The sequence below is a fragment of the Odocoileus virginianus genome, chromosome 6, assembly GCF_023699985.2.
Source record: "Odocoileus virginianus isolate 20LAN1187 ecotype Illinois chromosome 6, Ovbor_1.2, whole genome shotgun sequence".
NCBI lineage: Eukaryota > Metazoa > Chordata > Mammalia > Artiodactyla > Cervidae > Odocoileus > Odocoileus virginianus.
Genome location: NC_069679.1, coordinates 24,006,261 through 24,078,349, shown reverse-complemented (window position 1 = coordinate 24,078,349; position 72,089 = coordinate 24,006,261). Strand labels below are relative to the sequence as shown.

The window sequence follows — 72,089 nt, the reverse complement described above, 5'->3', positions numbered from 1 at the left end:
AAAGGTAAAATATTTAGGAAACATAAGGAGCTGGGTGAAAAGTCACAAAATAAAAGCTCTCAGTCAGGAATCACGGGCTTCCTAAGAACTTCATTCTTAGGAAGGCGGTGGCCCTGTATAGACATAAAGGGCTCTGCTGTTAATGATGATGTCATTGAGTTGAGCGCCTGATCTGTTAGCCATCAAGGGACACAGCCATGCTCATTATATTTCTCCATGTCACCAGGAACTCACATTTTGCTGGGTTAGAGCATTCCTCTTGGTGTGGAGACTACACAGGCTGTCTCTTCTCTAACTTGGTTAGTCTTGCCACAGATGGTTACTGTGACCTTGGATGTCTTATAGCCAGGCTGAAACCAACTGAGCTAATTGGCTTAGACACTCTTAGGGATGGTGCAGGGACCCCACCTCTGGGATAACAACACCCTGTGTCTAAAGTGGCCTGTGGGAAATTTACAGGGTCATGGTCATGTTATTTACATGCAAGTAGGAGAGGAAAATCCATTCCAGCAGGCTGCATTCTAACTGCAAATACCAGAAGTTATAAATACACAAGAGGAAAGCCAAACAGTCTGCTAGCTTTTTCTCAGAATGCCTAGGAAAGTGAGCCAACTGCATTAGTGGTTACAAAGGGCTTGGGCAAAATCCTATGGGCCTTAGTATCAGATGTTTTCCTTATGCTAATTTTGCAGATAGCAGCTTTTGCCTAACATTTTCATGATTGTATTTTCAAGGACAACATAAAATACATGTATTTTTTTAAAGCTCTGTTTATATTGCAATCATTTCTCTCTGGAAGCCCTAGATTGGCCTCTTGGCTTCCTCAAAAGTCTTCCCTGACCCATTTCTTAACAACCAGAAGTTACCAGTAAACACTCAACTCACTACCTCCTCCTGGTTCAAGTTTAGATATGATGCCTTTAGAGCAAGGTTCCAAGTTAGTCCATTGTCATCTTTCGTGTGTAGTTAAAAGTTAAATTTTAATTTTAAAGATTTCATTTAGCTTGCAGATTTGGGCAGTTTCATTAGCCCCAGTAGGAAAGGAATGAAATCTTTGTCTCTGGATTTTTCACCTGGGTTCTTGGAGAAAACCGACACAGTACAGATTGTGGGGGAAAAGTTGACCCACAGCGCCATCTCCTGGTGTGCCTTGTTTGTTACACAGGGTGAGAAACATCAGGGAACCTGATGAGCTCTTCTAAGAGTAACTTTCAGGTCGTTAAAGTACATCAAGCCAATACTGGAGTCAATGAATGGTCCTCAAAATACGGAGGTGTAAGCGTGGGCTTCCCAGAAACCCCCAGGACATTTATTGGGGCCAAGTATTAAAATTCACCCAGATTTTGAGAGAACAGCATCGAAACATGTATATTATCTAGGGTGAAACAGATCACCAGCCCAGGTTGGATGCATGAGACAAGTGCTCTGGGCTGGTTCACTGGGAAGACCCAGAGGGATGGGATGGGGAGGGAGATGGGAGGGGGGATTGTGATGGGGAACACATGTAAATCCATGGCTGATTCATGTCAGTGTATGGCAAAAACCACTACAATATTGTAAAGTAATTAGCCTCCAACTAATAAAAACAAATGGAAAAAAATAAATAATAAAAAAATAAATAAAATTCACCCAGATACACTGAAAGCTGGCAAGAGCAGACACATGTTAAAAGGGAAAGTGAGGGACTTCCCTGATTGGTGGCCCAGTGGTTGGGACTACACCCTGCAATGCAGGGGGTGCAGGTTCTATACCTGGTTGGGGAACAGGAGCCCATATGCCACGGAGCCACCAGGGGCAACTACTAAGCCACAACTAGGAAGTCCCACACCGTGTAATCCCTCATGACACAATGAAGATCCCACATACTGCAACTAAGACCCAATGTAATCAAATAAATAAGTTCTTAAAAGGGGAGGGGGAATGCAAAGAGCCTCTGTAAAAATGTGAGAAAGCTTCCAGGATGATAAAAGAGTATCAGTTATGATCATAAGCATAAAAAGAAAAAACATGAGGAAGAGTGTAAAATGGAATGTATAAAGATAGCAACAGTATGATTGACTTCTTTTTCCAGCGTCACTTAATATTATGCTTTGTATATGCGACCTCACTTTGTGATAGTGTATCATACTTACAGGAAACATTCTCCCACATAGAAGAAAAAAAAAATGCAACCAACACACAGGTGGTGCCCACTACCAATCTTGCCCAACAACCATTCTTTTCCTTCCCTGAATTAGCTGCAGATCTTATGTTCAAGGACCTGTGAAACTGGAATCATGGGAGAGCGTTAATCCAGTATCACTAATCACCAGGAATTTAACAGACCAACGAACATCCCCTCCAATAGTCACTTCCAAGCCTGGCTTATATAGGTTTTTTAAAGCAATTTTCTCTTCCCTACTCAGATCTACTACAACAGAAACTCTAAAGATGGAACTCAAGAAACTGCAGGTTCAAAATGCTGCCCCAGTGATTCTAAAAAGCAGCCAGCCCATGAGCTCACAACTGTGACCCAGGAGGTTTCACAGCTGTATGTTGTTCAGTAAGGGAATGCAGAGTGGATAAAATCCCTGCCTCCAGGAGATGTAGCTTTGGTTCCAGATTGTCAAGGGTAAGCAAGTTTTACTGCAAATGTTTGCTTACAGTTAACTGATTTTCTTTGGGGCAGACTATTTTTAAATGAAGAAATAGCCCAATTTGTATATAATCTATGGCTGGTTTCTTTCCAAATCTTTTCTATATGAACTATGAAAGTTAAGATCATTTTATTGTTCACCAAAGTCTAAGTCCAGACAGGAAAAATGACTTGGATGATGGGGAGTGAGATGCATGGTTACCCAAGAAAGAAACCCTTCTGGTCCAAGTCTGGGTAACTCTGACATTAACTGTGGCGATGAGCTAGTAGACGTCTCGTGGAGCAAAACTGGAAGTTGGAAGATTAATAAGTGTACTTATGGCAACTTTGGAGTGAGTTAATAAATGGTGGAACTAAGATGGGAATTGAAGGGAAGAATGTTTTCTTCAAAGTGATCTGTGAATCCTGTTTCCAAGAAAAAACCACCCTAAATACCCTCATCAAAATTCACCTGTCCCACTCTGAATTTATCCCACTCTCACATTCTTTATCAGAGTCCTTGTATCACAGTATTAGAGTTGATCGGGTGGTGTGTATCTTAATTCCCTGTCAACACATTCCAATCTGCCCAGGGGACAGACCTGTATTCTCACCTTCTCATGCCCTGATGCACCTAGGAGAGAACTCTACCCACAATTGAAACTTATATTGGCTGCATTTTTGAAAGAAACTGGTGACTGATTTGGTTAAAGAGCAAGGCTATATTGCCAATGTCAGTGATTAGAAACAGCACTTCATTTAAAACAGAGACTGTAATCCCTAATGGTAGAAATTACCAAAAAAAAGAGAACAGATAGCCTCAGCACACGTTGTCACCAGTTCACTCTGAGAATCCTTTTGGCTGTGACCACTTGGCCCTGACTGAAGGAGGGACGTGAGTCCAGGATGGTCTCCCCAGAAGTGTGTCCTCAACTGGACATAAAGCAAAGCAAGAATTATGGGACCTGAGGAAGCCTCTAGATTTCCCACCATATCCCTGAAATCTCACAACTCACCCTTCTGACAGTGAGAAACACAGGGCTGTATGTAGATGGTGGAGGCTGTCTGAGGTCCCCAGGGAGCAGAATGGAATAGACTTTAAAACAGAGACTGAAGACCATGGCCTGCTGAAAGTTAAGGTGTTTTGTTTTAAATATATATATGTATATATTGTTTATTTTTGTTGCAGTGGGTCTTCGTTGCTGAGCATGGCCTTTTCTCTAGTTGCAGAGAGCAGGGACTACTCTTGGTTTCTGTCCTGAGGCCTCTCATTGTGTTGGCTTCTCCTGTTGCGCAACATAGCCTCTAGGCACACAGGCTCCGTAGTTGTGGATCGTGGATCCTAGAGCACAGGCTCAGAAGTTGTGGTGCAAGGGTTTAACTGTTCAGCGGCGCATGTAGCCTTCCCGGCCCAGGGATCAAACCCGTGTCCCCGCCATTGGCAGGCAGATTCTTAACCACTGTTCCACCAGGGAAGTCGTGCTAAAGTGTTTTGACTGTGAAAGAAGCTCTGAGAGGGGAAGGGGTCTGTTGAATGATCTGCTAAAACTTTCTACTTTTTTGCTTCTGCTCATGCTGGTGGGAAGGGACAAAAGGAGAAGGAAGTCTCCTACAAACTGGAAATACAGAAGAGGCAAAACAGAGAGAGAAGCTTTAGAGCCAGAAATACTGTTGGTGTTCTTCCCATCCGTGAAAACATTTGAGTAGCTTATATATGTACCAGTAGTCCATTTTGCAGAACACTATTTTCATTTTATTCCATTTCTTTCCAGAGTCTCTGCTGAGCTATAAGACCTTGGCTGTAGCCCTGTTAATCAATCTACAAGCATGTGTTCTAAGTCATTAGTTTCAGAATGAGCTCATTTATTATAAACTCATACTATAGGTATGCCCCTCCACACATTAAGCAAGCCTGATGTGTGTAAAAATTTAGATTTACACCTACCATAAATTAGGGAGATGTAGCCCTGTTTAAAAAGTAAGTATGCACTTTAAAAGAGGATTTATCACAGCTCCTTTGAAACTGTGAGTTTATGGTAGAATTTGAAGACAACTGTTGGTTATGAAGAGCTCATACTCCAGAGTTTGACAGCTGAGTTCATTGTGAGCTCTGCTAATTGTGAGCTCTCACTGTGAGCCTTAGGGCAAATGGGGCAACCTCTCTTTACTTCTGTGTCTTTATCCATAAAAAGGAGATGTGATTCAGGTCTTGGCACTGTGCCCGGCCCTCCCCTGCTGCAGAGAGTGTGGCACAGTGCTGTGAGGGCCAGATGAGGGGGCAGTGCCTGAACTAGGCAGAAAATCTGACACTCAAGAGAAATTTATTTTATCCAAAAAGATCCCATCATAATGGTCATGAGTCTTTTTGAAAAGCAAATAAAAGTCATTCTATTAGGAGCTGCAGGAAGAAATCACAAGTGCTATTATTTAGATACAGATTTTTCCATTTTATCTTCATCTTACTTTCTCTGGCATCAAATTGATAGGATCTTCCCAGCTACCTCAGAATCAATCCAACCCAGCTAAGAGGAGAAGGAAGTATCCACAGCAGGAAAACCATACAAGTCACATTTCTGATTAGTTGCTATACTCCTTCCCATCAGGAATGAAGACAAATAGATGGTGGGTTGCTCAGTGATAGACAGTTGGTCAATAGATGGTTAATGAATTGCTCCTCAAACATTCAAAGCTAAATGATAATCATATCTAATTTCTATGCATAAAAAATTCATGCTTTCTGATCTTACACGTTAGCAGTAAACTTATGGCTGAAAAAACAATGATCATAAAAATTATTCTTTTCATTGAAAGCTGGCTGATTTAAAGCTAACTGTAAAGATGAATTTAGCAAAAATTCAAAGCAAATGAAATGCTAGTTCAGAAAGCATTCTTATGTTTTAATTTTGTCTGGGCCTAATGAATTTGAAAATAATGATGCAAATAATGCTAGGTGTTTTGTTATATGTAATTGTGGGTAGAGTTCAAAATAAGTAACTACACAGATTTTCTGAATACTCTAGTACAGTAAGTTGTATAGGTGCCGGGTCCATTTCTTTTCCTTACTGAAAATGCTGAAATTTTGTTCACCAAGGGTTTTTTGCATTATTTTTTTTAATATCGCATTAAAATCTTTTTGACTACTGAGGGTTTTGATGACCCCTCAAATTTCGTGTCCAGGGTAATTAAACACCTTGCTTGTCTTGCCCTCATCCTGGCCCTGTGGGGGAAGCGTGCTCCATGTCCTTAGTGAGAGGAGCTGTGGTCATATGGCACAGGACAAAGGTATCAGGAAAGATGAAGAATCAGAGCTAGTAAAGCAATCAGTTGTCATAATCAGTTTTGGCCATTTTTGTCCTTTATTAATGGAAATTGTATAGTATGTATTCTGGCTTCTTTCCTTTGATTTATGTTTGTGAAATGCATCCATAGGGTTGTGTGTACTTATGGATCATTCACACTTGCTGTATAGAATTCCATATTGCAAAGACATCACAGTGTTGATGAGCATTTGAATGGTCACAGTCTAGAGCTATTTTGAATAATGCTTCTTTGAAAGATCTACTATAAATTTCTGTTAAATATCTATGCATTTTCGTTTGGGCACACACCTGGGAGTGGAATGGCTGGATCAGTGGGTACACGTATGTTCATTTTCAGTAGATATTGCCAGTTTTCTAATGATTCATTTATTTAGTTTTATCAAGTCTTTAGTAAGATAAAAGGCTTGCAGTTTGTTCTTTTTCAAGATGGTCTTAGCTGTCCTTGGCCCTTTGCATTTCTAAATGAAACTTAGAAGTAGCTTGTCCATTTGCACAATAAGAAAAAAAATGATAGGACTTTCATTGGGTTTGTTTTAAATCTATAAGCTCAAAGTAGTGAGAACTGATATCTTTACAACATGCTTCCATGTCTTCTTAAATTTCTCTCAGTGTCTTATACTTTTTTTTCCCCATTTATTTTTACTAGTTGGAGGCTAATTACTTTACAACATTGCAGTGGTTTTTGTCATACATTGAAATGAATTAGCCATGGATTTACATGTGTTCCCCATCCCGGTCCCCCCTCCCACCTCCCTCTCCACCCGATCCCTCTGGGTCTTCCCAGTGCACCAGCCCCGAGCACTTGTCTCATGCACCCAACCTGGGCTGGTGATCTGTTTCACCCTAGATAATATACATGTTTCTATGCTGTTCTCTCGAAACATCCCACCCTCGCCTTCTCCCACAGAGTCAGTGTCTTATACATACTTAGAAAACATAAGTAGCTGATAAATAGGTAAAATAGGCAATCAAGAAATGTGTTGTTGGCACAAGACTTTAGGCTGCATTACATTTTCAGCCACAATATTGATCCCACCAACACCTGAACTCGTATGTCTCGTCCACTCTCTGGGAAGGGCCTGAAGGGGCCCTTCCTTCAGTTTGGTAGAACCCCCTCCCGCCTCTGTCGCTCCTACCTGGCACCTAATCATCCTGAGGAATCAGTTCAGGTTGCACTCTCTGTAGAGTCAGCAGGTCTCCCTGTGGCCTCCCACTCCATTCTCTGTACTTGGTTTTAAATCACACAGTGTGCTGTGACGAGCTGCTCCAGGCCCCACTGAACTTCTGGCCACTGGCCAGAGCCAGCCAGCACTTGGAAGATGTGTGTGGGGTATATGAAAAATATGAAAAGCTATTCCTCTTTTTTTTTTTTTTTTTTTTTGAGCTGTTTGGTTTAGGTATTTTATTGCCTGGTTTGCTTGTTTTATCTTTGTGGGACTTCATTTGGGTTTAAGTTTAGTCAAAGGAGGGCGTCCCAGGTGGTGCAGTAAAGAATCCACCTGCCAATTCAGGAGACGCAAGAGACACAGGTTCAATTCCTGAGTTGGGAAGATCCTCTGGAGGAGGGCGTGGCAACCCACTCCAGTGTTCTTGCCTGGAGAATCCCCACGGACACAGGATCCTGGTGGGCTACCGTCCAGGGGTTGCAAAGAGTCAGACAGGACTGAGCACACACATACGCGTCTTAGTCAAAGAAAAAAATGTCTTACTTTGACCTTTGGTGCATGTCAATCTGATTTCTGTTTCATGAATCATTTTGATTTGAAAATATCCATATATACCTAGACACTTTACTATAATGTTTTGAAGTGGATACATTTCTTAGTGTGATTCACTCCACAAGTTCTAAGTTAGTTTAAGAGAAAGCTGTGAACTGAATGTTTTCCATGAACCAGAGAGTTCATGGAAAGGTAGTCTAATGACCACTAGATGGCAGTTTCACTCTCAGTATGACCGGCTTGACTCTGCCTTGCACTGTCCTTCAAGTAGTCTGGGGATGCAACGTGAACCATGAGGTGAAGGTGCTTAACAAGGCCTGTTGGTGGAAAAACAAAGGCCAAAAATCATCTATAAAGAAAATGGAATTATGGGGAATACAGTATATGTATTGAAATTGAATGCCGTTAGCCGTTACTTCACTGAAAGTTTAGCAAATAACTAAATTGACCACATCCACAAAATTAGTAAGAAAGATGTGTAATCCCAGGCACAGGTCAGGCAATGTTGAAAGGTAAAGGAGTCTCTTGTTGGCCCTCCCCAGCTAGAATTCAGCCTACTGGGGTGCCAGGGAGGGGGGACGGTGGAGATAGGGAAAAGGGCTGAGGCCCTGGTAATGTTTTTAAGTCTTCCTATTTAGAGGCTTTAGACAAAACTGGGTGGGACGCTACCCAAATGTTTATGGTTGAAACTGCTGTCTGCTGTTTGCTCTGTGTTTGAGGGGTGGGGGCAGAGGACATGTAGTAAGTACCTATTCTATGCAAGCAAGTTTATAGATTTTATTTGACTTATGATTCAGGTAACCCTTATCCCCATTTTACAGACAAGAAAGCTGAGGCTCAGGGCAAATATATACCTGAAGAGGCTGGGGATTGAAACCCAGCATCCTGTTACAGTCACGCCAGGCTGATTCCCAAGAAATCCCCCTTCCTCTCCTGGGAATGATGAGAGCGTCTTCCTCCTCAGCTTGCCGGGGGATGAAGGCAGGTGGAGCCCACAGAGAGCCCAGCACCCTGTCTGGGACACAGTCAGCACCAGTAAACAGAGGTGCCTTCCTCACCAAGGCCCTCCAGGCTGGAAGTTACAGTCATTTTCTCTGGACCTCAGAAAAGACAGCAGCCTGGAAACGGGAAAAACTACTTTCCCCTTGCTGATCCTCATCACTCAAAGAGGAGCCCCTCAGAGGTCCTGGTGGAGGGCCACTGAGACAGAGAGCCATGACCGAGCTGAAGTACCTCTCCTCGGTTGTCTGCGACCGAGGCTGGCTCCCCTCTTCTGGGTTAACCACGAAAGGAGCCTTCAGGGGTTCTGTTTAGTCTTGCTGGTTCTGAGTTTGGTAAGTGTTTTTACAGGCCCAAAGTGAGAATCAGGGCCGTCACTTGTCACCACAGAAACCTAAGGAGGCTCCTACAATAGCAAGGCCAGGCATTTCATGCGTTTTTCCCTACAAGCTCCAATGGATCCTGAGGAAAGTGAATAATAAGCTCGGAGGAGACTTCAGGCTGAAAGTCTCAATCATCCGCTACCAGAACTGAACTTCTTTTATACCACAAATTCCTCCTGGCCTAGAATAGGGAAATGGAGGCCCATAGGAAGCAAGGCCTTGAGACCTTAGCTGGGCCTGAGGAGACAGAAGCCCTGGGCAGCTGTCCTGCTGACATCCTGGTTGTTAAGACCCCAAACCACTCCTAAGCTTGTGGTAGGGTTTTGGTGTTTGCACACAAAGAACCTGAGGAATTGAAGAACCTTTGTTCTTTCTCTGCTCCCAGTCCCACAAAGACTGCTCAGAAGGAAGACTCTCAAGGCTAGACCAAACTGCTAGACTCAGAGGACACGGCACCAGCCATGAGCTAATAACCACGAGGGGCTACAGGCTTTGTGAACAGGAGCAGTTTCTTTACTGGAATGTGAGCTGGGAAAAGGCTGAGGAGGAGAGGGAGAGCAAGGTTTGAAAGAAGAGCTAGTGGGAAGGGCTTCTCCCCTGCTGTCTCCACCACTGAGAGGCCCATGCCAAGGCGGGTGGGGAAGGAAAGAAATAAGTGGGACTCCCCACCGAGCATCTAAGAAGAAGAGAGATTGTATGTTCACCCCCCACCCCACCCTGCCCCTTGCAGCTGGAGTTTCCTGAGCAGCAGTCCCCATAGACACATCTGCCCCTGGGTCACCAGGAGGGAGGAAGTGGGGAGAAGACAGGCAGGGTGGGTGGTTGGTGGAAGGGGCCTGAGGCCACTTCCGGGCTTCGCTGGGGTCAAGTGCTATAGTGGAGGAAAGCCAGGAATTTGCTTGGACCCAGCATGGTCTGGAGGCCTTAGCTACAACCTGAGACAACTTACCTGCTCCAGGAGGACATTTGGAGGACAGAAGAGGAGCTTGGAGGCTGTGTGTGAACCACCGGCCCGGGGTCAGGGGTCAGGGGCTGCCTCTCTGAAGCAGCAAAGATGACAGGAAGCAGTAAGAGGTCCTATGTGCTTCCTGCAAAGGCCAGCCTCTAGCAACATCTTTCCCAGGGGCCAGGCTGGGGAACAATAGAGCAGAGAATTGTTGCCAGCAACAATAGAGCAGAGAAGTAAACTCAGATGTGCCGAGAAAGGCATAGGACCAGAAGGAAGGATGCCTGCCTTCCAGCACACAGCCAGCCATGGAAAGGGACTTCTCCACCACTGGCAGCTACCACGAAGTTAGGGTGCCACAGGCAAGAAAATTATATTCATTTATAAAATATATTTTACTCTGTAGCCATTTGTGTTAGTTTTCTATTGCTGCTATAACACACTGCCATACATAAGCAGTTTTAAACACAAACACATCATATCTCAGTTCTGTGGTCCAAAAGTCCCCTGAGGCTCACGGGGCTGAAATCGAGGCATCAGCAGGGCTGTTTCTCTGCTTAGACTCTGAGCGAGAGTCCTTTCTTTGCTCTTTCGGGTGTTGGCAGTTCATGGGTTGTGGGACTGAGGTCCCCATTTCCTTGCTGGCTGTCATCTGGGGTCACCCTTAGCTCCTGGAGGGCTCTCTCTGGTCATTCACACAGCCCCTGACACCTCAGCACCAGTGGGACCACAAGTCCTTCTTACCCTGCCGTCTCTTTGACCTTCTTCCACACTCACGTTTCTCTCTCTGGGCACACCCAAGGAAGGTTGTCTGATTTTAAGAACTCCTATGATTAGAATGGGCCCACTGGATAATCTGGGGCTTCCCTGGTGGTTCAATGGTAAAGAATCCACCTGCCAAAGCAAGAGACCCAGGTTCAATCCCTGGGTCAGGAAGATCCCCTGGAGAACGAAATGGCAACCCACTTCAGTATTCTTGCCTGGGAAATCCCATGGACAGAGGAGCCTGGTGGGCTGTAGTCCATGGGGTTGCAGAGAGTCAGACACGACTGAGTGACTAAACAACAATAGCTGGTTTGTCCTCTCTATCTCAAGGTCTACAATGCTAATCACACCTGCAAAACCCCTTTTTGCCAAGTCAGGTCACACATTCAAAGGTTCTGGGGATTAGGCTGTGAACATCTTTGGGGAGCCATTATTCTGTCTACCACACCATTCTGTATTTTAACGAGCACAGTGCTAGGTGCTGGTTTCAGATGCTGGCATCAGGGGCGTTAGGCTGGGGAGGAAGCTGGGGGTGGGGTGGGCAGGCAGCACAGGGGGACCTCTGTCTTATGACTCCTTTGGAGCACCTCAGGGAGCATCATTTGTGAAAATATACTATGAATTGAACCCCCACCCCCTTCACGCCCTTGGCTCCCCAGCCCTCACCCCCGAGCCACGCAGGCTGCAGCCTGGTCCAGAGTTTGCTGGAGGTCTCTGGAGAGGGTCGTGCCAGTTCTCTGGGAAGCTGAAGAGTGAAGCTCACCAGAGGACTGAGATGGGGAACCTGCCAGATGCAGGCTCAGCCACAGCAGAGAGACTGATGAGGCCCCGGAGGCCTGGACACAGACGCTGCTTCTGCCCCTTTGCCCATTTCCTGACCTGGTTTGCTGTCCCCACGGGGCTGGAGGGGGAAATGCCCCGGATCCTCTAGGTCCCTTGTGGCCCCATACTGTCAAAGAGATGGGGAGAGGGCAGGAAAAAACCTTGGTTTCTCACTGCCCAAGCCCCATCTGACTGAGGCTCCCCGGCCTATATTTTATAGCTCCTGAGCTCCTGGGAGCCACCATCTTGCTGGGTTTTTCTCAACCACAACCACGGTGAGTCACCGTGGTTAGTTCTCAGCCACAGGCCCCAGCAGAGCCCCAGGTGGAGCAGGCTCCTGAGCAGCTGGGCCCCACGGTCCGCCGCCGTCTTCCCTTCAGGCCAAGGCCTCCCCGGGCTGAGTGCCCACCAGGGCACACCCAAGGGCTTCCACAGCCACGATGTGAAAGGTGAAGGTGTCATCACCACAGAGAAGGTGTCGTCAGCCGGGTCCGACTAGTCCAGTCTGGCAGTTGGCCAACAGCATCTCTCTGCTTCGGGCCAAACTTGGGGAGGGAGGGAGTTGATGAGGCATTCTGCCTTCCTCGGCTCTAGCATCCACATCTGGGAGCCAGGCCCTGACAACTAGCATCCTGCACACAGAGTCCAGCTCACGGCACCACATTCTGGCCACACAAGCTTCCAGTGGTAGGAACAGCGACTGGGAAGGGGTGCTCAGCACCCATCATTTAAAAGACTCTTTGCTACTCACGCAACTTCCATGGTGGCCCAGACAGTAAAAGCGACTGCCTGCAATGCGGGAGACCCGGGTTCGACCCCTGGGTCAGGAAGATCTCCTGGAGAAGGAAATGGCAACCCACTCTAGTATTCTTGCCTGGAAAATCCCAGGGACAGAGGAGCCTGGTAGGCTACAGTCCACGGGGTCACAAAGAGTCGGATACGACTGAGTGACTTCACTTTCTTTTCTCTCCTTTAATACTCACACCACAAAACCCAAAATGCTTCTGCCCCTACCACTTAAAACTTGCTAGCAGGGGAGATCTTTAGGGAGTGATGCTTTCAGAACATTGCATTTCTCCCTTTATCTTTTCTGTACCCTGCTTGAGGGCTCTTCAAGTCCTTGATACTCGCCCTGGGTGATACAAAAGCAGTTGAGAGCAGGGAGGACACTTGTCAGCAATTACTAGCTCTGCGGCTTGGAAGGAGAGTCCTACTCTAAGGAGTCCCCACATCACCCAGCCCTGAATTACTGCAGCAGCTCTTGCAGGGTATGTATGCCCTGGGTTTCTGTTGAAGAACACTGACCTCCAGCTCAGCATTCAAGGAAGCTTTCCTCTCAAATCTTTCCTCAAAGACAGCCATGACGATGACCAGAATAATCAGCAGTTCTCATCACATGCGTGCTGAACTTCAAGAACCAAGTGCGACAGAACTCGACTGCTGCTTGTTACCAAGAAGACACAGGCTTACTTGACCTCCCCAGTCTCCCATTGGCTTCCCAATTGGCACAGTGGCAAAGAATCCGTCTGCGGTGCAGGAAACCCAAGACACACGGGTTCGGTGCCCAGGTCAGGAAGAGTCCCTGGAGAAAGAAATGGCAGCCCATTCCAGTACTCTTGCCTGGGAAATCACGTGGACAGAGGAGCCTGGCAGGCTACAGTCCATGGGGTCGCAGAGAGTCAGAAGTGATTGAGCACAGTCTCCCATTTCTGATCACATATAGATGTGGCTTCTCTTAGCAAGTGAATTGAAATTCGCTCAGTCATGTCCTACTCTTTGCGACTCCGTGAACTGTAGCCTGTCAGGCTTCTCTGTCATGGAATTCTCCAGGCAAGAATACTGGAGTGGGTTGCCACGCCCTCCTCCAGGAGATCTTCCCAACCCAGGGATCAAACCCATGTCTCCCACATTGCATGTGGATTCTTTACCACCTGATCCACCAGGGAGGCCTCTTAGCAAAGACACATTATTTTCTTTTTGTTCCTGATCTATTTTTAGTGAAATATCCCTGGAAAATTCTGTACCTCCTTAAAATATCCAACATATGGGTATTTTCACAAGTCCTAACGACTTCCCGCATTTAAGCTTTGGTGGGTTCATAAAGTTCAACAGTCTGACAAACTCTTACCTAAAGGGGTTGTAGACCCCCCACCAGAATGAGAAATCATTACCCTCACCCTCATGTTTTTTGTGACACCTCAAAACTACCAGTGTCATCTCTGCCACCTGCCTTTTGGGAAGTGGGATAAATCCTCTTGTCCTGCTCACTGTGGTTAGCCCAGGTCACGGACCCATCTCTTTACCAGGAACATAGTCTAATTGTTTTGAGCACACAAGTCAGTAGCAAAAGTAAAGTCGTTTGTTGCAGATCTTCAGCTCAAGAGAGGACTTGGCTGAGCATGTCTGCAGTGCTGTGCACCATCCAGGAATATACAAGATGTCCATCAGCTCTTGTCACCTGAGGATGGAAGATGGCTCTTGGAGTACAGGGGGAAAGTCCCACATACAGTCATGAGGATAGAGATTCTACATAAAGTATTTCAGAAAGTGATAGATTTGTAATGAACTAGACCCAGGGTGCCATGAGGGCTTCCCAGATGGCGCTAGTGATAAAGAACTGGCCTGCTAATGCAGGAGACATGGGATACGTTGGTTCAATCCCGGGATGGAAAGATCCCCTGGAGGAGGAAATGGCAAGGCACTCCAGTATTCTTGCCTGGGAAATCCCCTGGAAAGAGGAGCCAGAAGGGCTATAGTGGATAGGCTCACAGAGTCAGACATACCGGAGCGCACACACAGGGTGCCATAAAAGGCAGGTGGGGCAGGTGGTTAGGCAGCACTGTCTCTGGGAGAGACTCACATGCTCTGGGAAGATAGGGTTTCTGTCATAGAACATCTGGCAGACTTCTCAACTAGCCCATCCCCTCCTTGGGACCTTGAACACCGGCTTCTGTCCATGTCCTACATGAGCACATGCGTGCTCAGATGCTGAGCTGTGTCTGACTCTGCGACCCCATGGACTGCAGCCCACCAGGCTCCTCTGTCCATGGGATTTCCCAGGCAAGAATACAGGAGCAGGTTGCCGTTTCCCTCTGCAGAGGATCTTCCCGACCCAGAGATCAAACTCAGATCTCCTGCTTGGCAGGCAGAGTCTTTACCACCGAGACACTAGGGAAGCTCCATTCATGTCCTGAGACTGGATTGAGTCCCATATGTGCCCTTGAGACAAGCCGGGAGCCTGAGCCCCTGCTGCACCCCACCAGCTTTCTCACTCTTCCTCCCACATCCCAAGGCTGCTCCCACCTCATTGCCTTTCCGGCTCTTCCCTCTGTCTGGAACATTGCTCCTGTGGTTGTCTGCGTGGCTGGGTCACTCTTAGGGTTCAGGCCTCAGTTCTACCATTCTCTCAGAGAGGCCTTCCCTAACACACTCTCTGAAGTAGCCCAACTGCTCCACCCACCCAAGGCTTTCCTCTCCTACCATCCTCTCTCGTTTTCTTATTCTTACCATCCTGCATGACCTGATCTGGTTTGCTTTTTTTTGCTGCCTTGCATCACCTGGCAAGAGTGTAAGCCTTCTGGAAGCAGGCTTCTTGTCCATCTTGTTCATTGCCATGTTCCCAGGGCCTCCGAAGGTGCCTGGAACATAGCTGGCAGCCAACAGACAGTGAAGAAATGTTGAAAGTCATATTCAGACAGATGTGTGGGATGGTCTGGGCATCCCTGTGGGGTCAGACTTGAGGAAGAAAGCAGGGTCATGGGACTCTGCAGGAAACCCCTGAGTGGACCAGGATTCTGACAAAGAGGCAGGACCAGGCAGCTGGATGCCCTGAGGAATGGCTGCTCCAGATCAAACATAAGGCTGTGTTAGGTCATTCCCACCCCTGCCCCCACCCCAGGGAAGAAAAGCACCCAAGTGTAAGATAACTAGGACCTTCCAAGCCTGGGATGGAAACCCTTTGTTGTTGTTGTTCAGTCACTAAGTTGTGTCCAACTCTTTGCAACCCCGTGGACTGCAGCACACCAGGCTTATCTCTCAGAGTTTGCTCAAATTCATGTCCATTGAGCCAGTGATGCCATCCAACTATCTCATCCCCTATCACCCCCTTCTCCTACCCTTTGGGAGGATCTTATTTCCAGAGAGCTCCCGTGAAGACCTCTGGAAACAAAGACACAGCATTTTCAGAACATACTCAAGTCAAGAAACTCAAGAGAGTGCCCCGAGTGTGAGAAGTAACTCTTAGGGAGGACAGTTTAGTTGGGTACAAACAGTGCTCGGAACTACCCTCTCATCGGGCTTCCTAAATGATACGCTGCTCAGTTGTGTCAGACTCTGCAGCCCCATGAATGCCAGGCTCCTCTGTCCATGGAATTTTTCAGGCAAGAATACTAAAGTGGATTACCATTTTCCTCCTCCAGGGGATCTTCCTGTCCCAGGGACCAAACCTGCAGCTCTTGCATCTCCTGTACTGGCAGGCAGATTCTTAACCACTAGCGCCACCTGGGAAGCCCCTAAATGATGTAGTCCTACAGAAAGTAGCAGAGCTGAGGCAAGTCAAGTCTAACTCGAAGGCAGTCAATAGAAGCCAAGAGATGACTGGGAGGCTATTTGATTTAGATCATTGAATTTCTTAACAGTTTTCCACTAATGAAAGGTAGTTTGTTAAAGTTATGACGTGGCACCTCTATTTTCTTTATTTTTCCTGTTCATCAGAATCCCTGTCTGAAAATGAAAAATATTATCTAGATAGTTAATTGCCAACTTCTAGTTTAAAAAAAAAAAAATTGGAAAGAAAAGCCAGGTTTGAAGTTTGGAAAATTATCAAAATTCATATCTAAAATAAGGAATCTGAATTGTCTTGGATCTTGGTTAAATATCTAGTAAATCTACTCATCCAGCCAGTAATCTCAGGCTTCCTTGGTAGCTCAGATGGTAAAGAATTTGCCTGCGATGCAGGAGACCTGGGTTCGATCCCTGGGTCAGGGAGATCCTCTGGAGAAGGAGGAGGCAACCCACTCCAGTATTCTTGCCTGAGAAATCCCAAGGACAGAGGAGCCTGGCGGGCTACAGTCCACGGGGTCACAAAGGCTTGAACACAACACATTGACTAATACTTTGACTTTTCACTTCAGCCAGTAATCTCAGTGAGTTATGAGTCTAACCAGGTTTTCAACTGAATTGAGTCTTCAGTAGTTTTCTATTCAGGGCACCCAAGTTAACCATTAGAAAGGCCCCTTTACTATTTAGTCACTATAAAATAATCGAAGCTCCAGTACAAATCAGTCATCAGAAATACAAGTGTTTCTGGGGAAATTCTTGGACCCTATCCCTACAGGCAGCTTAAGGAGAGGGGAGTCATTTGCTTCTGCTCACCTGCAAAATTGAGATGATTAGAAATTTCCACAAGAACACTAAGCAACTGCCCAAAGGAAGATAGACACCGAGCATCTGGCAGTTTCACCATCTGGAAAGAGAAAATTCAAGTCCAGTCTTTCTTTTCTTCCTAATAAAGCTAATTGCCTTAGGTTAATGCAACGCATCAGACTTAGTGGCACAAAAAGAATAGCAAAGTTCCAGAAGGTATAAAATGGAGCTCTGCAGAGAGCTGTGATGAGCACACCCTAGGCAGGCAGTATAAATCCTCTGAAGCTCTAATGTTCAGTGACAAGGAGCACTGTCTGGAGCAGGAACAATGCCTGCATTCACATTCAGGCTCCGGAGAGGACAAAGCTCTTAGGTCAGCAGTTACCAGTCTGATCTTGATTTTTGAACACATCCACTTGATGCTTGCTGCTTTCTCAGGCATAATTTTCCCACGATGGTTTCACATGTACGTACATATGAGTAAAATACCATAGTCCTCCATTATCCGTGGTTTAACTTTCTGCAGTTTCAGCTCCCCATGGTCAACCACAGTCCGGAAATATTACATGGGAAGTTTCAGAAATAACTCTGAATTTTTCAATTGTCCGCCATTCTGAGCAGCGTGAGGAAACCCTGTGCTGCCCTCCTCGGTCCTCCTGGGGGTGTCCGTCCTCCTCGGTCCTCCTGGGGGTGTCCGTCCTCCTCGGTCCTCCTGGGGGTGTCCGTCCTCCTCGGTCCTCCTGGGGGTGTCCGTCCTCCTCTTTCCTCCTGGGGGTGTCCGTCCTCCTCTTTCCTCCTGGGGTTGTCCGTCCTCCTCGGTCCTCCTGGGGGTGTCGGTCCTCCTCGGTCCTCCTGGGGGTGTCCGTCCTCCTCGGTCCTCCTGGGGGTGTCCGTCCTCCTCGGTCCTCCTGGGGGTGTCCGTCCTCCTCGGTCCTCCTGGGGGTGTCGGTCCTCCTCGGTCCTCCTGGGGGTGTCCGTCCTCCTCGGTCCTCCTGGGGGTGTCCGTCCTCCTCGGTCCTCCTGGGGGTGTCGGTCCTCCTCGGTCCTCCTGGGGGTGTCGGTCCTCCTCGGTCCTCCTGGGGGTGTCGGTCCTCCTCGGTCCTCCTGGGGGTGTCCGTCCTCCTCGGTCCTCCTGGGGGTGTCGGTCCTCCTCGGTCCTCCTGGGGGTGTCCGTCCTCCTCGGTCCTCCTGGGGGTGTCCGTCCTCCTCGGTCCTCCTGGGGGTGTCCGTCCTCCTCTTTCCTCCTGGGAGTGTCCGTCCTCCTCGGTCTTCCTGGGGGTGTCCGTCCTCCTCGGTCCTCCTGGGGGTGTCCGTCCTCCTCGGTCCTCCTGGGGGTGTCCGTCCTCCTCTTTCCTCCTGGGAGTGTCCGTCCTCCTCGGTCTTCCTGGGGGTGTCCGTCCTCCTCGGTCCTCCTGGGGGTGTCCGTCCTCCTCGGTCCTCCTGGGGGTGTCAGTCCGTCCTCCTCAGTCCTCCTGGGGGTGTCAGTCCGTCCTCCTCGGTCCTCCTGGGAGGGTCAGTACATCCTGTCCATGAGTCACGTGATAGCTGCCTGGGTCATCTGATTGTCCTGGTATCATAGGGCTTGTGTTCAAGTCACCCTTATTTTGCTTAATATCAGCCCCAAAATGCAAGAGGAGTGATGCTGGCAATTCAGATAAGCCAAGAAAAGCCATGAAAGGCTTCCTTTAAGAGAAAAGTAAATGTCCTCAACTTAATAAGGAAAGAGGCGGAGGGAGCTTACACTGCGGCTGTTCTCCAATAAGAATGAGTCTTCTATCCATAAAGTTGTGAAGAAGGATAAAGAAATTCTTGCTAGTTTTTCTAGTGTTGTACCTCAGACTACAGGTTATAGCCACAGTGTGTATTAAGTGCTTCGTTAAGGTGGGAAAGGCATTACCTTGTACAGTAAGGTATTTTGAGAAAGACCACATTCATGTAATTTTTATTATAGTATATCATTATAATTATTGTATTTTATTATTGTTAATCTCTCACTGTGCCTAATTTATAAATTAAACTTTATCATAGGCATGTGTGTACAGGAAAACCCCTATATATAGGGTTCGGTGTTATTCATGGTTTCAAGCATCCACTGAGGTTCTTACAATATATCCTCAAGGATAAGGGGAGACTACTGCATGCTTTTTACACTTTGCTGGGTATTGAAGTTGCTGCCTGATGGATGGCAAGTCTTAGCCCTTCTCCTTACAGTGGCTTTCTCTAATACAGGTTTGTGAAGCTCCAATGAGCAAAATACACACATTACAAAGTATCATGAGGCAGCCAAGTTTGCATTTTCTGCCCTACTTCCCCAGCCTGCATCCTCATGGGAAACTCTGCTACAGTGTGGCCTTGCTTCCCTGGAGAGTCAGCAGCTTCCAGAGCAGAAACTACTTCCTTAATCTTCAATTGCTTCGGCAGTAACAGACCTCCTACCTCCCTTCTTGGTTCCATATCACCGCGTCCAACACCCCAGTACTTTCCCACCTTGAACTAAGACCAGCATAGAATCTGTCTCTCATGGTGTATGCCCCTGTTTTTAGAAGACCCCAAACCCTGAGTTAAGGTTGCTCTGGTTCTTAATGCGTACCTTTGAAGATCAGGTCATATCCTACTGAACTCTCCGGAGGAAGAGATCAGAGTTTACCTTCTTAGAGCATCCCAGCCCAGGTCTGAGAACATTCTTTCTGACCCCTTCTCCCTTCAGACAATAGAGACAACTGCCACTAAGTGCTGGTCCAGCCTCACCCCTCCATGGCTCCTAGAGCCAGCCACAGCTCCCTGTGAAAATGAAGATCTTCCCTTTATTCTCTCTCCACCCCACAGCCTGATGGCCTGGCCTGACTTTTTCCACCTGCCCCCTTGGGTTTCCTTCTCCCAGGGTTAGTCATCCTCCCAGAGTTGCTTCTGGAGGGAAGTGGTTCAAAAAGAGGGACTTCCAAGGGCTGACTGTTTGAAAGGTGGTGAGCCACAGAGGGGGCCTGAGAAACCAAGAAGGCTTTTGTTGAGGCATGCATTTTCCCCCTGAAGCCTCAGCCCATTCCCTTAATCCACATGTATGTTTTAAGTCAGATAGATGTCAACACAATCCCCAACATCTCTTCTTTCTGATCAGTGTTCAATACCCAGACTTAACTCTGGGGCATTGAAAGGGTGTGTGTGTGTGTGTGTGTGTGTGTGTGTGTGTACACTCAGCTGTGTTTGACTCTTTGCGACTCCGTGGACTGTAGCCCACCATGCTCCTCTGTCCATGGGATTCTCCAGGCAAGAATACTGGAGTGGGTTGCCATTTCCTCCTCCAGGGAATCTTCCAGACCCAGGGATTGAACCCTTGTCTCCTACATTGGCAGACAGATTCTTTACCACCTGTGTCACCTGGAAAACCATAACTGGCTGCAGTGATCCACACCTTTACTCTTACTTGGGAGGCTCTTTGGAGAAGGAATCTTTCCCAGAGTCACCCATCCTCAAGCAATTTTACAGGAGAGGAAGCTAACACAACCCCTGGCCTGTCCCATATGATATGTAATGTTTTTCACAACCTTTACATTTGAAATCCTACTGCCTCTCCATAAATCTCCTAATCCAACCCAAGAGATAAGCAAAGCCTGCAAGACTCCCAGCTCCCAGGCTCCTTGAGGCTGTGCCGCTAATCAGCTGCCTGTGGATGCCCTCCTATCACAGGCTGGCGGGGTACTGGCTGCACTTCTCCAGATCCTCGCTAGAGGGCGCCCTAACATTTATGTTCTCCCAAACCTGCCTGACTATTCCTGATGCTTTTGAGGCCCACTCTTCCCTGTTGCATGACTTGCTAGCAACAAATGTCTAACAGCCACATCTTTTGGTGATGAATGTAAAGAGAGCTTTCACGTAGTATCTCAGCTTGTCTTCTCATGACCAAAGATGAACACTATTCTCATTCCCGTCTTACAGATGAGGACACTGAGGAGCAAAGCAGGTCAGCAACTCCCCCCAAATAAATGACGTAATAAATTATGTATAAAGCACCACGGGAGCATTGATGAAACAAAATAATCATCATCATGTTTCTTGAGCTCTGTGTCCAGACTTGCACTATAAGTTGCATGAACTCTGCTTAGCCTTCCCACCAGCTGGTCTAGAGATGACATCAGGAGCATGGGCAGGTGTTACTATCAGGAGAAGGAACATGTTTTTTAAAAGTCCCTGTCTTTTGACCATCTCCTCTGTTGTCTCCTGTTCTGACCACAGATGTTTTAAATGCATTTGAACAAACCCAGCTTTTCCATCCGAGTCTTTGGCATTCATGTCTGGGGTAACTTCACTTCCTCTCACTCCCCCTGGGACCTCTAGCTACATACACCACTAGGAATTACTGTTAGTCCCAATTTGGAGATGAGGAGACCAGGGCTCAGATAAACCAAGCAACTTGTATGAGTTCATTCCACTGATAAAAGAGGAATCCCAGTGTCTGAGGAGGGAGCTATGCATAGACATTGGTTAATGTCAAAGTCCAGAGCAAGCAAGAAAATTGAGAGCATCACAGCAAAGGACACAGCCTGGACAGAAGTACAAAGAGGCGTGTTTGATTAAGATCTCTAGAAAGATGTGTTTAGTGGGAGTACAGTTGGCCCTCTATATCCACAGGTTCAGTATGCATGGATTCAAGCAACTAAAATTGAAGATAATTGAAAAAAAGAATTCCAGACACTTCCAAAAAGCAAAATTTGAATTTGCACTGCACTGGCCACTATTTACATGGCATTTACATTGCATTAAGTATGATAAGCAGTCTAGAGATGATTTAAAGTATATGGGGGGATATGCTTAGGTTTATATGCAAATACTACACCATTTTCATAAGGAACTTGAGCATCCACAGATTTTGGTATCCATGGGGCTCCTGAGACCAATCCCTCATGGATACCAAGGAAAAACTGTATAGGGAGTGGAGGGACATGACCTTGTAGCTGGATGGTGAGGGAACTGGTCTGCCAAGCTGAAAGGTGGCACTCTACTGGGAGCCAAAGATTTTTTTCTTAATTGAAGTACAGTTGATTTACAATGTTATTAGTTTCAGGTGTACAACAAAGTGATTCAGTTTATCTACATTCATTTTTAGTTCATTTTTCAATTCAGTTCAGTTGCTCAGTCGTGTCTGACTCTTTGCAACCACATGGAAGGCAGTACGCCAGGCCTCCCTGTCCATCAAAAACTCCTGGAGCTTACTCAAACTCATATCCGTAGGGTCAGTGATGCCATCCAACCATCTCATCCTCTGTCATCCCCTTCTCCTCCTGCCTTCAATCTTGCCCAGCATCAGGGTCTTTTCAAATGAGTCAGTTCTTTGCATCAGGTGGCCAAAGTATTGGAGTTTCAGCTTCAGCATTAGTCCTTCCAATGAATATTCAGGACAGATTTCCTTTAGGATGGACTGGTTGGATCTCCTTGCAGTCCAAGGGACTCTCAAGAGTCTTCTCCAAGGCCACAGTTCAAAAGCATCAATTCTTTGGCGCTCAGCTTTCTTTATAGTCCAGCTCTCACATGCATACATGACCACTGGAAAAACCATAGCTTTGACTAGATGGACCTTTGTTGGCAAAGTAATGTCTCTGCTTTTTAATATGCTGTTTAGGTTGGTTATAGCTTTTCTTCCAAGGAGCAAGCATCTTTTAATTTCATGGCTGCAGTCACCATCTGCAGTGATTTTGGAGCCCCGAAAAATAAAGTCTGACACTGTTTCCCCATCTATTTGCCATGAAGTGATGGGACCAGATGCCATGATCTTAGTTTTCTGAATGTTGAGCTTTAAGCCAACTTTTTCACTCTCCTCTTTCACTTTCATCAAGAGGCTCTTTAGTTCTTTGTTTTCTGCCATAAGTGTGGTGTCATCTGCATGTCTGAGGTTACTGATATTTCTCCCAGCAATCTTGATTCCAGCTTGTGTTTCATACAGCCCAACATTTCACATAATGTGCTCTGTATATAAGTTAAATAAGCAGGGTGACAATATATAGCTTTGGTGTACTCCTTTCCCAATTTGGAACCAGTCTGTTGTTCCATGTCCAGTTCTAACTGTTGCTTCTTGACCTGCATACAGATTCCTCAGGAGGCAGGTCAGGTGGTCCATCTCTTTAAGAGTTTTCCACAGTTTGTTGTGATCCATACAGTCAAAGGTTTTGGGGTAGTCAATAAAGCAGAAGTAGATGTTTTTTGGAACTCTCTTGCTTTTTTGATGATCCAGCATATGTTGGCAATTTGATCTCTGGTTCCTCTGCCTTTTCTAAACCCAGCTTGAACATCTGGAAGTTCATGGTTCACATACTGTTGAAGCCTGGCTTGGAGAATTTTGAGCATTACTTTGCTAGCTTGTGAGATGAGTGCAATTGTGTGGTAGTTCATTATAGTTAATTACAAGATATTGAATATGGTTCCCTGTGCTGTGCAGTAGGTCCTTGTTGTTTATCTGTTTTACATATAGTAGTGTGTACATGTTAATCCCAAATTTCAAATTTATCCCTTCTCCTCTTTCCCCTTTGATAATCATAAGTTTATTTTCAATGTCTGTGAGTCTCTTTCTGTTTTGTAAATAAGTTCATTTTTATTACTTTTTAGACTCCACATGTAGGTGATATTTGTTTTTGCCTGATTTACTTCACTTAGTATGATAATTAGGTCCAACCATGTAGCTGCAAATGGCATTATTTCATTCTTTTTTATGGCTGAGTAATATATATTGGCATATAGACAAATATATCACATCTTCTTTATCCATTCATCTGTTGATGAACATTTACATTGTTCCATGTCTTGACTATTATAAAGAGTGCTGCAGTGACCATTGAGGTTCATGTGTGTTTTCATATTAGAGTCTTCATATTTTCCAGATATATGCTCAGGAGTGGGATTGCTAGATCATATGGCAGCTCAATTTTTACTTTTTTGAGAAACCGCCGTACTGTTTTCCATAGTGGCTGCCCCAGTTTACATTTCCACCAACAGTGTAAGAGAGTTCCCTTCTCTCCACACCTTCTCCAGTTTTTTTATTTGTAGACTTCTTGATGGTGGCCATTCTGACTGGTATGAGGTGGTGTTTCATTGTAGTTTTGATTTGCATTTCTCTAATAATTAGTGATACTGAGCATCTTTTCACGTGCCTTTTGGCTATCTGTATGTCTTTGGAAAAACGCCTAGAAACGTCTTCTACCCACTTTTTGATTAGGTTGTTTGTTTCTTTGATACTTAGCTGTATGAACCGTTTGTATATTTTGGACGTTAATCCAATGTTGGTTGCGTTTCCAGATATTTTCTCTGTCTGTAGGTTGTCTTTTCATTTTGTTTATGGTTTCCTTTGATGTGAAAAAACTTTTAAGTTTAATTAGGTCCCATTTGTTTATTTTTGTCTTTGTCTCCATTACTCTGGGAAACAAATCCAAAAAAATAATTGTTTCTATTTATGTCCAGGAGTGTTCTGCCTGTGCTTCCCTCTAGGAATTTGATAGTAAACAGTCCTACAATTAGATCGTTAATGAATTTTGAGCTTATTTCTGTGTATGATGTTAGAGAATGTTCTAACATCATTCTTTTACATGTAACTGTCCAGTTTTCCCTGCCCTACCTATTGAAGAAAGTTTTTTCTCCACTATATATTCTGGCCTTCTTTGTCATAGATTGATAAGTGCAGGAGTTTAGTTCTGGGCTCTCTATACTATTCCATTGGTCTATGTGTCTGCTTTTGTGCCAGTAGTATACTGTTTTGATTATTCTGTGGTATCGTCTGAAGTCAGGGAGTACAATTTTTCCAGCTCCATTCCCCTTTCTCAAGATTGCTTTGGCTATTTGAGGCCTTTTTTGTTTTGCAAGTTTTAAAACTATTTGTTCCAGTTCTGTAAAAACTGCCACTGGTAATTTGATAGGCATTGCACTGAATCTATAGATAACCTTGGGTAGTACAGTCATTTTAATAATATGGATTGTTCCACTCCAAGAACATGGTAGGTTTTTAAGCAGAGTGTTCATGTGATCAGATCTACTTATTACTTGAACCTTTAACCAGAGCATTTCAAAATAATTTATTAGTTTTGATTGATTTTAGTTAATTTAAAAAACCCATGAGATGGGATGTCACGCCCTCTGTACAGATAAGGACACTTGGGCAGAGAAGGTAAATGATGTGTTTAGGATCTTAGATCATCAGTGACAGGGCACAACCTTCTTCCCTAATCTTTCAGCTCCTGGTCCTAAACTCTGACTCTACCAGTGACCCAATGTTTGAGTCCAGGAAGACGGCCAGCCCGGCACACTTACCTGTGCTGAAAGTACAGAGACCTCTGAGTCCCACCCACGCCCATGGCCCCAGTCAGGGCCCCTCACGCTGCACACTCTCCCACCATTCTGCAGAGAAGTTTGTCCCCTTTGGTCGGTCTCTTTCATGTTTGTAGGTGCAAACATTTATTTACACAGAAAGAAGGAAAATTCAGAGCCCAGAAGACCTTTTTCACTTTGAATTGCCTTTCATACCTTCCTTGTCCAGGTCAAATAAAAAACTAATAATCCTCAGAAAACAGTTTCAACCAGTTTAAAGCCTTCCACTGAAGAAGATATATTTCAATGTGGTATTTAGCTCCTCACAGATAGCCTGTAACCCTCTAACACTGGGTAAACCCTTTGAAGAATTCTAAGAATCTTCTCACAGGAAAGGGCTCTGGGGCCTCAAGCTGTTCTCTCTGGGTTCCTTTGAGCTCAGAGCTTTGAAATGTGGGTGGGGCCAAGGAAGGATGGGGGAGGGGAGGGAGAGGGGAGGAGGGGTGATCAAGGGACAGAAGAACCGGAGAGCAAAACCTGGGTTAGACAAATAGATCACTTCTGGGGCCAGAGGGCCCTTCCTTCACACTTGGCTATGTCCCCTGCCCCCAGCACAGCAGAATAAATACATTTTGATGATGTTGATTATGGCTCTTCTTAGGCAAAGAAGAAAGGAGGTCATCATGCAGGAAAGGCAGCATTGCGAGACAAAATGAGTCAGGAGGAATACTAGTAATGCTAGGAGCTAGGACTCAAGGGACAGAAAAGGACAAAGTGGTGGCTAAAGCCACCATAAACCTGCCATGAAAGCCAGCACTCTGGAAAGTGCAATGCTGGTCCCACCCATCCTAACTGCATGATTTGCGGCAAATTACAGAACCTTGTTGAGCCCATTTCTCCTCTGTAAATGGGGATCATAGCAACCTCTACCACACAGAGTACCTGTAAGAATTGAGGGATAAACCATGTAGAAGCACTTTGCCTGGTACCCAGCACCTACCAAGTGTGCCATAAACATGTTATTATTAATTAAAAAATTCAGGATTGTCCTCCTTCATTAAAAAAAAGAAAGTCTGTCACCTCCATGAACTTGTCTTGTTTCTTCTTTATTATGTCTACAAATGGTATTTGTTACATGTATACATGTTAATTCTTTCTTCATCACCTTAGCCATATTCAGTTAATCAGTTTCTTATGAACAGAGCAAACCTCCCAGTCTGTTCTATGGTTAGGAAAGCCGGCCTCCTCTTTCTTCATCATTAACTAAGTTTTGCTTTGTTTCTTATTTTCTGAAATGCTGTTGGCCCCAGGTTCCTCCTCCCCAGAGGCAGCAGCAGGGCACCGTAGTTTCCATCTCACCAAGCAGGTAACGGGACATCCTGGGGAGATAATGGACTGCAAAGAGCAAGGGGCCACTTACACAGAAGGGCCCACAGTCTCTGGGTAGAGGGTGATGGAGCAGAAACCATACAAATGCACGCCTCCCATTACTGTCCTCCAATTTTTCCTGTCTCCTACAATTAACTTCAATTAAGCTTTGCTTTTTGAACCCTTTGTCCGCCCTGTGGGGTCATTAGCGTTCATCCAGCGCAGCAGTTGGCAGCTAGAGCCGGCCCTGTTACTTCTCAGAAACCTCAAAGTCCAGAGGCACATAATTTTTTAGAAATCTTAACACGGCTCTTTATCTTGAATGCTTTCAGCTCTGACAGAAGCCCCTGGAACATAGATTCTGAAGAAGTGATATTGAAGGGTCGAGGGGAAGGCAGGGAAGATCACTAGCTTTGTCTGTTTTCTGTCCCAGGCGCTGAGGGTGGGCAGGCCAGCATCGAGACAGACCAGTAAATCAATTTATTCTGCAACTAATTTAGTAGCTATATGCAGACGGCTCAGACGGTAAAGAATCTACCTGCAATGAGGGAAATCTGAGTTTGATCCCCAGGTTGGCAATATCTCCTGGAAAAGAGATTGGCAACCCACTCCAGTATTCTTCTTAGAGAATTCCATGGACAAAAGAGGCTGGCAGTCCATGGGGTCACAGAGAGCCAGACCCAACTGAGAGACTAACCCTTTCAAGCAGATTTCTAAAATTTTATTTGGTATGTAATTTTAACTCATTTTGTCTCCTTCCAACTCTGATACCCCACAGCTCTTTTACCAGCTTAAGTGGGGAAGGGGTAAAACTGGGATGGGATCCTCACTGATAGGCTAACTACCAAATGACATCTGGAGATTTGTATTCTAAAGCATTTGTCTGCTGAAATCTTGAAATCTCTCCTTTTCTAACACTCTGTTCCACCTCCTCACACTCTCACTTGCACTGTTCCCCGCCCCCACCCCCCATGCTAAGTCACTTCAGTCGTGTCCGGCGCTTCGTGATCCTATGGGCTGCAGCCTCCCAGGATCCTCTATTCACGGAATTCTCCAGGCAAGAATCCTGGAGTGGGTTACCAAGACCTCCTCCAGAGGCTCTTCCTGAGCCAGGGATTGAACCCAAGTCTCTTATGTCTCCTGCATCGGCAGGCAGCTTCTTTACTCCTAGCGCCACCTGGGAAGCCCCTTCCACCCCCACCCTTGACCCCAAAATAGAACTGAAGGCAGAGTCCCCAGCTGATACATCAAACGAACAACTCCTGTAGTTGATGTGTGTTGCCACTAGATGGAATTAAAGGTCCCAGTCCTATTGCTGTACTTTTGTGCCAGATGCCTGGCTGGACATGAAGAATGCGACGGTGAGCAAAAAAGACGGAGTCCCAACCCCACCAAAAACTCCAGATCTAGCAAGAAACAGACATTGGGCAAAATATTACAAATAGTTAAATTACATTGCTGGAAGGAAGTGTCCAGAGCCTAATGCTGGGAGTGGGCAGAGATGGGAAAACTCACCCCATATTCTAGGGGCTTCTGCACATGCTCCAGCCACTTTGCACGCTGGTAGGACCTTGTGACTGGTTCAGGGCATTGGGTGTGAGTGCAAACCATATGTGACACTTTACAGCCAAAGCGGAGAGAAGTGAGTGTAATTTCTCCATGCTTCTCTCTCCCTTTGCTGTGGTAGCTGGTGCTATGACAGATGGTCAAGCCTTCATCAGCCTGAACTGCCGGGGTGACTCTCTGGAGCAGAGTCCTCACTAACACCCATGCCTGGCCCCAGACCTTCCCTGCTCACACTGGGTCAGTAGCAGGAGATTTTATTGAATTAAGCCATAGAGATGGGGAGTGGTAACTTGTTTCTGCAGCCTAACCTAGAAGGTATGTTTGTCTGACTGAGGACCGGGGATGGAGCTAAGAGTGAGATCCTTTTTCCCTAAGTGAGTAGACCTCACATGAGGAGCACAGACTTTGTGAGGACAGAGAAAACACCTCCAACCCTCCTAAGACCAGTGGGAAGAAAGGAAAGCTCCCTAACCTGTCCTTACCATTCCAAGCCAGGTACTGAGCATATGACAGCAAAGCCGAGGGTACTGTTCAGTAGAACTGACAAACAGAATTTGGAAAAAAAAAACTCAGCCTCTCTCGTAATTAAATAAATACACATGGAAGCCTCACTTTCTATCAACTGGCCAGGCTAATGCTAATGATGGAGACAGTCTGAGGCAATGGGCACTCTCATACCTCAGTGCTGGTTCTGAAAATTGCTGCATCTTTCTAACTGGCCTATCTGGCAAGAATAAAAAAAAAAAAACAATTTTCTTTTGTTTTTAAATGCACTTTCCTTTTAAACACAGCAGTTTTAAAAAATTTTTTTTATTGTGGTAAAAGTCACATAACCAAAACATACCATTTTAACTATACTCAGTGATGTCCAGCACACCTGTATTGCAGTGCAACTCTCACCATTATCCATCCCGCGGACCTCTCACTCTCCCAGACTGAAGCTCCATACCCAGCAAACACCAGCTCCCCATCCCCATCCCTCTGCTCCCGCTGCACCCCCCCACCCTCCCCACCCCCCCATCTCCACCCCCACCTCCAACATAGCAATCTTAATTCTCGGAATTTATCTGAGGGAAATAAGCAAATAGGTACCCCCGATCTGCCCCTGAGCAGAAGACAACAAGAGATATTATTTTTACCAGAGGAAATGTCAAAAAGTGGAGACTTTGGTAAAACAAACAACAGTATTTCATACAAAGCTCGAGCACCACCTACTTTGCATTTACCAAATGCCAGGCTCTGTTCTCAACACTGTGTATGTATTAACTCGCCCAATCCCTCCAACAAATAGGCACTACTGTAGCATTTTACACATGATGAAACTCAACTGCAGAGGGGCTCACTATTTCAACCCGGGTCATAAAACTGATAAATGTGGAGCCGGCCTTGGCACCCAGGCAGGCTGCCCTGTTAGACAGCATCATCCAGCCTCCCACAGAGTGTGGAAGCCTCTCTCTGCCATTGCTGAGATGACAGAATAGATTTATATTCACTGTCATGCATAAGTGTTCCTAATATATGATGGAGAAAGGCAGACTAAGAGACATTATGTGGAGTATGAAAACCATTTTTAATAAGGAATTATGTATACATTTATCTAATAATGTGTAAAACATATTTCTCAAGCAGAAGATTAGTAGTGTTAGCATGGTGGGAGATTTTTGCTTCACTTTGCTTCTTTTTATCTGCTATACTTTCTACAATGATAGTGTAATTCTTGTAATGCAAAATTTTAAATGACTTTTTCCACTCCCCAGTCCTGCCTTCTCCTCTTTCCTTCTATGGGTATGGGTCCTGGGGCACTCCCTAATAAACAGACTGCACATTGAACTCCATCTTGGAGTCAGCTTCCCAGAGACCCAGCCTGGGAAAGTTGATGCCACCAGTGACCCAGGGAAGCAGGCAGTAGACTTATGTGTGGCAGCTGGATCGCTCACCAGCCAGCTGGCAGTGGGGGCCGTCCCTGAGGGTGGCAGGAGAACAGACAGCCTCTGATACAGTCACTAAATCGTGCCAGTGGTGAAACAGTATAGTACAGAGATGGGAAAGTGAAAGTTGCTTGGTCGTGTCCTTCTCTTTGCAACTTCATGGACTAACAGTCCATGGAATTCTCCAGGCCAAAATACTGGAGTGGGTAGGCCTTCCCTTCTCCAGGGGATCGTCCCAACCCAGAGGTTGAACCCAGGTCTCCCGCATTGCAGGTGGATTCTTTACCAGCTGAGCTACAACTTGTGCTATGTATTGGTGTTTAAATTAAAGTGTCACCTGGGCATACACACTGAGGAAACCAGATCTGAAAGAGACACGTGCACCCCAATGTTCATCGCAGCACTGTTTATAATAGCCAGGACATGGAAGCAACCTAGATGCCCATCAGCAGATGAATGGATAAGGAAGATGTGGTACATATACACTATGGAATATTACTCAGCCATTAAAAAGAATTCATTTGAATCAGTTCTAATGAGATGGATGAAACTGGAGCTCATTATACAGAGTGAAGTAAGCCAGAAAGATAAACAACAATACAGTATACTAACGCATATATATGGAATTTAAAAAGATGGTAACGATAACCCTGTATGTAAAACAGAAAAAGAGACACAGATGTACAGAACAGACTTTTAGACTCCAGGAGAAGGCGAGGGTGGGATGTTCTGAGAGAACAGCATTGAAACAAGTATACTATCAAGGGTGAAACAGATCACCAGCCCAGGTTGGATGCATGAGACAAGTGCTCAGGGCTGGTGCACTGGGAAGACCCAGAGGGATGGGATGGAGAGGGAGGTGGGAGGGGGGATCAGGATGGGGAACACATGTAAATCCATGGCTGATTCATGTCAATGTATGGCAAAAACCACTACAATATTGTAAAGTAATTAGCCTCCAACTAATAAAAATAAATGGAGAAAAAAGAAAAAAGGAAAAAAAAAAAGTGTCACAAACAGGGTGCTCAGGGCTAATGCACTGGGATGATCCAGGGGGATGGGATGGGGAGGAAGGTGGGAGGGGGATTCAGGATGGGGAACACATGTACACCTATGGCTGATTCATGTCAATGTATAGCAAAAACCACTACAATATTGTAAAGTAATTAGCCTCCAATTAAAATAAATAAATTTTTTAAAAAGGAAAAAATAAATAAAAATAAAGTGTCACAAAAAGAGTAACCTTGGGACTTCTGTGGTGATCCAATGGCTAAGACTTCATGCTCCCAAAGCAGGGGGCCTGGGTTCAATCACTGATCAGGGAACTAGATCCCACATGCCATAAATAAGAGTTTACATGCCACAACTAAAGATCCCACGTGCAGCAAAGGAGACCTGGCATAGCCAAATAAGTAAAAATTTAAAAATTTTTAAAAAGAAAGAGTAACCTTGAGGGCAGTGAGAGAGGATGTCTTTTGCTACCCTGTTGGAGTTCTATAAAAAGAATATAGTTCAAAATATGGCTGAGAGCAATTAACAAGCAGTTGAAAGTCAGGTGACAACATCAGAAGCTCTCCATAAAAGTACGTGAAGAAGTTTTCCTCACTTGGAGATGGAGGACAAAGAGAATGGAGTCTTAATAGGAAGTGTAGCCCAAATTCCAGTGAAGGTTAAAACTCCCAGTCCAGGCAGGTCTGTTCTACCAAAGCTGGAAGCAATTTGGTTAGGGGAAATGAACTCTGACCCATGGGGTGGAATATCTGGGTTGATTTCTCCCAAACATTTGAAGTAGTTCCCAGATTGCTCTAAACTCTCTGAGACTGAAGGGCGATCCACCTCTCTCATGAAGAGCTGGGATCACTCCTTCACTTAAAGACAGTGCAGAGGTCTCTACCTCCCCTCCTGACACTTGGTCTAAAACTAAGATTAAGTTGCAGCTCCACCCAGCTGCATATATGCTGGGCTGCTAAGGAAAAAAACGGCTAGAACCTCCAGTGGAGCACCAAGCCCTCCCGAGCAGATACACACATGGGACTGGATCCTGAGGGCTCTTAATTAAAGAGGCTAGAACACAACCCTGGATGAGAGGACATTTCTTGGTCTGGAAGTACTTTTCTGAAATACAGAATTTAACATCCTGGCAAGGACCCCAAGAAATGGCATGTACTTGCTACGAGGCTGTATTCTAGATGCACAGAAAAAACAGTGGCTTCCGGTAAGTGAAAGGGTAAAAGGCCAGAATTTTACCCTCAGCAGATGCTGGAGGAAAGGCTCAGAGAAGTGGGCTCCCTGGAATAGACACATTATATATGGCCAGAATACCCACCAAACAATTATATTTCACAGAAAGACAGAGTACAGATGTGTGAGGCACACTGGTGTCACTCAGAAGTTTGGTGGTGACTCTTCTTTCAAGACCACTGGGGATAGTAGGAAAGGAGGTTGTTACTATTAGTTAGCTTAATCCTATAAAGATAATAGGAACCCCACCCCTTAAAAATAGAAGCCAGATAATGATGCTTAACTCTCAAAATTGGTCTGATTATCATGAGTGGCAAGGTTGGAATAATAGCCAAGAGGGTTTGGCCAAGATATTTATAGAAATCATAAATAGAACTCAGCATCCTTAGGTGCAAAAAAAAAAAAAAAAAAAAAACCTGCTCTCTGACTTAACATCAGAATAAACTGAAAATGAATGATCAAGAAGCTGAGGCCAGTTGTCCCAATAAAAATCCGACATCACTTACCCAGTTATTGGACTTAACCAAGGTTTCAGATTTGGAGCCAACAATGGAAGGAAAGGCTAGGTTCCCAGAAGAAAGAACTTTGCAGATAACAAATGGCCAATAATAATTCATGGAAACCTGCTGAGTACCACTTGTCTTCAGAAACGTGCAAATTAAAACCATGATGAGACATCATTTCACACCCATTAAAATGACTGGTACCTGAAAGACTGGCATTATCAAATGTTGAACAGAATGTAGAACATTTGATTTGGGGATCCAATTTCAGTCTCATTATCATCAGGTGGTAGACCTAGTGTAGTCAAAGCACAGGACCAGAAGCCAGCACTTCCCTCCCCTAGACCCAAAGAAGGACATAAAGGGTACAGGTTCTGAAGGCTTCCTTTCATGGCTTTTTAAAAATCTTTAGACCCATCATGAAGATATATTGTTGTTTTTCAGTCACTCAGTCATGTCTGACTCTCTGCAACCCCATGGACTGCAGCATGAAAGGCTTTTCTGTCGATCACTATCTCTTGGAGCTTGCTCAAATTCGTGTCTATTGAATTGGTGATGCTATCCAACCATCTTATCCTCTGCCACCCCTTTCTCCTTTTGCCTTCAGTCTTTCCCAGCATCATGGTCTTTTCCAGCGAGTCAACACTTCATATCAGGTGGCCAAAGTATAGGAACATCGGCTTCAGCAACAGTCCTTGCAGTGAACACTTAGGGTTGATTTCCTTTAGGATTGACTGGTTTGATCTCCTTGCAGTTCAAGGGGCTCTCAAGAGTCTTCTCCAGCACCACAATTTGAGATCATCAATTCTTTGGCACTCAGCCATCATGAAAATATATTACCTCTGAAAATCTCAGTGTGGAACTTCCTGGATTTTCTCCCCCATGCTCTACAAGCTGTATAGTAACCTATTCTTTAGACTTAATTTTAGATTTACAGAAAAATCAAGAAGATAGTATGGAGCGTTCCATTATACCCCTCTCCAGTTTCCCCTATTATTAACACCTTACATTATATGGCACATTTTTTATAATTAATGTATCAACATTTATACATTATTATTAACAAAAGTTTGTTTTATTCAATCTCCATAGTTTTTACGTAATGTCCTTTTTCTGTTCCAGAATCCCATCTAGGACACCCCATTACACCCCATTACGTGTCTCCTCAGGTGCCCCTTGACTGTGGTAGTTTCTTAGACTTTCCTTGTTCTTGATGACCTTGACAGTTTGGGGGAGTACTGGTCAGATGTACAGTAGGATGTCTTTATATTGGAATTTGTCAGATAGTTTCCTTGTGGTAAGACTGAGGTTATGGGGCTTTGTTGGCTTTTTCCTTTTATTCTTTTTTGGATAACTTTGAAAATGATCCCAATTACTGACTGAAGAGAGTTCTTTCTGATGTCTAGAAAACCTCAGTTTCTTCTTGCTTCAGTGGGTTGTACTAATGTTCAAATTGTAAGTTGAGTCAGAAATAGTAGAAACAAAAGTTTTGGAGCATTTTTGCTTTTAAAAGGACCTACTCTTTGCACCACCAAACCTATAAAGAAACTAGCAATTGACATTAGCTTTTATTTAATTAGCATTTGTTTGAGTGGTGCCACCTTCCTCATCACAAGGGTGCCTAAGTCTTATTTCAGCTCAATAAAGATGTTTTTCTAATTGTTTTATTATCCTTGTATTTTTAGGAAATAGAAAGGATCAATTAGTTTTTGTGAAGGTAATTGGCATTGAAATATTACTTGTGCTTGAGATTTAGTTGCTTTTTTTCTTTCAATACATAAAAGTAGAATCACATAATGAAGAAAGCAAATTTGTGCATGCTTAATTGACTAACAATAGAAAAGCTGGCAGGTGCACTTCTTGATATACATTTGTGACATTTTGCTGTCTTATAAATACCTCACACTGAACAAATGGAAGGAAAATTTGAGGGCAAAAGAAGGTGGTTTGCTATATGAAACTCTTCTGAATTTTCTTTGTATTGAGGTATAACTTACAGTAAGGACACAGATCAGAGATTGATGGTTTTTGACAACTATACACCTATTTTCCACTATCCCAAATAAAGTAAGAAGCTTTTCCATCACCCCAGAAATTTCCTTTGTGCTCCTGTCCAATGAATTCATCCATCTTCAGTTTCTGATTTCCATCAGGGATTCGTTTTGCTTATTCTGAGACTTTATATAAATGGAATCATACTATTTCTAATTTTTTATGTTTAGCTTCTTTCTTTTAATGTATTTTGTATGGCTATTAGCCATAATAGCAATTCATCCCAGATCAAGGGAAATCATAGCCCCACTAGGCTCTATGCAAGGCAGCCCCATCTGTAATCTATTTTCCTCTCAGATAATTCTCCTTAGTTGGGACACTGGCAATATAGGGTGTCCCAGAAGAGTCTGGAAGTCAGTGAAGACTGAGGAACAGTTGAGAGAATTCAGACCTAGAAAACAGACTTTTTTGAGGAAGAATAGAGAAGTAAAAGAGCGACAAGATAATGGTCGCACTGTATTGGAAAGGCTGTCATCTGAAAGAGGAAATAGATTTATGTAGTTCCAGAATTAGAATCTGTGGGTGGAAATTACTGGGAGGCAGTTTTCAGCTCTATGTAAAGAGGAATGTTTCTCAACAATAGGTCATTGGGGTACCTTGAATAGCAGTTAGTTTCTCAGCACAGAGGATGTTAAAGAAGAGGCTCATAACCATGTATCCTGGATGCTGTTCAAGGGCATCCCATTTGGTGGGAAAGGTCATCTCCCTGTGACTCTGTGGCTTCTGATTTAGACAAAGCTGGACTTTACCTCCTCTAAACCAGTTGGTCAGTGTGGTTTGTCATCTTGTGTATTTCTCATTGGCAACAAGTGCCGAGGTTTTCACTGCAAGTATCTCAGAACCAGCTGCTGCCATGAAAACTTTCAGGAACACGCTCGATTTTGTGTTCTTTCTTTCAAAGCGTTCTTTGTAAAAAAAAGAAAAACAAAAACAGGGTGGGGGGCAGGGTGGGGGGGAAACTTTCCAGCCTTGTTCTGCAAGCACCTTATTGGATGGCCACAGATAGTATGAGATCTTCATCTCTAACAAACAAGAACACAGCATCCACAAGGGCAGATGCGACCAAAGAGTCTGCCTTATCCTCCTTCAAGGCCCAACTTGCAACTAAAATGAAAACTTGTTAAGTCGTGCTTGACTCTTTTGTGACCCCATGGACTGTAGCCCACCTGGGTCCTCTCTCCATGGGATTTCCCAGGCAAGAATACTGGAGTGAGTTACCATTTCCTTCTCCAGGGGACCTTCCTGACCCAGAAATTGAACCCGCACCTCATGCATTAAAGGTGGATTCTTTACCACGGAACCACCAGGGAAGCCCAAAATGAAAACTCGAGGCTCTGCAAATGTTTTGTAAGTCGCCATCAGTGAATTGGGTAAATACAGAAAAGGAGTGATGAGAAAAGAAGAAATATTTATAAGAGAAGGCGGCTGTCCTTCAGGGAGCTGAAAGGTCTCCTTAATCTGCCTCCGACATCTGCACACACCCTTCCTCCTCCATCTCCCAGCCCACTGCCAGTTAGCCGAGGCCCAGTCACCTGCTGTAGATATCTGAATGCAGGTTCCATGCTGCGCAGCTGCCCTAGAAGAAAAGAAAGCAGAGGAAATCAGTGATCACCTTCTAGCAGACCCCAAGTTGACCTCTTATTACCTTCTGCAAATCCCAATTCTAGCAAGCATCTTCGATATCCTCATAGTTTGTCCTTTGCCTTTTTGCTTCCCCCAGCTGCTTTCCAAGCTCCCAGACAAAAGGAAATGGTTTCTGTACCCTGTCTAGATTTGCCCCTCCCTCTCTCTCTTTTTTTTTTTTCAAAACCACTGATCTCCGAGAAGCCTGCCAGGGAATCTCACCCACTTAGTTCACTCCCTGACCCCGCCTCTCACAGTTTGTAAACAGCCAGTATGCCAGTGTGATCTCATTTATATATTTCCTTATAGGCACAGCAAAGTCATTTTTAGAGATACCTGTAAGATTTCCTAACATGTAAGGTTTCCTCAACAAAAATCCTCCTCGATTTTTCAGTCCACAGACATTTGACAGTGTGATATTGGGATTGCAAACATCACAGCCCAAGGTGTTCCCCAAGAGCGCTCCTTCCAGTGCTGCGTGCAGAGGAGGCGTGGCCGGTGGGGGCTCTCTGGGCCAAGAGAGATCTGATTTTTTACAGTGGTTCCTTCCTCCCAAGACGTTTGTGCGAACTCTGCCCCAGTCACATGCCGTCAGCAGAACTAACGGGGCAGGATTAGGCTAAAGAAGCATTCAGCTGGTCACACAAAATAGCTGAAGCAACCTCAGCTCTTCCACAACAATTCTGCTTCCAGAGACTGTCTAGCCTGCCCATTCACCCAGAGAGGGGAAGTGGCTTATCCAACCCCTCCCTGTTAATGAGGGGCAGAGCTAGGGCAGGAACTCACATTTCCCAATTTGGGCATGACTTATCTTGCGCAGGGAGCTAAAACGTGGCTAAGATAGGTCATTGCGTCAGCAGGAAGCCATTGTAACATGTTTAGAACTGGAATCGACTTGGTAAATTACATGTCTGACATTGACTCTGTGAACCTGTTTTCTCATCTGTGAGGTGGGATGGTAACACTTCCCTTACAGCTTCTGTACAGGAGGAAAACGACAGGCAAATGGTCTGTGCTTCTTGACATCCACCATATAAAGATTTCCATGACTTTTGTAGTCCTTTACCAGGTTCTGACATTAATTTCAGGTTTAACGTCACCCCAAAACATACTCAAATTTGCCTCAAATATTTGAAATGCGAAGCTTTAGCTAACTCTACACCCAACATCAAAGTACTTTCTAAGGTGATTTTTTTTTTTTTTTAAGATTTTTGTCTAGATTATCTGTGCTAGAGTTAAAGTTAGAGAAAATTTTCTAAAGTGTTTTGTGGCTCTTAACTGCTGTTGGAAACATCTGGGGCCTGTTTTTCAGCTTTGAGGAAGATATCGCCTTGTAATTTTACATCTTATGGGACATCAGACACGTTGGCATGCTGGCTGGAAGTAATGCACATGAAAAACCAATTCTGATTGAATGATGGAAACTTCCCCCTGAGAATCTCTTCACATTCCAAATACTCTCATAGAGCATAAAGGTCCTGGCAGTATTGAGAGGGGATGGTGGGAAGAGAGAAATAGAGAAAGAGAGAGAAAAAAAAAAACTGTGCTTTGTTGATAGGATGTGGGAAATAGTGGGAGTCAGAGGTATGGTCATCATCCTTTGGGTGGGGAGGATTGGCCCAGAGCCTAGCCTGGGTTTGAGATGTTCCCACTGGTTCCCAGGCTGAGTGGGGAGCCAGAAAGGCAGGAGGTGTGGAGGAGATAAGGCCCTCCTAATGACCTGGTATGCCATCAGGCAAGGTCAAGGGGGCAAGTCTGCTCCCCTCCCCTCCCCCAAGGAGCACACAGCATGAGCTCGTGTCCCCAAGCTGTTGCCTGTCCTTTTGTGACTTCCTCTTCAAAGCTGCCTTGATGCTCTTCATAACCTGATTTCAGTTCTAAAAAACATGTTGTGGAGGAGGAAACACCCAGAGGGATCTGCCCCAACCCTCCCTCCCCACTCCAGATGGTTCATATTGCAAGAGTTTACATTTCTGGGTTTTCAGATATGTTTATGTTCTGCCTTGAAAAGCTACTGTGTCTCATATCTCCTCTCTGCTGGGCCCTTCAGAAACACCCTGCTGTTCCCTCAAGAGGACCTCTATTTTTGCACCCTCAAGGATAGGGTTATTTACTTTGCCCCAACATCCTACATACATTATCTCTTTTTAATCCTGACCCTAAGAAATAGGTACTATTATTCTAATTTTAAAGATGGAAAACAGAGACATTGGAGAGATTACTCTCTTGGTACAAAGTAGGATTCGCAACAGTTTTGTCTCCATAATGGTGCCCGTTCTATAATAATTTCTTCCAAAATTGATTACTCAATTAAGAGAAAATTTCTAAGATTTTTATTTTATATTGGAGTATACTTGATTAATAATGTTATGTTAGTTTCAGATGTACAGCAAAGTGATTCATTATACATATACATGTATATATTCTTCTTTTTTGAATTCTTTTCTCATTTAGGCTATTACCAAATATTGAGCAGAGTTCCCCATGCTATACAGTAGGTCCCTGTTGGTAATCTATTTTAGTTATAGTAGTGTCTATATGTCAATCCCAAACTCCCAATTTATCCCTCTTTGCCACCTTTCCCCTTCAGGAACCATAAGTTTGTTTTCTTATTCTGTGAGTCTCTTTCTGTTTTGTAAGTTCATTTGTATCATATTTTTTAGATTCTACATATAAGCAATATCATATAATATTTGTCTTTGTCTGACTTACTTAGTATGATAATCTCTAGGTCCATGCATGTTGCTGCAAATGGCATTCTTTTTATGGCTGAGTAATATTCTTTGTATTGATATGTACCACATCTTTATCCATACATCTGTGGATGGACATTTAAGTTGCTTCCATGTCTTGGCTATTGTAAACAGTGCTACAATGAACATTGGAGTGCCTGTATCTTTCGACCCTTAGCTTTCTCTGGAAACATGCCCAGGAATGAGATTACTGGATCATATGATAGCTCTATTTTTAGTTTTTTAAGGAAACTCCATGCTATTCTCCATAGTGGCTGTACCAGTTTATGTTCCCACCAACAGTGTAGGAGGGTTCCATTTTCTCCACACCCTCTCCAGCATTTATTGTTGTAGGATTTTTGATGATGGCCATTCTTACTGGTGTGAGGTGATATCTCACTATAGTTTTGATTTGCATTTCTCTAGTAATTAGTGATGTGGGACATCTTTTCAGGTGCCTCTTGGTAATCTGTATGTCTTTGGGGAAATGTCTATTTAGGTCTTCTGCCCATTTTATTATTGAGTTGTTTCTTATTGAGTCACATGAGCTGTTTGTAAATTTTGGAGCTTGATCTCTTGTCAGTCTCATCATTTGCAAATATTTTCTCCCATGCTGTGGGTTGTCTTTCTGTTCTGTTTATGGTTTCTGTTGCTGTGCAAAAACTTTTGAGTTTAATTAGGTACCATGTATTCATTTTTGGTTTTATTTTCATTATTCTGGGATACGGATCTAAAAAGATAATGCTGAGGTTTATGTCAAACAGTGTTCTGCCTGTGTTTTTCTCTAATTTTATAGCATGAGGTCTTACATTTAGGTCTTTAATCCATTTATTAAAAGGACTGTCTTTACTATATAGACTTGCCTCCTTTGTCATAGATTAATTGACCATAGGTGCATGGATTTATCTCTGGGCTTTCTATCCCATTCCATTGATCTATATTTCTGATTTTATGCCAGTACCATACTGTTTTGATGACTGTAATTGTAGTCTGAAGTCAGGGAGCCTGATTCTTCTAGCTCCATTTTTCTTTCTCAAGATTGTTTTCACTATTTGGGGTCTTTTGTGTCTCAAAAGGAATTTTCACTTTCTGGCTTAAGAAAAATTGATGCCATGGATTTATCTTTAAAGCAATGCAATAACATTCTTGGCTGCCTATCCAAAAATTGTCATCTTCCTTCTTCCTAATATAGCCCCAACTTTTTTTTTTTTTTTAATTCTACATAGCCAATATATCTTAGGGAAACCACCTCCACTTTCAAGTTCAGGTTGAGACATACTGGTATAAGAATAATCCCATGCTTCTTGTGAGTAATTGTTTCAGAAATGAGCATGGGACCCAATTCTTGCCAGTAAGACATGAGGAGAAATTTGATGGGGTCTTCTGAAAACTTGTTCTCACTTTTAAGCAAAAGACAGAAATAGTGTTTCTCTCTCTCTCCCACTTAACGTGAACAAGGAAGCAAGCAGCCAGTCTCCACTGGCAGCCACCCAGCCATAAGCAGAGGAGCTTAGGATGAAGCCAGCATGGGGACTGTCACAGAAGAGAGATGAGAGTAATAAGACATCACTCAATGGTATCACTGAAGTACGTATAAACCAACCCTGAAGGCAACCTTCCACCTCTGGACTTTCTGCTTATTAAGCAAATACATTTTTACATAACATTATCAGATTTGATTTAGGCTGTCTGTTCTTCACAGCTGAAATCATCTTTAGCTGGTGCTGGGATCTGTCACATCTCCAGCATTCACATAACTGTGCACTTCTCATTCGTATCTTGAATGATGGTTGAGAGACCCTCATACGACACTCAATCAACCAATAAAAGTCAGACTTTGGACGTGGCAAGTTGTGTGTGACCCTTTAAAGATGGGGCAAATTTTTGTGATTGGGTGGCCACTGAGAGAGGAAGTCAGTTTTCCCTTCTTTTGAGACTAGGCTGGCCATGTAGCCTCTTCTGACTAACCCAATGCAGTGGAAGTGACATTGGATAACTTCTGAGACTGGGCCTTAAAAGATTTGCAGCTTCCATCATGCCATTTGAAACACTTCTTCTTAGAACCCAGCAACCCTGTAAGATATCCACCTATCCTATGACATTCTTGCTGTGAAGAAGCCCAAACTAGCTATAAGAGAAAGAGATAGACAGGCAGATAGACCCTGTGGAGTAGACTGAGGCATCAGACATAATATGATAGAACTTTCTTGAATGCAGTCAGATGAACCCCAGCAGACTCCATAGAGAGCTAAGCATCACTGAACTGAGCCCTATCCAAATTAGTGACTAACAAATAAAACAATTGTTATTTTAAGCTACCAAGTTTTTGTTGGCTTGTTGTACAGCCATAGATAACTGAAACAGGAAAATATAAAAACTCTTTTTTTCACAAGCTTCCGAAACAGAAACAAAAAGTTTTCTGCTGAACCCTTATCTGTCTAGATACTTCATTAGTCAGTATGCTCCATTCCACCCCTGCCTCAGCTAATCCTGGATTTAAGAATCTATGACCACAGAGTAAGATAGACATACATAGCAGGTGAAAGGACAGTGTTGTTTTACTTCTGCTCACCTCTACCACGATCAGATCTTGGGTTCTCATCAAAGGTTTTGAAAGACTAAAGAAAATATGTGGGAGAGTGGTATGCACCCAAGGGGAGCCCACTTGCTTCATTTCGTGAGCATTCTCCATCTACACACACACACATACATCCCCCTAAGTGCAAGCTCTGGCCAGTTTCTAGTCTCCATGCATGGACTGGCAGGATAGCAATTATTAAAGCATTTGTCTCATAAAAAGTCAGTAGAATTGGAATTAACCACCAGTTTCTTTTTAAGCTAAACCGACATTTTGAGCTAAATTTATTTTAACTAGGGATTTATGACAGGAAAGGAATAGTTCTAATTAAATAAGTATTAGCCTCAAACAGTGTGAATAATGACTCGTTGGAAGTTTCCCAGTCCCCTAATAGCTAATTAACAGCTCATAACTGGGTTTCCTTTGTGTCCCAAAGCAAGTGTGAAAAGGAGGCCTTGACTGACTAATGAGATAGGCTCACACCAGATTAAAAATGAAAATTGGCTTTACAGACTCCAGACCTGCAACTTCACTCCACGTGAAAAGAAAGGATTATTTTTAAGGCATCCTGAGCAGCTGCGGGAACAGCGGAAGGCGCTGAGCAGTCACACCCTTGGGGTGGAGTCTCTCGCAGCCCTCAGCACAGAGGACCCAATGGCCCGCTGAGAGGGAAATGGCGTCCCCATGGTGGTGCCGTCTCGGGGTTTAAGAGAGGAAGCCAAATAGCTTCGCAGAAGCCAGTTCATCCTTGGTCATGTTTGTACTTCAGATAAATATTAAGGTGGGTAGACAGCAAATTAGAAGCCAGTAAATACCAATTTCCACCTCTGCAAATCCATATGAGAAACTCTCATTCCTTTGTCAGAGCTGAAGACCAGCTCTTCACTATTACAGAGGAGCTTGGCTCTCCTGAGATGGTAAGCCTGTACCGTGGCCACCTCTCACAAAACAGTTACTGGAAAGTGTTCTTGAATAGGCAGTCAGGGACTCTGGGAAAAGGCTGTGTGTATTTTCAGGAGCCCCTCTGCTGGGGATGACCACACCCCTTTTTTATGGCTGATAGCTGTGGTCATGCTGGCTAAGCCCAAGGCAAGTCCTTGTTTTGACCACCACCATCCAATACTAAAATAGTACATAGAACCAATATTTACTCGCTCAATAGAATTATTCCATTCAGCGCATGGGAGTTGTTTTGTCATGATGAAGCAGTGGTGGGGAGGGGCTCCCCTATTACCACGAATACAGAGTAGCAAGCTCACTCTCCCCTTGCCCCATTTGAACTGAGAACATGACCTCAGTGTGGGCCAGTGTGGACCCTCAGTTAAAAGGGTACTGATCTGGGGTCACCACAGAGCAGTTGGGAATCTTCATCGCTTGGTTGAGCCACAAGCAGTAGATTAAATGTAGAGGGTGGAGGAGAAACAACTTCCTTTCTGAGTTTATAAATAAAATATATGACCCACCCTAGTCAGGAAATGGGATGTTTTCTATTAGTCAAATAGACTGTCACTGTTCAAAATACTTATGACCATATTGAATTGAGTTGAATTTTAGTTTGATTATTTTTAAAAGGCATTGAAGGCTCTCATATTTTCAGTTCTTCATAACAAACTTAATCAAAAAGTGAATAAGAGCTTTTTAATAAAGTGACCAGAAGATTGGAAAGCCAGTTTTACCAAGTTAATTTGAATGTATTATGCCTATTCTGCATCCCTAGGATTACAGGTTAGGAAGAAGATTCCTAACCTTTCTGTAGTTCAGTATCTTGAGTTCCTCCCGCCCTGCCACCATCTTACCATGGTGAGGATAGAACCACCGCAAGGTTGCTCAGCATTTTCCTACTTTCCTAAGGACGTCACCTCCAATGTGTGTTCCTCACTTCCATCCACTCAGATCAAAAAATTAATCAGAAACTAAGAGCCATCAAACCTTATACCTAACAACAGAAAAACCAAGTCCATGTCCAAAAATATGTATGGGGTATACCTGGTCTTTATCTACTCCTTTTAAGGCTTAATGCCAACCGATTTGATTTATTACCAAGAAAGGGGGTAACTCTCAAGGGATGCCGCAGATGTACTAGGTATCAGTTAATTAACACTCTCTCAGGGCGAACAGAAGTACTCTTCTAGGCTGGAAAGAATCTCTCTCTTTTTTTTTTTTCAAAACTGTGACTTGGCACTGACAGTTCAAAATTGTCAACAGTAACTTGGGGGATGGGAATGTGTCTTTAGTTATTTTAATCGGCAGCATGAACTGAACACACTTTCACTGCAGAGATGTCTGTGTAAGCTTCTATCAGAAGATTAGGAATAATGATCATGTCTACCATCAATTAATTGATTGGATTAAGAAGTTAGGACCAGCACAGAAACCACTATAAAGGATATAGGTAAGCACATAAAAAGTAATATTATGTTAATGTTGTGAATGTATGAAATAAGTGACTAAAGGATGGCCACCTTTTAAACTTCAGTTAAACTTCTCAAGGTTGAGGACATTTAAACCAGTGTATTGGAGGGAGTGGTGGATGAGGATCAATAGCAGAGAGATGAGCGAATAGATCGTGTGCAAGGTCTGGCCCAAAAATATGATAGAGCAAGAATATTTAAGAAGTTGATGGTTTTATAGAACAAGAAACAAAAAAAAATTGTAGAATTTAAAGTTATAAAAGTAATGAAGAGAACAAAAATCAATGTCATCTGTATCAAAAATTGGAAAAGGCATGGGAAGAGGGGAAATAGTGAGAATGACCTAAATCCTCACCTTTTACAGAAAGAGAATGATGTATGTTATCTAAAATAAAGAAATCAAGGCACAAAACCATTAGCACCTTATTTAGTCTCAGAGATAACCCTCAGGAGAGCTAAAGTTATAAATCAATAAAAGGAGAACAAGGAAAAGGAAGGAGTTTAATAAGAATTGATTATTATTTTAAATTTGCTGTACTGATTGATGTTTTACTGTATGTATGTATTACCTGGATGATTTATAATGGACAGTGGAAATTCCTGATGTTCCAGGCACCTTGAAAACTGCACTGTGTGTTTTACCATCTCTGTGATGGCTTCCTTGGATGCTAGATATGGCTTGGGGAAAACAATAACTTCTTCAAAATTCAGGACTTACTAAGAAAAAGAGGAGATTCAGGTGTTTTTTACATCTCATTAATGCTAAACAAGTCCCAGTGTAGGGTGCCTCATGGCTGATGGTGTGTGTATATATATATATGTGTGTGTGTGTATGTATGTATGTATGTATGTATGTATGTATGTGTTTTTGGCTGTGTTGAGTCTTCATACACATATACTTCTCTAGTTGTGGCGATTGAAATCTACTCTCTAGTTGCAATGCACAGTCTCATTGCAGTGGCTTCTCTTGTTGCGTTGCACAAGCTTAGTTGCTCTATAGCGTGAAATCTTCCTGAACCAGGGGTTGAACTTGTGTCCCCTGCATTGGCAGATGGATTCTCAACCACTGAACCACCAGAGAAGTTCCCTCATAGTATGTCTTGAAGCCTTCACTCTTTTTCCCTTTTTAAGCACTCTTGGTTGTGGTCAAATAGTGAAAGTCAGCATTTTCATATGCAGAAAAATCAGCATTTCTGGGGGACTTGGAAATAATACCATTCTGATATCCTTTGTCCTGATTGTTAAAACATGAATTCCAAAGGGAAACAGAATTTTTCATTTTCAAGATCTATAAAGAATGGATCTGTTGTTCGATGACAGAATTCTAGTATCTAAGAGTTGACTTTAAGAATCATCTGATCTAGTTCCCTTATTTTGAAAGTGAGCAAACTGGCTCTCAAGGGACCCTGAGACTTGCTCAGGGGCATGAACCAATTAGGAAACCTACTTCTTTCTGGGGGCCTTTGATGCCAACAGTTCTCCCCCAAAGGTCTTTTTCCCCAGTGAAACCCTGGGAAGAAAGTTCTTAAGAACAAGAAATTACCTTCACCACAGTAAAGCAGTGAATCATGTACCAAGATTTCTCTCCCACCCATCACTTATGCACTTCATCTTAAAGCTTCATTTTTATTCTATGAAGGCAAAACAGCCTTTAAGCGTTGGATATTCTTAAGTCAGTCAGTGTGGGAAGGGGGAGGTGAAAAAGAAGCTCTCTGAGGATAATCGCAATGAGAACAAAAGCTTTTCCAAATTATGCAATACCTTCTAATTATGCTATAAAATTGCTCTTCAACTGGAGATGTCAATGGAGAGCACTGCAGTTTTTAAATAGTTCTGTTCTTGATGGGGACTCACGAACATTTGAGGTGTTCATGTGTGCACATACTTATTGAGGCAAAGCACAGAGCTATAAGCATTCATCCAGAGCTCTGGTATCCTTTCCTTCATAATAAAAAAGAGAAGAAAAAGGGGGAAATCTACCTAAGTGTACATGCAAGCATTGCCCTTCTGGAGGGATTCTTGAAGGAAAAGAACTGGAGCTCTCAGTTCAAGGTATCTGAAGACTTTCTGGGCTTCATGAAGCTGTGTGGTTTGAGTTGAACTGTTCTAAGCTATCTTCTCACCTGCAGACGAAACCAGCTGGGGAACAAGAGATTGAGTATGTTCCTAAAGAGAACAGAAAAGAATGCTAGAACCCAAGGGATTGAAGTATGAGAAAGTGCAGAGTATTGCTGTTATCTGTGTAGTTCTCTGAGCACTGTGCTCAACATTTTTGGAGGTACAAAAAAGCAAAGACTTTTATTATCTGTGGAATTGAGACGGTCAATGATTCTAGCTGCTGCATCCTGCTGTTGTTCAGTTGCTAAGTCGTGTCTGACTCTGCAACTTCGTGGACAAGAGCATGCCAAGCTCCTCTGTCCTCTGTTGTCTCCCAGAGTTTGCTCAAATTCATGTCCATTGAGTCGGTGATGCTAACCCTCTCATCCTCTGCTGTTCCCTTCTCCTTTCGCCTTCATTCTTCCCCAGCATCAGGGTCCTTTCCAATGAGTCAGCTCTTCGTATCAGATGCCTGGAGTATTGGAGCTTCAGCAGCAGTTCTCCCAATAAATATTCAGAGTTGATTTCCTTTAGGATTGACTGATTTGAACTCCTAGCAGCCCAAGGGACTTCTCTTATCATGCCTGTAATAAAGAGTCATGGTTTGCAAAGGTATTATTTTTAAGGGTTGTTCTGAGTTTCAAATTCCTACCTTGACTGATCCCATTTTTCTCTTCCTGGCTGAAAACTTTGGCTGAATTAACAGTTTTTTGCTGTTAGTGTTTTCGTTCTTATATATCCATGGTTCCCAACCTGGCCTCGTATTAGAATCCACTGGGGAATCTTCAAAACAACAACAGGGAATTCCCTGGCAATCCAGTGGTTAAGACATGGGCTTTCACTGCCGTGGGCCTAGGTTCAATCCCTGGTCAGGAACTAAGGTTCCTCAGGCCACACGGTGTGGCCAAAAACAAATAAAACAACAACAAAAAGCAAACCAATTATATCAGAATTTTTAAGTCTAGGCATCAATTTTTAAGAAAAGCTCCTTCAGTGTTTCTGATGTGCAGCCGTGAGGGAGTCCTTGTTATAGATAGTATATCAAGATCATTCTATAGAAGCTTCAGTTTAAACCTATTAATTTGGTCCAAAGTTCTGAATGTGTAAACAGGCCCCATGTGGAACTTAAAACCAAAGGTTCCTATTCAAAGACCTGTAGATGGCAGCAGATGACTCTAAGGTCCATAGAAAATTCCAGAATTCACTTAAAATTTGGGATCATTTTCTGATACAGACAATGCTCTCTGGTTTGTCTGTAGCAAATGCTACCTTTCTACTTCATTCTATGGTTTTCTAAGACAGTCTCTTGTCAAAACATTTTTTACAGATTGACCGCAAGCTCTTCCCATTCACAGTGGCTCCAATTTGCAAACTGGGTGTGTGCTAGCCAGATGTATCTGGTAATGAACCTAAGGCACCCCTTCCCAGAACCTAGGTTTTAGAGCTAGATTGGTGACGTTTTGCATCAAGAAGGGCATAAACTCACGTGATAACAATTTCTGCTTTTAGAAGCATTTCTTTCTCTACCTAGACTCTACAAACTAAATCTGTATGGAGTGCAAGACGGGAGACTCAGAGATCAGGTGAGGACAGAGCTGAGGACAAGGGGCAGCAGCGTGGAATGGTGACCCATGGTGAGGGGCATTCTGGGTAGGAGTGACCATGGAAATGGAGATTTTTAAATCCTTGTACTAGAATCTTTCTTTGGAATATAATTTCATTATATAAATATTTCTTTCTACATACACACATGCAAAAACATACACATGAAATATATATATTCATATAATTTATATAGTTATATGTATTATATAAAATATGTATATATATTCTTGCCTGGAGAATCGCTGTGGACAGAGGAGCCTGGCAGGCTACAGTCCATGGGGTTGCAAAGAGTCAGACACGACTGAGCGACTAAGCACAGCACAGGTATGCATACATACACACACACACACACGCGCGCGTATATAAACTGAGAAAATGGTCAGGGTTCTTGGTCAAATGCAACAGAAACTAATGTTAATTTTAAAAGAAAAACAAAATTTGGGGAAGATACTGGGCACACCAGGGAATTGACAGAAAAGATGAAAACCAGGCTCAGAAAATATACATAAGTCATGTCATCTGCTGTGCTTTTTTTGCTGATGCCACCTGGATCAAGTGCCGCTGGACACTCACTATCACAACTGCTGCTAGACCCTGGATTCTCTGACATATGAACAGCTGTGTGACATCAGGCGTAGGTGTCTTTGCTGAATGCAAGTAAGAGTGGGCAGCATCAGTAGAAATATAACAACAGACTGCAAGTTCTTTGAACCAAAGGAATATACCGTGTCTATCTCTGCATTAAAACATCGCCTGGAACAAAATGATACTCTATAAGTACTTGTAAATTTTAAAAAGGAAAGGAAAGGAATCAGCATGACATGAGATGACATGCAGTGACACAGCATGAAATGCCAGCAACCAAATGTGAGAAGCAGAATGTTATCACAGAATAATTTCTATGAAGAATTTTAGTCCTAACTCAGTTGTTCAGTCGCTAAGTCACATCTCACTCCTTGCAACCCAGTGGACTGCAGCATGCTGGGCTTCGCTGTCCTTCACTATCTTCCAGAGTTAGTTATAGAGTCTTAACTCGCCAGCTTAGGAATTTCACACAATGAATCATCATTTATTTCAACTTGGTGTCAATTTCTCCATGGTAAAAATAAGCATAACAACTATCCTGCCCCTGTCATAGGAGATCAAGACTAGATAAGTGCTTGGAAGGTGGAAGGTGCTGTATTTTATCAGACAGAACTCTATGGGGTGTAAATAATTTCCTTCTAAAAAACACAAATCAGAAGCCTGTTCAAGCAACACCCCACCCAGACTTGCTAATACCAATCTAGAAAGACATTGCTTGTTTCAGTGTAGACGTGGATTGGTTCCTAACTTTATGATGCAATGGGGATTTCTGGGGGAATGTTCTTAGCTACATTGACGTGGGTACCATGAAAGGAGAAGAAGAAATAAGAACTGAGACAGTTTAAAAGAGGTTTTATTTCCCAAGGTATTTGAATAAGTTTAACTCTTTTTATACACACTACAACCCAGGCCTCAATAAGATATCCAGCCTGATAACTTAAATTCTGCAGAAGTCCAGCATTTGTTTAGGGGGAAATGATTTGATGTGCGTAATCAGTATTGAAAGACAGCAAAAGTTATAAACTAGGGCTCCTTGAGGATAGAGAATATTGCTTATAGATGGACATTTTTCATCTCAGTACCTTAAATAATTTATAGCACAGATTAGTATTTAGTAAGTGTTGCCAAATTAACTAATGAATAAAGAATTAATCAGGTGGATATCTATGGTATGGTGTAGTACCATTTCCTTAGCCTGAATGCTAATATATTGTCTAAGTGAGCACATGGAAACTTTAAAAATGGGTCAATAGGTGAAGGATAAATAAGAAAACAAAAATTTAGGGGGCTCCCATCCAGACCCCTTCCCCTACCATCCTCAATCCAGTCTAAAATGCCACTCTTAGTTACCACTGATACTTCTATGCATTAACCCCTCTCTAAGCACCAATTAAAATGAAATAATTTCCCTGTGCATCTCACTCTCCCTGGGTTCTGACCTATTTCCCAGGATTATAAGAGCAGAAGAATGGAGAACATTTGCAGAAAAGAGGAAATTTGTTAGGACATCTTACATTTGTGTAACGCCTTATGCTTTTTTTTCAATAGACTTTATTTTTAGAGCAGTTTTAGGTTCACCCCACAACTGAGAGGAAGGTACAGAAATTTCCCATGTTCCCCTGTCTCCTACACAAGCATAGTCTCCTTCATTAACATCCCCCACCTGAGTGGTACATTCATTATAACTGATGAAACTATGTTGACAAAGCATTGTTTCCCTTGGGAAACCATTGTTTCCTGCAGTTTCCCTTAGGGTTCACTCTTGATGTCATACATTTTATAGCTTTGGACAAATGGATAAGGTTCACAAATGTATGTTTTTCAAAGTATGTTTACTGTGCCAGTCCTCAATAATCCTGAAAACAAGCTTATGAAGTAGGTACAATTTTTATCTACAATGAAACACACAGACCCATGAAGTGACTTATCCACCATGATGAATAGAAAGAATGTGTACAAGGCCACATGTCCCCATAGTGAGGGGTCTTTCAATCCCTATCAGTTATTATCAAACTTTACTGAACACAGTGAAGGGCTCAGGTGAGTCTGCTTCCGTCTCACACCAGACATGAAAGTGCTTAGCGAGGTGCCAATTCTGAGACTCAGGCCAAGAAATGCTACTAACAACAGACTGCACAGAAAATGCTATTTCTGAATTGCTATCCTGGAGAGGGAAGCTAAACAAAATGTAACTTCCCAAGTTGTTTTGTGGGGGTTTTTTAAACTTGGTCAGGTGAGATATTCTGTGCTGCAGAAGGAGCTGGGAGTAGAGGGAGAGAAGGGGGGAGGGAGGAGGTGAGAGCAATAGAGTACAAGAATAGAACATTCTAATTAACAGATAAACAGTGAGAACTGTGCAGGGCTTTTAAGTGAGAGCACCCTTCCTTGAAAAGATATGTAAATTGGGAAATCCAGAGAGAAACAACCATAGATGTTGGTGTCAGATCTAGACTCCATTCTTGTAGGTTGTTTGCATACATCACACTGGGCATGCTGACCACTCAATTAATCTTTGGACCTTAGCTTCTCCTTGACTCAAATGTCATGAAAAAGATGACACAAACAAAGGAGGAAAGAGCTAATGCATGTTAACCAATCCATCAGGAGAGACCAACAACATGGTCATCTCAACTTTCAAGGTGTTGTTAACAGCTTGAGAAAGTAAAGAGGAGAGCATATGAAACAGAACAGCTCAAGCCAGTAAGTAATCGAGTGCTTTGGACTATGGATGGGCCACAGTTCTCCAGAAGGGGGTGCAAAGGGAGACACTGGTGTCTTCACCTGCACCGTAAGTAAGACCCATGTGTCCTGAGAGAAGACCGGAGTTTGTACAGGTAAGAAGAGTTGACAGAGGCTGCTCTACTTTCCAGTAATTGTGATGAATGAACTTGTCCATCCCTACTTCAATGAATTTACCAACTAGTTAACAAAGACTAGGTAATATAGCTCCCACAAAACGGACAAGTGCCATGGATATTTTTGGTAAATTATCCATTGAAAACAAGTGTCTTTGATATTTTTGGTAAATTATCCATTGAAAATAATATTAATGACTTTAGTAGAAATTAACCACAAGAAAGTGACAGGACTGACATTTCCACCTCTCCTGGAGCAAGCTCCTTATCAGCTTCAGGAAAAGGTAATCACAAAGATGATCTTCTCAAATATGTCAGGGTATCAGCAAAGTTTTTAAATTATCAAAAAAGAAAAAGCATTTGAAGCCTAGACTCACATCCACTGTTATTAACAATGAACTGTGTCCCTAAGTCAATATTTTTCCTTGAGATATGTTAATAAATCACAATAAGCATGATATTTTAAAATACTGTTTATTTCCTTTTTATTTCATCTTTTAAAGTTTCCCTCTTTTCTACATAATGTTTTAGAGTAGTTTATAAACTTCAAAGAATCAGTAAATACATATATTGGGAAATATGTTTAAAAAAATGCTCTGCTGGTAGGGATATGCAGTCAGATAAACGGGGATCTCTGGCTGAAGAGTAAACAGCAGAGATTCAAAGGAAGATAAATCAGTAAAAGCTGAAATCAGGGAGTGTTCCATAGAATTTGGAATTGAAGGATGGGGGTACTCAGAGTAGGTGAGTCTAGAAGAAGGAGAAAGGTGTCAACAAAAACATAAAGAAAAGGATATTAGAAAACAGACCTGACATCTGCAGGCTGATAGTGAGGAGAAATAAAAGCATAATAGCTCAGTTTGAGACCCACGTGCCTTATACTAATAGGAAATAAGCAAATCTCCTGGACATTCACTTCTTCCACGCTCATCCTGCCCTGCCTCTCTCAACTCCATCTTTCCATGATCTAAGCTACCTTCTCTGAAGATGGCCTCAGAAGCATATCTTCATCTCCAAGCTGACTTTTCCAGGAAACTGTTGGCTGTCTCCTCAGATCTCCACAGCTCCTCAGATTCCACAAGTCCAAATGTGTCATCGGCTTGAGAGATTGTCCACCCATAGCCATCATTAAGTATCCTACTTCTTTGCACTTACAGGAAGTAGAGAGATCAGTTGACCTAGTATCTATTTATTGTTCTCAAAATCACATTTTATATCTTTTTAAAGCACTAAGAGCAATTATTCATTCAATAAACACTTATTTAGCACCACTGCCAGGCCCTGATCAGGAAACATCAGTGGGAAAAAACACACAATGATCCCTGACATAGAGGAGCAAGGACATCAAAATTTAAGAAAATCAATAAATAGGGCTTCCCTGGTGGCTCAGGTAAAGAATCTGCCTGCCAGTGCAGGAGACAGATTTGATCCCTGATCTGGTAAGATCCCACATGGCATGGAGCAACTAAGCCCATGCACTATAACTACTGAGCCTGTGCTTTAGAGCCTGGGACCCCAACTACTGAAACCTGCGTGCCCTAGAGCCTCTGCTCTATAACAGAAGAAGCCACCACAATGAGAAGCCTGTGCTCCACAACACGGAGTAGCCCCCACTTGTCACAATTCCAAGCAGCAACAAAGACCCAGCACAGCCAAAAATAAATAAATAAAAAAAATTACCCCCCCCAAAAAATCGATAAACCTACAGATAAAATGAAATGCTAAGTCCACCAGTGACTGACCTTTGAGAAAGATCTGAGATCTTTAGCAGCAACATTCATCACTCTACAGAAGCAATATGCTGGTTTTTTGAAATCAGCCAGATCTGGAATCAAATCTCATCTCTGTCACTAACACGTTTGTCCTCTTAGGCGAGTTACCTAAAATGTGCTTCCTCACCTGTAAAGTAGGCATAAAAACGTGAAATTGAGATGTAGGTTTCTAAGAAATTAAATCTGTGTCTTACACATAGTTGGTGTTCAATAAATGTTAGTTTCTTTTTCATTGATAAATATGCCCGTGTTGGCTTCACTAAGAAATCGTATTTACCAATGACAAGTAAAGAAGTCATACTGAAAGGATAATTTTGGAGGAGAGAGCTGAGGGGAAAAACGCCTATCCAACCACTGCTGCCTCCTCTATGGAAGCTTCTCAATGTCCGTGTCAGAGTTTATTTTTCCTGGACCCACTCTATTGTTTATAGACCACATTGACTTTTACCATGGTCATTTCTGAATCTCTGTTTCTGCATTCATTGAAGGCAGTGTCTTGTCATGCTTCCCATCCCCATCAGCATCTAATTTGGTGCCAACCACAGATACAGGCCTTTCTGAATTCAGGTAGCAGCTGAACACTTCAGTGAAATATCTTGCTCATTGTGTCCTAGCAAGTCATTCTATACGACTAGTGCAACAAATTACAGAATAGGTTCTACAGGAGCCAGCTCAGGCCCTCATAATAAAATACTAAACATGGCCTTTCCTCTGTGCATGTGGAGAGCTCTCTTGCTCTTATAAAGACACCAGTCTTCTGGGATTAGGGCCCCACCCATATGACCTCATTTGACCTATCCCCTTAAAAGCCCTATTTCCAATTACACCAACATAGGGGTTCAGGTTTCAACATATGAACTGGGTGGTGGGAGGGAAAGGGAAGAGGGTACACACCTGGTCCAAACATGTCCCTAGGTTTATTTTTCTCTACAAGCAGAAATGTTAATTAAAGAAAGAGGGAGATTCATTGTCCCTCATCTCATGAAACTCACATCTATCTCCTCTATCAAGACTGAAAATAGGGTTACAAATGAAGAGAAAGGCATGAAATAGAAGAGCCCTGATTCCACCAGTGTGTAAATTATGTCAATAGGATGGATAAAACATTAATCAGGAAGTTAGGAGTCCAAAATTAAATGCCAGTCTCAAGCAATGCATCTAACCTCTCTTACCTAATTTTCCATTCTATTTATAAAATGAAGTTAAAACATCCTGCTGCCAAAAAAAAAAAAATGATTTTGTGATTCAAATATAAACAAGGCAATATTTTCCATTTTTTAAAATAATCTCTTTTCCCCTTATTAACATCTTCACAGTCACTGCCTTTGAAAATATATTTGGTCTTGGCTATTTTTACATTGTATAGTGCTTGGGCTAAATTCACTCCCCAAACATAGGCAGTCCTTTGTGTTACTTTCTCTCCTTCACAAGGCCTAGTATCTGATTAGAAATTCTTGTTCCATAGCAAGATAAAAATTTTTGCGTTTCTGATTTCCTGGCAGAGGAACTTAAAAAAAAAAAAAGAAAACAAAAACTGCTCGCCTGTGTCTTCTCTTCTATTTGAACCTCATCTGCTTGAAAATTTCTCTTTCTGGGCCTTCCCCTCCACAAAAGCACAAATGCACAGGCAGCATTTTCTTTTTCTTTTTTTTAAAACAAAACAGCTATGGTCCAGCCTCTTTAACACAGTTCAACATGGTACTCCATTCTAGTCCCTGTATATAATTTGAGTCAACTTCACAACTAGCCAAGGTCAGAAAGACAGTGAGACAGAGTCCTATTCACCAAGTATTCCTCCTCTCTGTGTACCTTTTGGGTACATTGTAAAATTATGGTTCCTTGTCCTTTTGAAATTAGACTTAGCCATGAAACTGGTTCTAGTCAATGAAAGAAAATAACTTATGCCACTCCAGTTCAGTTCAGTTGCTCAGTCATGTCCGACTCTTTGCGACCCCATGAACCACAGCACGCCAGGCCTCCCTGTTCCTATCTTTTTGTCTTTTCATACTGTACATGGGGTTCTCAAGGCAAGAATACTGAAGTGGTTTGCCATTCCTGGGTTCATCATTTATTTGGTTGTGAGACTGTCCAGAGCATTCTTCCCCTCTACCTTCATGACCAGCAGTGTTCCAGGTAGTAACTTTGTCAGAAAGGATCAGGAGCAATGAGGTAGAGAGAGAGTCTCCTCATCTCCCCAAAACCTCCTTCACCAACCCAGGTTGGACATGTAGCATGTGAGAAATAAACTTGTATTGTGTAAAACACCAATATTTTGGGGTTCTTTATTCCTGAACAAAAACTAGTCTGTCCTACTGGGAAAGACAGCTACTATTGTTTCTGCCCCTCCCCCACATTCTTACAATCTCCTGAGAGATACAGTCTGTCCACCTTGGACACACAGTTGTTGAAGTGTACACAACTCAATTTTACAAAAGAAAATACACACTCTCAAGTTCAGGTGAAACACATATATTCATATAACTCAGCTTTCTGGACACAAATTTAAAGTGTTGAAAGGTTCTGATCTTGGGTGGCCTTGGCCTGCAGCAGCTTGAAGCAGGGTTTCAGTTCCAGAGACCGAAGTCAGATCTCAGTGGTGAGAGTGCTGAATCCAAGCCACTAGGCCATTGGCAGGTGACAAGGCCTTGGCACTTCTGTTTGCAAACATATGAAACAAGTAAAGTGTTTATTAGGAAGAAAAGAGTACGGGACATGAGGATAGACTCGTGGGAAGACAGAGATGCACCCCTGTGGTCGTTTCTCACTTATATGGGGCATTTCTTCCAGGTTTTCTTTGGCTAATCACCTTGCTTTGCCCAGTTCTGAGTCCATATTGGTTTATCTCAGGATCCTCCCATGAGTGCATATGCATCTCTCAGCCAAGTTGAATTCTAGCAAAGAAGCCTATGGGTAGACTTGACATCACTCCCTTCTTGACCTCCAAAGAGCTTTACAGTCCAGAAGGTCTCCTTGACTTTGAGAATGAGAAATATGTGGTCTTTATCTTTTATCTGAGTAGGTCTTAGCCTACTCAGAAGTGAATGAGAAGAGTGAAAACGTTGGCTTAAAACTCAACATTCAGAAAACTACGATCATCTGGTCCCATCACTTAATGGCAAACAGATGGGGAAACAATGGAAACAGTGAGAGATTTATTTGGGGGGGAGGGTTCCAAAATCACTGCAGATGGTGATTGCAGCCATGAAATTAAAAGACACTTGCTCCTTGGAAGAAAAGTGATGACCAACCTAGACAACATATTAAAAAGCAGAGACTATCTTGCCAACAAAGGTCCGTCTAGTTAAAGTCTTGATTTTTCCAGTGGTCATGTATGTATGTGAGAGTTGGACTATAAAGAAAGCTGAGTACTGAAGAATTGATGCTTCTGATCTGTGGTGTTGGAGAAGACTCTTGAAAGTCCCTTGGATTGCAAGATCCAACCTGTCAATCCTAAAGAAAATCAGTCCTGAATATTCATTGGAAGGACTGACTGATGTTGAAGCTGAAACTCCAATACTTTGGCCACCTGATGCAAAGAACTGACTCATTTGAAAAGACCCTGATGCTGGGAAAGATTGAAGGCAGGAGGAGAAGGGGATGACAGAGGATGAGATGGCTAGATGGTATCACTGACTGAAAGGACATGAGTTTGAGCAAGCTTCGGGAGTTGGTGATGGACAGGGAAGCCTGGCGTGCTGCAGTCCATGGGGTCGCAAAGAGTAGGAAATGACTAACTGAACTAATCTGAGGGCTTCGCCTCTCCTATTATCCTCCTATTATGGAGTTTCTGTCCACTGTGTAAGAAATTCTATAGGATGGTATTTTGGACTTCCCTTTTGGGAATTTGAAACAATATGGATATTAGTGACTGGGGGAATAAATTGGTATCCTCTTTAACAAATTAAAGTTCAAAAGTTTGGTAAAAATCAATAATAAATTAAAACCAGGTTTATCTCTTTTATCAGAAGTTGCTAAGATGGATGTTTTCAATATTTTGTGTGTGAGCTTTCTTTTTTTAGAATAGATGAATTCCTTGTCTTTAATATTATTATCATTTTTTTGCCACTCCATCTGCTCAGCCTGGAGCCATCTATCTCCTGCCTCAGTTCCGTAATTTGAGAGCTCTTATTCTAGGCCTGCTCTGTTTGACATGGAAGTCACATGTATTGAGCACCAGAATGTACGTAGTTAGTGCAACTGAGGAACCAAATTTTAAAATGTAATCTCATTTAATTAATTCAACATTTAAATTAGTATAAAATATCTCAAATACTGCTGATTTTGAGTATGTGTTGAAAGGGTAGTATTTTAGATATAGTGAGCTAAGTAAAATAGATGAATAAAAAATAGTATTACCTATTTCTTCTTACCTTGTAAAATGTGGCTACTAGACTAGAAAAGTTAAACTTATATATGTGGCTCATGTTATATTTCTTTGGAATGGAGCTAGTCTAGAACCTAATGGCTCAGGATTACAAATCTTTATTCAGATTCTGCTTCTGTCTCCCATGCAGAATGGTGCCATCAACTCCATTTAGTTTCTAGAGGAGTAAGCTTTTCCTCCATAGCCCTAGAAACCCACAGTTACAAGGAGGGTTTCCCCTGATTTGCTAGGTCCTGAGGAAGTCCTCCCTAGGAATCCTACTGTGTGACTCTCGTCTCTGAAGCCAGTTCTCAGTCCTGCTGACATACTTTCTCCAGTTCGTGCTCCATGGAGTGCTGCATTCTGGTTTCCTGTTTCCCTGTTATGTCCTTTTTTCAGCACCCTCCACCCAGATCATCCTGCACAGACATTATTTGCATTTGCATGCTGACTCAGTCTGAGACATCTCCCTTACCTCCTTAGACAAGAAATTACTGAAGACCCCTATATTTATTTACCTGTGAATCCTGGGCTTCTTGCATAATGGGGGAGGGGGGCAGGGTTTGAGAAGGGGAAGAGTGCCTGTCATTTCACCATCAGGTTTTAGGAAATGAGTGCATTTATTCTCATCTTCGTAAGAGGTTTGACTTAGTCTAATGTTTTCCTTGAATGAGGTCTGAAGAAAAGAGGTTTCTCCTGGATACATTTCCCATTAGAATGGCCAGTAGAGAGTTCAGAGTCGGACAACAAAGTTCTGTTGGGCATCCTAACTTACCAAGGGCATCACTCAGCATCTATCCACAGATCTCTCCTGAAGCTTTCACAGTCTGTTGCTCTTCTTGGTGAAAGTTTGCAGAATCTTAAATGGTTTAAAGCTAGGTCTTTAGAGCAAGCTTATAGAATCTGCCAGAGCCTGGACTCCTTTCCTTACTCTCTTTTGCGTCATTTATTTATCTGGGTTTTGGTGTTTGATTTCCTTTCAGAGCTGCCCCTCTGAATGTCACATAGCTGACCCAGTCTTACATTCTTCAAAGACAAGTAAGAGGTTCCCCTTTGATAGCCCATCACCCAAAGGCCCACTGGATCTGGTTATCATTTTTGGAACCTGCAAAGATCAAACAATTCTTCTGTAGTTGCTCAGACAGACACAGAAAAACTCCACCCCCCTCTCCCTAACCTAACTTCCTGACCCCAAAACCCAGAGTCAGATCACTGAGCCAATAGCTTCACATTTGGGGTTTTGAGAACTACACAAAGCTAGGTTGCAAGAAAGTGGCTTCCAGATAAGGGTAGAGAGGATACAGGAGGGGGCCTGCAAGTCTCCTCACTTTTAATCTGATGCTTCTTTTAATCTGCTTGCTGCTTTGCATATGTTTTCAGTTTGAATTCCTTCTCAATCCAACTCTTAAGGTTAATTAGTTTCAGGGATTAAAATGAAGGAGTCATCTATTTTATGAATTAGTCAGCAGGCAAGACCTACCTACACCCAGGTGCATCATCTCTGTTCCAAACTGGGGGTCCCAGAATACAGAAACTGACCCCAGGTAGAGACTCAGATCCAAACAGGTTACACTGGGCTTTGGACCAAATATAATGTTGAATAGGAATAAAGAAGTGGATGAAGACTTTTGTGCGGAGAGATGACACCAAACTTCTGACCTCAGCTCGCTGCTCTGACTTCATACTACTTAAACCTCAAGGCTTAGAGGCCAGAGTTTACTCAGTATGCTGTGTGTGGACTGAGGGGCTGGCCTGCCTGGGTTTTGATCACTGCATAAAAATGCAAGTTTCACTCATATCAAAAGGCCTTTGCTTTTCTGCAGAGGACAGAAGGAACAGAGGTCACAGAACAATGAGATTTTTCCACATGTCCAAGAGTGTTCAGTGTTTTTGCCACTCATATGCTCTGATCTTAGAGTCCAGAGCACACCGTCTACCCACCCTATCTCCCATTCAGGAGCCATTGATATCAGAAATGCCCCACTAAGTAATTTGGCTTAAGGGTAAGAAAATCCTTGGAAGGGGTGACACATCAAAGCTCATTAATTATCTACAAGACAGATGATTCTATAATATCTTCTCTACCATCCTGTAAATGCATTTTTATCAAACCCTTTCTAAGAGTTATTTTGAGAGAAGAAAGAAGTTTCAGGTGCCTGGGAAAGTATTTTAGAAAAAGAATATCCCGTTACATCTCTGCCTGGGGCCAGCTCTGGGCAGAGATGGGAATTGGAGGGGCGGGGAGTAGGGAGTGAGGACAGAGGGGTGGGGATGAGTCTGGTTCTGGTTCCTCTTTCTTGTCCAAGGGCCCTTCACATCAGCTAGCTCATGGCTGGAGCGTTGAAGGGAGGGTTATCTTTGTCACCTGAAGGGGAAGGAGGTGTGGTTTTATTTTAACTTCAGCTTCCTTTGCTACTCGGGTGCTGCTCTCATAAGTGTTAGCTTGCTCTGCTTGTCAGAGCTGAGTATTTGCTACCCGAGCCCATGTGTTTCAGCAGAGAGGGGAAAAAAACTATCCCTTTGAAGGGAAGGTTGGGTGAAAGAGAAAGCCACATTAAACAACCAGCCCCGTGTTAAATTTGGACTTGCTCCTATTTGTAAAAGGTTTAAAAATACCCTGGGGCCCTTTTCTGCTTTTGCACATTTTTTTTTAAAATTCAGCAGCCTACCCCATTTCCAAGCAGCCCGGCATAAAGGCACTTCCTTTGACTCTCTCATACCTCCTGAGAGATTTGATACCAATTCTCTCTGAAGGTCTCAGGGGCCCTAGAAATGCCTGTTAGAAGCTGAAATATTCTGGCCCCAGCTTGGGAAGAAGGTATGTGTTCAAACAGGACAAACAGTAAAGAAGTATCCACCTGCTCCACCCACCTGACACCCGCCCCAATCCGACCAACCTAAACCCACACTGGAGGGGTGTGTCTCGAAGTGCTTACTCAAAGATCAGTTGATTTAATTGTTGTTGTGAGAGAGTTGTGGAGGGCACTCCTTTGATGTGGGATGGTGCTTCACAAAGTCAGGAAAGTGTCTTGATTTGTCTTTGCCTTGTTATGGAGTCATGGGGCTCTGTGTCAGAAATAAAATCCTTTCTATATTCTATAAGAACCAGTTCTTAATTACTGCACTCAAAATGAAAAAACAAATGGGAACAGACATCAGTAGAGCCTGAGTTAAATGTAATAGGGTGTAACCATAGAGGGAAAACTGAACAGTTGCAAAAACAAAAACAAAAAAAACCCAATGAGGAAGCTGTCTGGGCACTGACATGGAACAATTACCAAGAGATATTATTAAGTTATAAAAAGTAAGGAACAGATTGATGATAGTCTGCTACCACTCTAAAACAATCTCCTTTTTTACACACATAGATTATCTGAGATCCATGAAAGAAGATAGATTCTATATTATTTCCCAGAGCTTCTAGAATGTTCAAGCTCCCAGATTCCCTGAGGGACGCATCTGTTGAGTGCTTACTGTATGCCAGGCACTGTCTCAAACAAGATCCAGATATATTCAGCACTATAAAGATAAGCACTCAGCTACCACAATCAGTAACTCGTTGTTTCTCTTATTTCAACTCTGACCCCAGCCACCGTTGAACTACCTCCCCTGTACCCGCCAAAACATACATACTTGGGATTATTCTGAAGGAAATCACAGACATCATATCATTTTATCCATAAAAAGCTTATAAAATATAATTAAGTTTTTAAATGTAACCACAATAAGTGTTACACCTCCCCAAATTAATAGTAATTCTTTAAAATCATCAAACATCCAGACCATGTTCACACTCACAAGATGACCGGGAAAATTTGAACACTAACTGCATTTGCATATAATTTTTAATTTTGGATGATTTTTCAAATCAGGATCTATACAGGGTACTTTAGCATTTGGCTATGATTGACCTTGTCTGTTTTAATCGTTATGGGGGTTTTTTCAGTTTTTTTGTTTTTGTTTTTTTTCTTTTGAGCTTTATCGGTTGAATAAATTGGGTTGCTTTACTTGCAGAGATTCTCACCTTCTGGATTTGGCTGATTGCATCCTCACAGTTTGGTTTCGGTTTTGTCTATTCAATTTCCTATGTAAATTGATGTTTGACCTAGAAGCCTAGTTTGACTCATATTTAATCTTTTTTAGACTAATGCTTCATAGGTGGTGATGTGCGCATCCATCAGGAGGTACATGATGTCTGATTGTCTGTCTTAGCAGCCATCGGTCATCATTACCTAGATCCATTATTTTAATAAGGAGTTGCAAAATAGTGTTATCCCAGTTCTATCACTCTTCCTTATTAACTGGAATACTGATATATAGAGAGAATTGTTAACTGTTTGGTTACCCTGAGATGGAATTCTCACATGAAAAGAAAGATAAACACGTGACCTTTTCCTTTTGAGTGAATGAAGTTAGTGAAAGTCGCTCAGTCTTGTCCAACTCTTTGCGACCCCATAGACTGTATAGTCCATGGAATTCTCTAGGTCAGAATACTGGAGTGGGTAACCTTTCCCTTCTCCAGGAGATCTTCCCAACCCAGGGACTGAATTTCACCCAGGTCTCCTGCATTGCAGGCGGATTCTTTACCAGCTGAGCCACAGGGAAGCCCAAGAACAATGGAGTGGATTGCTTATCCCTTCTCCAGCAGATCTTCCCAACCCAGGAATCAAACTGCGGTCTCCTGCATTGCAGGCAGATTCTTTACCAACTGAGCTATCAGGATAATGAGTTGGTTCTCCAGCACCCTCCAAAGATGATCAGTTAGCTTTTTTCTTAGTATCTTTATGAATTCATGGGTTTTAACATATCTGATATATTTCAATTCATTGTCATTTTTAGCTTTTCTGATGCTCAGATGGCTGTCTTTGGCCAATGTGATGTTCAAGTTGGCTCCTGAGAAATTTGACACAAGCCCAACAGTCTTTGATAACTTCTATGCAATCTGGTATGTCAGATATCCAAACTCCTTTTGTCTGTTGTCTACCTTCAGACCTGGAACATGCATTTTCCCAAAATTCCCTGGCTGCTTTCACTGGGAAATGCTACAATCTAGCCACAAGAGGTGCTTATTGCTAATGGGTTGACTGACTTTTTTCATGGAGGGATGCAGGAAAGAAGTATTTTTAAAAAATACATCATAGGTTCCTACTGATATTTTAAATTTAACCATAGGATTACAGAATTTTGCTTTGATGATTTTGTGACTTTTTTCTCTTACAGGAAAAAGTCAGTGTTTCTAATCTCTTTAACCTAATCACTTATTTGCTTTATACTATAATATATGTAAAGCTTTCCTCATAGCTCAGTCTGTAAGGAGTCCACCTGCAATGCAGCAGACCTGGGTTCAATTTCTGGATCAGGAAGATCCCCTGGAGAAGGAAATGGCAACCCACTCCAGTATTCTTGCCTGGGAAATCCCATGGACAGAGGCACCCTCGAGGCCTACAATCCATGGGGTCGCAAAAGTCAGACATGACTTAGTGCTTAGGACAAGCACTGTGGCCAGGCTTAGGTTACAAAATGGCTCAGGGCAAAAAGTGGCTTCATTACTTCCATGGTGGCTCAGAAGATAAAGAATTTCCCTGCAATATGAGAGACCTGGGTTCGATCCCTGGAGTCAGGATTGGCTACCCTCTCCAGTATTCTTGTCTGGAATAACCCATGGACGGAGGAGCCTGGAGAGCTACAGTCCGTGGGGTCGCAATGAGTCAGACAGGACCAAGCGACTGAGCACAGCGCAGCATAATATATGGAACCACTCCAGGTAATGATACAAACAGTACCAGTGCAACCAGTTTTCTGTGTGTTTGTTCTTGTTGCTATTGTTTGGTTTCTTTAACAGTCCTTTTTATCTTCAGAGTTTACCACATTAAGACTGTATGGGAAAAAAAAAAAAAAAGACTGTATGGGCACATGACTTTTAAATCATGGGCTTTTATATTTAATTATTAAATAATTATATAAGACATTTACATTTGTATCAATTTTATGTACATGAAGCAAAGTACATTCAGGAAAGTCTAGCTTTCACCTCTATTCTCTTTACCTTCCCCCTTCTTATTATCTTAAGTAACTATTTTATTTTATGGTTCCTTAAATATCATCCATACACACATACCACCCTTCCTGAGATAAATCTTAAACACTATATATATTTTTAAAATGTTTATTCATTCATTCATTCATTCATTTGACTGTGCTGAGTCTTAGTTGCGGCATGTGAGATCTTTAGTTGTGGTATGTGGGATCTAGTTCCCTGACCAGGGAGCAAACCCAGGCCCCCTGAACTGGGAGTGTGGAGTCTTAGCCACTGGACCACCAGGGAAGTCCCTATATATACTTTTTATCTTCATTTGTTTCCCACTAAACATCTTATTGAGCTGATAACTCCATGGCCATGTATAAAAATAGGCTTCTTCCTGTTTATAGCTACATACTTAAAGGATGTTCCATAGTTTATTCAGCTAATTTCCAATCTTTTGCTATTAAAAACAATTCTGTAATGTATTAGTCTATATAAAAGTCTTTCTTTGTTGTTTTATAACATGTTGTAAAACACGTAAAATATGTTTTACATGTGTTTTTTGTATTCTCCAGGCAAGAATACTGTAGTAGTTAGCCATTCCCTTCTCCAAGGACCAAAGCCAGGCCTCCTGCATTGCATGCAGGTTCTTTACTGTCTGAGCCACCAGGGAAACCCCTGGATATCATGGGGGTTAGATCACTGGATCAAAGGAGCAGCACATAATTCACTGGATCAAAGGAGAAACACATATGTAATTTCACTAGACATGTTAAATTCCCATCCATCGGGTCTGTGCCATTTTGCTTTCCAAACTAGCAATGTATGAGATTGTCTATTTCTCTACAGCTTTACATTCCTAACGAAATGTATTATCAGTGTTTCAGATTTTTGCCAATCTGACACATGGCAAAATTATTCCTCAGGGGTTTTTTCATTGTTATTGTGGTCAAGCATCTTTTCAACATGTTTAAAATCCATTTTCCTTTCTTTTTCTGTGAAGCCTCTGTTCACATTTCCAGCCCATTTTTCAAAGGTGTATTGTGTATTTTTTCTATGTTTCTAGAAGTTCTTTTACATTGCAATACTACCTCTTTACAACCAAAGTTGCATGTATTTCTTTCAAGTTCTAAGAACATTTTTAAACATATATTTTGATATCTTCAGATAAAAACACTAAAACACAAAAGAGTTAAGCACCTAAAGACCAGGGGGGAAAAAGAATGTACATTTCATGGATAACAAAACATAGGTTCACGATAGTTAATCACAGGAGGTGTATCCCCAGACTCTGGTTCTCTGGGTCAGACTTTGGATAGCAGTACATTTACAGTCAGATGTCAGATTCCACATCTGCCTGGATAATCCACAATAAATTGCCTTAATACTTGGTTCCTTAGGTTTACATTTCTCCAACACACTTAGCAGAGCACACTGTTTCCATTTATATCAAGTTCATTTTTCAACAGACACTTCTAGACTTCGTCCATTTAGAATGTAACAGGCCAAATCTCTCTGAGGTGGTTATATCTGAACCAGGACCTGAAAAGATAGGCCAGTCCTTGTGAATGAATATTTAGGGAACAGGTTCCCAGGTGAAAGGAATGTCAAGTGCTAAGTCGCTCAAAGAGAAAAAGTTTAAAATGTCTGAGGAGTACCAGGAGCATGAGTATAGGTGGAGAACTGTGAGTGAAAAGACAAATGTGATGGGTGAGGTTGACACCTGGGGCCAGATAAAAGAGGCTCTTTTAGGAGCCTGAGTTTCAACTGGCTTCCACTCTTGCCTATAGCTGAGTCTTTTTTTGTTGTTGTTGGTTTACTTGTTTTGTTTCCCCCTGTGTATTAATTTATTTTCACTATATCCTTCTCACTTTTACAACCTTAGCACTAGCTCTCTCCTACAATTCACTGCCCTTCTCTACCTTGCCCTCTGAGATTTGGAGCACCGTTCACAGCACCGGGGACCTGGCAGCCCTTCTTCCTGGAGGAGAAAAGCAGTGTGAATTTTACCAGTTAACCCACAACCACTGCCTTTAGCACAGTCTTTTAAGATAACAGTACAGTTTCTACACATAAGGGAAAACATGTTCCCACAGGCTAACACATGCACCTGGTCTTTGCCCAAGTTTGAGTTTATGTGCTCAGTCATGTCCAACTCTTTGCCACCCCATGGACTGTAACCCACCAGGCTCCTCTGTCTTTGGGATTTTCCAGGCAAGAATACTGGAGTGGGTTGCCATTTGCCCAACATGTATGGATAATAATCCCTCGCACATTTCCAAGTACCTTCCTGCATAAAGTTTATCCAGGTACTTTGTAAGTTTCTTCTGAGAGCTTTATCTTTTGTGTGATCTGTAAATTCTTGGAATGTTACCACATACTCAGTAAACACTGGTGGCTGCTTGCTTGTTAATTAACTTACCTTGGAGTTCCAATATTAAACGGTCCTATTTCAGCTGCCATGCCACTATTGTAGGTGGTAACGACGACTAAATTGGCCAAGAAAACTATTCAAAATAAACATTTCCCACGCTTTTCCACACCCACTGCTCCTGCCACCCTACTGCTGATGGTTCATAAGTCTTTCCTTACCTTAGGAAAACCTGTAAAATCTGGAAAGGGCAGTGAAGAGCTAAGTGAAAAATTCTAAAACAAATTATACAGCCTTCTAGGAGCATAAGGGACCTAGGACAGGATTTCAAATGCTGACTTTTTCTTAACAGGATGCCTATTTAATTTGGGAGACTAAATATTCTGCTTAGGAAATGTGTTCCCTAGCCACTTTTTATCTTTGGCTGTAAAGCAACATTTCCCTTCTTCTGGATGGCTATTTCTAACTTAGTAATTTAATTTTCATTCCAGCAGACACTTATTCTCACACACAGTTGAAAAAAGTATTTAAAAGAAAACCTAAAATAAAAGCATCTTCCTTATATTCAATTAATAGTTAATAAATACCTCCTAAATTTCTGGTACTTTTCACAAACACTCCTTTATTTAATTTTTTCCTGGAGTAGTTTTTCTCTTTTTTTCAGTAAATATTATAAAACATGGTGCAACATAGTTGAGTGTTAAATGCTAGGCCAGAAAGGGAAAGAGACAAGACTGTAGATGTAGGTAGAAGCCAGATCATGCCATTACAGGGAGCTTGAAACTTGGCCCAGGAGAATGGGAACTATTGGAATGTTTAAGGCAGCAAAGTACTGTGGTCAGTGTATCCTCTCTTGGTGCATACAGTTCATTTTCCTTCTTCAGTTCTTCGGAAATAAGAAAATAAGATGATACTTAGAGAAAAATTATGAAATCAACCCAAATTAGATCAAAGCTGAGAAATGGAAAGTTTCTGTGAACACCAGAATATTCCAATTAGTATTAAGTTGGCAACCCACTCCAGTATTCTTGCCTGGAAAATCTCATGGACAGAGGAGCCTGGCAGTCCGTGGGGTCAGAGGAGTCAGACACAACTTAGCAACTAAACCAACCAACGATTAAGTAATCTAAAGACATTTAGAAGTGAAGAGAGAGGTTTTGCTCACCTTTGAAAGCCTGAAAAATGATTTTCACCAAGTCAAATACAGACGCTGCTCATCCAGTTTTGCCTAGAGGAGAGGGAAACTTCACAAATGGACTTTGAAAATTTTCAGTCATATTGCCAAGGTCAACTTAATTATGAGGTTTATTCAAAACCATTGTTTAAACAGTTCTACTATAATCCTTAATCCCTACGTTATGTGATACATTATTATATATTATGATAATGTAGTTTGTTTGTTTTAAAATCTGTTTCATTTTATATTAAGGTATTTATCCCAGATTTCTTTATTCAGTGTCTTCATGATATCCCTTTTACCAGCATTTTATTTTCAACTTTTTGTGACATTATACTTTATGTATTTTGAAGCTATCATATATCTGAACTGTAAGACTGTGAGTTTAAAAAAGAAAAAAAACTGAGCCACTGGTTTGAACCAATGCTGCTGCTGCTGCTAAGTCACTTCAGTCGTGTCCGACTCTGTGCAACCCCATAGATGGCAGCCCACCAGGCTCCCCCGTCCCTGGGATTCTCCAGGCAGGAACACTGGAGTGGGTTGCCATTTCCTTTTCCAATGCATGAAAGTGAAAAGTGAAAGTGAAGTCGCTCAGTCGTGTCCAACTCTTAGCGACCCCATGGACTGCAGCCCACCAGGCTCCTCCGTCCATGGGATTCTCCAGGCAAGAGTACTGGAGTGGGTGCCATTGCCTTCTCCGTTGAACCAATGAATTCACCCCATTTACATTTATCATGATTACTGACCTATTGGCGGGGTCTGTTTCTAGAATTTTATTTTATACTTTCTATTTCCCTTTCTTTCTTATTGCTGCTTTTTCTTAAATTTTGTTGGATGTATCATATTTTTTATTTTCTACTTTGCTTCTGGTTCTCAAGTTATATTTTTTATTTTTGTATTTTGAGGATAACTCAAATTTTACAAGATTAATCAAAAAATCTAAATTTAATCAGCATTTCCAACTTCCTCACACATTATAGAACACCACTTGTGGTGGTGGCGGTTTAGTCGCTAAGTCGTGTCCGACTTGTGCGACCCCATGGACTGCAGCCTGCCAAGCTCCTCTGTCTATGTGATTCTCCAGGCAAGAATACCACTAGAACTTTTAAAATTTAGTAAACTCTCTCCTCCCCTGCATGTTATTGTTTTGTCTACTTTAATTTCTCCTTCAAATTGCATCCACATGATACTCATCATTTTGTTAGTGCTGTGATTGTCTATATCACTCGTTATCAGTTTCTCACTGTTTCACGTCATTTATTACACATTTTAAATTCCCAGGCCTTGTGGTAATAAAAATTTGGATATCAAGCCCATGCAAAGCATATGTCTGTGATTGCATTTTCTCAGATAAGATTCTTTTTTCACCAAGAACCATATGAAAACAGTGAAGTTTCTTTTTTGAGTCTTTGGCCATGGTATAGATTTTTTTCTTCCTTTGTCCTTTTACTGAGAGGACAGCTTCAGTCTCTGAAGGCCTGACTTTTGCAGACATCTCAGATTCACTCCCCATATCACGCAAATTCTAGCTCCTTATTTCACCTACCGTGGTCCTCAAAGCCCACGGCCCTGATTATGGGAACCCATTACACCCACACCAAGGGCAGCCAAAGTCCATTTACAAGCTTGCTGATCTTGTTTTCAGTTCCTTCTTCATTTCTGGGATCTAGGGATTTCCCTTTTTTTCTTGCAAGCTCAATGTTTTGTTTAGCTGTTCTCAGAATTTGTAGTGGGAGAGTTTCAGGTTCTCTTAGTCTACTCTTTTGACAGAAGCCACAGGTTTTCTATGTAATATGTGTGTATATGCATATATTTATATATACATGTATGCATTCATATATGTTTTCTTTGTACTTGAATCTTCTTTATTTTCTATGTATTCTACAAACTTGTATATCCATGTATTGTTCTTGCTTTTGTTCAGTCGCTCAGTTGTGTTCAATTCTTTGTGACCCCATGGACTGCAGCACACCAGGCTTCCCTGTCCTTCACCATCTGCCAGAGCTTGCTCAAACTCTAGTCCACTGAGTCAGTGATGCCCTCCAACCATCTTGACCTCTGTCATCCCCTTCTCCTCCTACCTTCAATCTGTCCCAGCATCAGGGTCTTTTCAAATGAGTCAGCTCTTCACATCAGATTGCCAAAGGATTGGGGCTTCAGCTTCAACATCAGTCCCTCTAATGAATATTCAGGATAGATTTCCTAGTATTGACTGGTTTGATCTCCTTGCAGTTCAAGGGACCCTCAAGAGTCTTCTCCAACACCACAGTTCAGAGGCATCAATTCTTTGGCATTCAACCTTCTTTATGGTCCAGCTATCACATGCATACATGACTGCTGGAAAAACCATAGCTTTGACTAGATGGACCTTTCTTGGTAAAGTAATGTCTTTGCTTTTTAATACGCTATCTAGATTTGTCATAACTCTTCTTCCAAGGAGCAAGCATCTTTTAATTTTATGGCTGCAGTCACCATCTGCAGTAATTTTGGAGCCTAAGAAAAGAAAGTCTTTCATTGTTTCCACTGTTTCCCCATCTATTTGTCATGAAGTGATGGGACCAGAGGCCATAATCTTCTTTTTTGAATGTTAAGTTTTAAGGCAGTGTTTTCACCTTTCACCTTCATCAAGAGGCTCTTTAGTTCCTCTTTGCTTTCTGACATAAAGGTGGTGTCATCTGCATATCTGAGGTTACTGATATTTCTCCCTGCAGATTCAGTTCAATTCAGTTGCTCAGTTGTATCTGACTCTTTGTGACCCCATGGACTGCAGCATGCCAGGTTCCCCTGTCCCTCACCAACTCCCGGAGCTTACTCAAACATGTCCATTGAGTCAGTGATGCCATCCTACTATCTTATCCTCTGTCATCCCCTTCTCCTCCCACCTCCAATTTTCCCAGCCTCAGGGTCTTTTCCAGTGAGTCAGTTCTTTGCATCAGGTGGTCAAAATGTTGGAGTTCCAGCTTCAGCATCAGTCCTTTCACTGAATATTCAGGACTAATTTCCTTTAGGATGGACTGGTTGGATGTCCTTGCAATCCAAGTGACTCTCAAGAGTGTTCTCCAATACCACAGTTCAAAAGCAGTTTCAGTTCTTCAACGCTCAGCTTTCTTTATGGTCCAACTCTCACATCCATACATGACTACTGGAAAAACCATAGCTTTGACTAAATGGACCTTTGTTGGTAAAGTAATGTCTCTGCTTTTTAATATGCTGTCTAGGTTGGTCACCGCTCTTCTTCCAAGGAGCAAGCATCTTTTAATTTCCTGTGTGCAGTCACCATCTGCAGTGATTTTGGAGCCCAAGAAAATTAAGTCTGTCACTGTTTCCATTGTTTCCCCATCTATTTGCCATGAAGTGATGGGACCAGAGGCCATGATCTTCGTTTTTTGAACGTTGAGTTTTAAGCCAACTTTTTCACTTTCACCAAGAGACTCTTTAGTTCTTCTTTGCTTCATCCAGCCCAGCATTTCACAAGATGTCCTCTGCATATAAGTTAAATAAACAGGGTGACGATATACAGCCTTGATGTACTACTTTCCCGATTTGGAAACAGTCTGTTGTTCCATGTCCAGTTCTAACTGTTGCTTCTTGAACTGCATACAGGTTTCTCAGGAGGCAGGTAAAGTGGTCTGGTATTCCCATCTCTTTAAGAATTTTCCACAATTTGTTGTGATCCACATAGTCAAAGGCTTTAGCATAGTCAATAAAGCAGAGGTAGATGTTTTTCTGGAAGTCTCTTGCTTTTTGTATGATCCAGTATATGTTGACTGTTTGATATCTAGTTCCTCTGTCTTTTCTAAATCCAGCTTGAACATCTGGAAGTTCTTGGTTCACATACTATTGAGGCCTGGCTTGGAGAATTTTGAGCATTACTTTGCTAGCATGTGAAATGAGCAAAAATGTGTGGTAGTTTGGACATTCTTTGGCATTGCCTTTCTTTGGGATTGGAATGAAAACTGACCTTTTAAAGTCCTGTGGCCACTGCTGAGTTTTCCAGATTTGCTGGCATATTGAGTGCAGCACTTTCACAACATCATCTTTTAGGATTTGAAATAACTTAGCTGGAATTCCATCACCTCCACTAGCTTTGTTCATAGTGATACTTCAAGGCCCACTTTGCTTCACACCCCAAGATGCCTGGCTCTAGGTTAGTTATCACACCATCATGGTTATCTGGGTCATGAGGATCTTTTTTTTAAAATCATTTTTCTATGTATTCTTGCTACCTCTTCTTGATATCTCCTGCTTCTGTTAGGTCCATACCATTTCTGTCTTTTATTGTGCCCATCTTTACATGAAATTGTTCTTTGGTATCTCTAATTTTCTTGAAGAGATCTCTATTCTTTCCCATTATATTGTTTTCCTCTATTTCTTTGCATTGTTCACTTAGGAAGTCTTTCTTATCTCTCCTTGCTATTCTTTGGAATATACATGTATGTATGTATTTATACATAAAACATATATATATGTATATATAAAACATGTATACAATGTTTATACATAACTTCAATAATTGCACATGATCTCCCACATTGCTTAAGGTCAAATTTCTGCAAGAAATTCTTGTTATAATGATACAGAATTGTTCATAGTGATTTTTGCTTCTCTGAACCATGATCGATAACAAAATTTGGCACTGAGAGTGATTTGGTTGGGTGCTTCTAAATGCAATGGAGATGTTGGAAAAAGAAATAATGAGCTCAGAGCTTTAAATTCCCAAACCAAAGTCTGTAGAGTAGGTCTAAACTTCACTAGTAGAAATCTTTATCCCCTTCAGCCTTAGGGTCAAGATTTCTGGAATCAACCCAAAGTCTGTTCTTACAAATGGTTGAATTATTGCAATGCAAATTGAGTTCCCTACATTATAGTTTTCCAAGTTAGAGTCATAACTGTCAAAAAGTGGGACTCTGAATATTGGGGTGGGACTTAAGGGTAAATTCCAGTGGGGCTGGACAACTTGAACTCAAAAACTCTACTGAGCCTACTTTGCCAGTAGAAGCAGTTCTTCCTTCCCTCTCTCTAAGGA

The 72,089-nt window shown here is 42.6% G+C and overlaps 1 long non-coding RNA gene across 1 annotated transcript; it reads right to left on the bottom strand.

Moving 5' to 3' along the window:
- Positions 1-36,219: 36,219 nt before the first annotated feature.
- On the bottom strand, positions 36,220-60,860 carry LOC139035492 (uncharacterized). Its single transcript, XR_011488075.1, has 3 exons — positions 60,430-60,860; positions 53,101-53,257; positions 36,220-36,448 (listed from the first exon to the last, which is right to left on the bottom strand). It is a non-coding gene; the product is annotated as an uncharacterized lncRNA (long non-coding RNA).
- Between the last annotated feature and the right edge of the window lie 11,229 nt (positions 60,861-72,089).